Genomic DNA, 72,089 nt, shown 5'->3' with positions numbered 1-72,089 from the left:
AACGTCGTGTAAACGAATGAGTGGGGAAAAAACGGTAAAAAGTGAGGCGAATGTAATTGAAAATAGGAACATAGGAAGAAAAATATGTCAAATACTTGAAACCGGTCAGGTCAGAAGTCGAAATAATCGGCATAATATGAGCTGACGCATGAATGTGAAAGAGGCGAAGATTGTTTGCAAGGACAGAGTGGTATAGTGTTCCTTATTCTCTGTGCCTACCCCTAAGCAGAAGTTAGTTGGTTAATAGCGACGATTGAATAACATTCTAAATTGATTGCCTTTTTGTGTAGTTTAAGTACAACGCCATGAGGCTTCAGACTGTTATTTTTCGTAAAAACCATTGCAAACGTGAACTAGTTTAGGAGCCAAAGAATCAGTTGCAAATCGGATGCAAAAAATATTGCGAATTTGATGCAACAGCCATAAAAGAGATTTTTCCCATCTCCGCCAATACCTCTTGTTTCACGGAATATTACTTCCATAATAAGAAATTGCAGCGGCAAATTGCGGACACTATCGAAATCTTCAATATTCGACGGTTGATTATCAAAACGTATCTAAATTGATAAACATCTCTTTACAAAAAAATCTGCTTAAATACAATAATGTATTTATAACATTTTGAGTGTGTCCAAATACTTGTTCACAAAATCTGGATTATCTCCAATTACAGGAGTTGTTTTTTACAATATTTTTATATTTTCATCTCACCAATAGATGTCTCTAGTGAAGTTCTAGTGATTCAAGAACAATGTTTCAAAATTGGTTCATATATATAGAGCTTCCAAAAATTTGAGTAATATGGTTGTCAATAATGGGTAGAATTGGTGAATGTTACACGTGTGTAAAGTGATCACTTAAACCATCCTATGACGGTCGTCAGCCCCGTAAATGCCCAGACTTCCATAATCTTCTTCATCTTTGATGAGATGTCAAAAAATAATAAATAATGTATTATATATTAATAAAAAAAAATAAAAAAAATATTTATCGATTGCTTGGAAATTTTGACACACATTGCATTCGAATACAGGCGTTTTATATTTTATATCATATTTACCACATATGATATAAAATATAAAACGCAGGTATATTTGAAATAGATATATATATTTTCTAAAGATTTTCTCACCGAAATGGCAGCGCCATCTGTACAACGCACCTCATGCAATCTCAAATATTGCTCAGGGGGATAGCTGGATTTTCGACGAATGCTGTCACTTACGATTTCAATGTTTTAGATTGAGGTTGAGATTAGATTTTGTTCCATATACATATTTTTAATATCATCATTATTTATTTTTTAATCCGCAAAGCCCATATTTTAGAATTTTGTCTGCGGGTAGGACAGTAAGAATAGGGAAGCTGAATGCAAAAAATAAATCGACAACACCCAGACGAATTAAAAATATTTCTTCTTGAATTTCTTTGCAATCGGCGGGAATCGAACCCGCAACGCCAGTTTAGCAGTCGAGCATCTACCCAACTACGCCACAGCGCCTGTCACCTTAAATGAGCAAGCAAGCATTTTGAAATTAAACATATTGGAAATGTGTGTATTGTATTTTATATCTTTTAATTTAACCACATTGAGTAATAGCAACACTTGGCCGGGTACAGCTTGTTAATATTTTTCCATGTATAAAAATGTAAAAACGGTGATTGGATACATTTTGATACTCAAGTGCCGATTTTAAAGTGAACGCCTTTTATTAGTAATTCAATTAATATTCGCTTCTTACGTGGCGGCATTATCTGACGTTTTGGCTCCACTGTGGCCAATTCCTAATAGGAGCATTTGTCACATGAACCGGAATATTAGCCACTATTTACTTTATTTATTAACTCAAATTGGGAAAGTGTACTAAATAGCTAAACCCCCATTCGCACGGTGGATAAGTTTCACGCGATACCGTGTAAAAAAAGCATACCTTCTGAAATAATAATTATTACTATGGTGGATAAGTATATAGTGTGTCCCTGTATGAAAATCAATTAAAATATCAAATTATACAATTCATTATTGCTTATTTTATAAGATTAAAGTTTTATACCGACATTTCTTGGTGGAACTGCATTTTATAGAATAAAATAACAACTATGTAATTTTTTCCACATCAATTTTATTTGAGCAGCAACCGGATGTCGGCTGACCAGATCTGAAAAATGTAATGTAATGGAATTTTCTACAACGAGTTTTTATTAAATTTTGCTGCTTTAGTGGTGCGATGACATTGAAAATGCTAGAAAAGTGTTTCGGCAACGATATTCCTATTCGGTCGACTCAAGAAACCGCTCCCGGAACGCGTTACAGCATCCGAGATGTGGTCATGGAAAAATCGAAGATGGCTCTGATGGCCATAACCAAAAAAATATTATAAAAATTGTTTCGAGGATTGATAAAGCGCTGGCATTGGTGCGTTGAAGTCAATGGGGAGTACTTTGAAGGGGACAATATCTTTTTTTGATGAATAATCTTGTATTTTTAATTTTCTGAACACATCCGGGAACTTTTTGATCACGGTAGTATATCTCACATAAGGAGCATAAAGTGTTAAAATCACGTTAAAATTGAAGAACTCGTTGTATTCTACGTTGTACGAACATGTCAGAGATGTAGAAAATTTCTAAATTACTATTATAATACATTGTTGAATGAATAATATTCTTTTTTTCTCTTTTTTGCATCGTGTTATTTCAAAATCGTATACAATGAGAGTAGGTTTAGCATATAGCAATTATCGGCTGAAAATTCCGGTCAATTTAGCTTAAAATTAGGCGTTGCTAATAAAATAGTTGCATAATAATTATTTACTCGTGACAAGAAAATTTCGGTTATCCGCGATCTTTTATGATATGCATAAAATTTGGATGATTTATCAACTTGAATTACACATTCAATATGAAATTATGCAGTTTAATATTCCGCTTATATATTTTAAAGACGATAACCACTTTACCACGGAGGCGAACAAAAGCACGTTTGCGTACTGGATTCGGTTTGGATATTTTTATTTATATGTTAAGTTAACATTTATTGAATTTACATTTTATGCATAAAGGGAAAAGGTCTTTGCCAAAAATTATTCATCAACCATTCAAGAGCTCAAAGCCTGATAGCCCTAATATCGAATAATAAATAGTATTGGAAAATTTTGTAATACTTAGCATATACACTTAAGCTTGTAACAAAAAAACACTTTAATATTTATTATATCTACAACATTGTAGACGAACGGCAAAAATCAATTCGTCACGTACTGTGAACAATAATGAAAATATAAAATGCGTAATCTTTTTACTGCGAAATAATCATAATGTTGTGAAAGAATCAGTTTCAGTTCTTTGATTTCAGACGACAAATCTATGGGAGAGCCGTTGTGGGCCTATTCACGAGAATATCATCACTCCAATTGTGACGAATGCTCAGTTATTAAAGAACCTATTGTTTACCATTTTATAAGCGTTCTTTATACTGACGTAACAAATATATTTCGCAACAAATTTATATTTTCTTATCGATTTCTTACTTCTTATTCTTCTTCTTCGTTTGGTCCCTATCAACTTCAATGTGGGGCATGTATTAATAATTCACATGTAAATAAATTTTACATCATGAAACATAATGGTTGAGATGGTTTGGACATGTAGAACGAATGAGTGAGGAAAGAACGGTAAAACAAATTTGTGAGGCGAATGTTAGCGGGAAAAGAAGCAGAGGAAGACCGAGAAAAACATGGCACGATCAGGTATGCCAAATACTTGAAAGTGGTCAGGTTAGGAGTCGTAACAATCGGCGGGTATGTATGAGGAGATGCATGAACGTGGAAGAGGCGAAGAATGTTTGCAAGGACAGAGTGGTGTGGAGCTCTATTCTCTCTGCCTACCCCTGCGGGGAACCGGCGTGATGGTTAGTTAGTTAGTTAACATAATATGGTAATTATGTCAAATATTTTAAAGCAGTCGTACAGAAATCGGAACGATTGGCGGGTATGTATAAGGAGATGCATGAATGTGGAAGAGGCGAAACTTGTTCTTAAAGATAGATGGGGTGGTGTTCTATCCTCTCTGCCTACTCCTGCGGGGAAGCGGTTTGATGGTTATTTAGTTAATTAGTTAGTTTAAAATATGGTTTGGTGTAGAGACATGCAAAATTTAATTTTCTTTATATATTAATATTAACTTTTTTTGTTTAAAAAGATAAATATTTGCGTTTTTATTTTTAGAAATAAGTATCAAATTGCGGTAGAGTGGATTCGAACCGAGGATTTCTGACTCAAGAGTACGCGACACTAATCACGGGACCACAACCCGACACAATACACCCGATTTAAGAAATAACTATATTTGAATTATAATTTGAAACGAGATATAGAGGTATGACATTATATGGGGAGTGTTTGAAACGGTTTTATAATTGTGCAATTAGAATCTGGGTGTACATACAAAAATGTTACAGAATGGCATATTATGTGCGGAAGTAGCCATATACACAATTTTAACTTTTGTTTTCTTGAATACAAATTTTATTAAGGTTATCAAGTTTGCGCTATTAATAGCTAATAATTCTGCTAGTGGTTAGGTACAAGTTATTATTCCATGTAGATCACGCCTTGATTCTGAGAACTCACTGCGCCTACGGATTTTATCTAAATACTTGCAAACTCGTATTGTTGGCGTGTTTGTTTTACTTATTACGACTATAATACAAGGATTGATAATGATAATAATTATTATGTCCTTAGTGAGCATTTCATCATAATAACTTATCCATAGGATAATATTGTACATTAGTAATAAACCCGACAATATTCTAGTTGATTACCATAAAAATAGTGAATGACATTGGACATAAACAAAGCTAGGACACAAAATGATGAGGATTCCTCCTAACAATGAGCTAATGCGGAGAAGTTTCTGATTGGCCAACACTAGAATATCCCTCCTGTTCCCAACACAGAGTAATATAAATCTTTTTTTTTTAGTTTGAAGAAACAAAAATTTACTTATCTATAAACTTTGTATAAAATAAGCAAGGTAAATAATGATTAAAGAAAACACTTCGTTTTTTACCACTTGAGTTTTATTATAGACTACATGTTTCAGAAGTTAAACTTCCATCATTCAGGTTTGTATAATAACTAAAATATAAAATATAAAATTCTTCTATAAATAAGGATAGGGGAAAGTAAGGGGAAGGGGTTAGTTAAGGAACGGAGTTTGAAAACTTCTGAAACATGTAGTCTATAATAAAACTCAAGTGGTAAAAAACTAAGTGTTTTCTTTAATCTTTGTAACATGTGAAGTGTTTTCATTGTAACGAAGTGTTTTCTTTAATCATTACCACAAAGTTAATGCCGAAACAATAAATAAAAAAAGGTAAATAATAAATGTAAGTCCCATCTAAAAAATTGTTGATCACCATATATTGTATACAAAACATAAGTAAATTTATTACGAGTGATATACTTCTTAGCACACTCATTTCATTTAATATATCGCAAACAATCACGAGATGCTGACAAAATATAAATTTTTGAAATGCTTTAACCATATTAAAAATATGAAACAATATGAAATTCATTTTTGTAGTCACTGTTCTCTTTGTGTATAACATTCAGGCGCGGGTCATGTTTATAAATTGTGTGGTATAAATTAAGTCCCTCGTAAAATGTAACCAAAATATTTAAAAAAAGGGTTTCTTTTTCTTAACGATGAATATATTTTTTTTTAAATAATACCTTTACATTTAAATATGATTTCACGTAATTCATGAGTAAAAATTCTATTTTATTTATTGTTTCGGTATTAACTTTGTGGTAAGACATGTTACAATGATTAAAGAAAACACTTGTTTTTTACCACTTGAGTTTTATTATAGACTACATGTTTCAGAAGTTAAACTTCCATCATTCAGGTCTGTATAATAACTATGTATGTTATTATACAGACCTGAATGATGAAAGTTTAACTTCTGAAACATGTAGTCTATAATAAAACTCAAGTGGTAAAAAACAAGTGTTTTCTTTAATCATAGTAAAAATTCTAGGCAAAATTACTCGCTTTGTTGCAAAAACTGTTGCCACTTGACGATTTTATTAGAATTTATTGGAAATTCATTGATACAAGCTTACGTTATTTTACATTTTTTATTGCTACTGTTTTTTTTTTGAACAGTACAGTTTTTAAATTATGTAAAGAGTTTTAAATAAAATAATCTGATATTTTTTATTCCGTTTTTGTGAAAACACTTGAGCAAAAGTGGTTAAAGCGTGGTTTTACCAATACAATGCAATGGCAATACTCGCGAAAACCTGACGAGAATTACTTATGTACATACATAAATACTAAGTGCAACATTAGAAGGTTTCGCTATCGAGTCGCGTGGGGGTTCGCCTCACAATACATTCAGTGATCTTGTTTCTTAATAGTTACGATCGGATTATGCAACAAATTATTAACAATTACCCATTTATTTATTCTCATTCATTCTCTTAGCGGATTTACTACAAAGATTTGTCCATAATCTAAACGTATCGGATACCAGAACTGAGATTCCATGCAAAATTCAACGATTTAACTATGTATGAAGTGTACTCCGAGATATACGAGATTGGATGGGGATCAGGACCACCGAGACCCTGTTTAGAGTTGCCTAAGACAAGGACAATTACTCTCAGTCGACGTCAGGGGGGCCTGACATGATACAAGAAGGAGAATACAGGTGTAGATAACTTTAACTTTAAATTCATATTTATTATAATGGCTTGGGCATTTTTAAACCAATTCTTCTTCTTTACCCCATTTACGTTTCTGCGTACTGCTAGTACCTTAACGTTAACTTTCGTATGGAATCCCAGTCCAGACATATTTTTTGGATTGGTAAAATCCCTTTGAGATGTTTCGGTTTTCGGATTAAATGAGAAAATTGATTATGTATCATTGAATTTAAATATATTACAATACCTACATTTACATATTGCTCATTCCTTTCCACAACGTCAAATATCAAAAAACTTGATTTTTCAGGAGATCGTTTTTAAAGTTTAAAAATATAATACAATGTATTAGAAATAAATATCAAGTCACTAATTGAACTTTTTACTGTGAAACAGATCTTTTTTTGGTAAAACCTGAATGTTTTTTCTCCATTTGAAAAATATTTAGTACCTATATTTAAAAAAATAATTAAACAATATCTTTTCTTCAAAATGCAAAAACAACACTTTCTGCCCTGTAGCGGGTAAATATTATGTTTAAAATATGCCGCTTTTGCTGGAATACACTACATTTTTTAGGCATTCCGAAAACATGCACAACTTAAAATTGACAATTTTTTATATTATACGACGTTGTTGAAAGGAGTGAGCGATATATGTACAATATATTTTTTATGAAATAACGCATTTTGGACATCTGCATAATGACCATCGCTGACATCAATGACAAATGGAAAATAACACACGTTTTACTACATTAACAAGTGCTTTTTTTCATATTATATTTATGTATTTATTACATTTGTCGTAATATTATGTAAACAATAATTAAAGTGGTCAAATTAACGCACTGATTTCAGTATGTTTAGCTCTACAAAAATAAGCGTTGAAGTAATATATAATATAATTCAACAATTTGGTACTTAACTTTTTGCATAATATACGAACATAGAATATCTATAGGTGTACATAAAGATTTATTTTTAATCGACTTAAAAGATCAAGATTAGAATAACATAAGGTTTTTTAGGCGTATATTTTTCTTGTCCTACAAAAAACCTGCGAACGAATTTGCCCATACTTTTTATACTTGCTTCGTGCTTTGTTAAAAAATACTAGTAAAATATATGTAGCTAAGAATCCACTTCAGTCATTTTAGAATATTAAATCATTTAAACGTACTCATATATGTATTAAAACATATATAAATATTATTGTTTTATAAAATAAAATTAAAACTTTATTTTTAACAACTCGTACTTTTATTTTTGATACTTTTTCCAACCGGTTTCGACAAGCACCTAGTAATCATGAATAAAAACTTGGTTATGTTCCAGTAAAACATAAACAGGTTTTTTTTAAACTAAAATATTAGATATTGTAGAAATTAATGATGAATTTTTAAGTAACAAAATAAATTTTATTAGTGTCTCACTAAAGTTCACATAAAAGATAATTGACAATGTCACAAACGTCGACATAAAAAAAGTTTGTTGGAATATCCATCCCTAAAGATGACAAGGTGTTTGTCGATCTTCCTCTCCTAACCCTCATTCACACCCAATTGGGCATAGGGCACTGCATCGTTTTGACGCATGGTTATCTTGATCGTTACTTACATTAAGGAAAGGTGATCAGCCCTATGCTTCAGGTACCAGTCCAGGGTAATATAGAATAAATATTATAGTGAAAAATCACTTACATTTATTTGACCTCCCCCTGGGAATCGAACCCGGGACGTCCAGAACGGTAGCCGATCTGACCATTACACTACGGAGGCAGTTTGTCGATACCGGTTGAAAAAAGTACAAAAAAGAAGTATGCTGTCCGCCATGTGTGATCTCTATTTACTTTATTTTCCGTTTAACAGACTAAGCTACAGGAACACGTAGCCGGGTACAGCAAGTATAATATAAAAGTAAGTAAATAAATTTAAAATTGTAAAAATAAAAAGTAAATAAACATCTTTTAAATTATAAAAACAAAAAGTAAATATATATATAAAATTGAAATGGAACTAATTTCCGATCAAATAACCAAATCTTAAAAATATTTTTTTATTGTTTTTATACAAGGCAAAATATTGTCGTTAAACCAAGTGATCGACTCTGACAGCGAGACGATTTTTTATCTTCAGGTTTCCCGGAGCGATCGCTTGCTTTAAGAACGGCTTTGGATGTTTGACTCTTAATAGCAAATTAGAGACGGAAGAATAATGTGTCTCTATAGAGAATCACTTCCTGCTCGGCATCCGATCAATTGTGCAACAAATTTCACACTTAATTCTGTTTTATTTTCCGACACTAACATTGTCTCCGATGCAAGCTCGAAAACTTTTGTTGTTAAAAAACTATTCATGTTATATTTTTCTTTGACATCTCATCAAAGATGAAGAAGAATATGGAAGTGTGGGTATTTACGGGGCTGACGACCGTCATAGGCTGGTTTGAGTGATTACTTTACACACGTGTAACATTCACAAATTCTACCCATTATTGACAACCACACTACTCAAATTCTTGGAAGTTCTATATATATGAACCAATTTTGGAACTTTGTTCTTGAATCACTAGAACTTCACTAGAGACATCTATTGGTGATATGAAAAGAAGCTTTTTATTGAACAGCATTTTTATTCATATGAAATTACTCCTGTAATTGGAGATAATCCAGATTTTGTGAACAAGTATTTGGACACACTCAAAATGTTGTCGAGAACTTTTGTTGTTAGAAAACTATTAACAGTTTATCCTGAAGTTCGAAAAATAGAAATGTACCTATGTTAAAATACAAAATCTCCTGAAGTTAATCATTGCTTCCCTAAAAATTTTGACATACTGTGGCATTCGAACACGCACGTGTTTTTATGAAATCGTGTTTTCAAAAACATGTGTCAAAAACAAGTTGTCGGGTTGTGGTCCCGCGGTTAGTGTCGCGGACTCTTAAGTCAGAGTTTCTCAGTTCGAACCCACTCTACCTTAATTTTATACCTATTTCTAATAATGAGCCGTTTAGACTCACAGAAATAGTATTTAATTGAAATATTTGTGTAAATAATAAAAACAAAATATTTCTCTTTTTAAAAAAAAGTTTTTATTACAAACAGTTTTTTTACCTCAATGGCAGCTCCATCTGTTGAACGTAACAGCAACACGCGTAATTCTAAATATTGATCATGCCAGAGAGCGTGCAACTTGTGAGCTATTGTCATTTACCATTTTCAATGTGATTTATTACATTGATAATTCATAGACTTTTGATAATTTTTATTATTTATAAGAATTGTGAAATTAATCATATTACATTAGAAATGTGTGTTTTATTTACGTTATTTTCCGTTTAACCAAGCTAAGCCACAACAATACTTATCTGGGTACAGCTAGTAAAAAAATAATAAAAGGTGATTACTACGCTAAGGGCCAAGGTAACAAAAGAGGAACTGGGCAGGTCATGTGGCAGGTTTGTGAGGATAGATGGACGAAAAAAGTGCTCGACTGGAGGCCTAGAACAGGACGCAAAAGCGTGGGTAGGCCCCGGACAAGATGGTCCGATGACTTTAAAAAAGTGACGGGCCTGCACGGCTGTCCAAACTCAAAACACAGTAAGGAACATTTTTTTGCACCTTTTTTGCATTTTTGTACTTGTAGATTCTACTTAGTCAAAATATGCAAAAAAAAACGTACTACAAAAAATGTCCAAAAAATTTTTTTTGTATTTTTTTTTGCATTTTTGTACTTAGTAGATTCTACTTAGTTAGTAGAAAAAGCGTACTACAAAAATGTCCCTTACTGTGTTTTAAGTTTGGACAGCCGTGCACTGGAAGAGAGTCGCGTCCAACAAATAATTGTGAGGGAGGCGTTTGTTTAATACTGGACACAAGAAGAAGGCTGAAGTAATACTCTATTTCGAAAATTGATAAATCTTTCAGACTGGACGTTAGGTAAGCGCGACGTGTAACATGATTGTTACTTCTAGAATCCATTTCTTGGCAACTTGTCCAGCAGACAACTGTGGAAGTCCAAGAGGGAGGCCTTTATTCAATACTGGACACAAGAAGAAGGCTGAAGTAATAATCTATTTCGAAATTAACGGATAAATCTTTCATACTGAACGTTAGGTGAGCGCGACATGTAACACGATTGTTACTTCTGGGATACATTTCTTGGCACTAGGATTAACAGCCTGGCGAGTAGCTCCTAAATCAGATCAGATATGTATATGGCCGATCCGATCCATTAATTCCTTCGGCGCTATAAAATGTGCTGGCTTTGCCTTTCTCCGAGCATGACCGCTGCAAGATGGTCGACATAAATTAGCGCTTATGTAGAACAACAGCGGCGCGGTTGAGCCGTATCACGTGACATTACGTAACACGTCACGTGGCCCCCTCCCTTGCTGGGTGCCTTCACCCCCCACCCCGTAATAATATGCAGGTATTGCGCTCCAGATTTGCGCAAGCGTTCGCGCGGTGTCAGACATTCCGAGGCTTATCCGATTTTGCAGACATCGCACAGGGTGTACCAGTCGATTATATGTATTATCTCTTTTTTTCCAGGTTTTTACTGATGATCAATTGAACACCGTGTAGATCTGATGCGGTGCCCTTTGCACCATCTGGGTACGGATAATAAGGAAAAATATTAATAATCTTCAATACGTAAAAATTACTGAATCAACAACTTTTACTCGAAGTGGATGTGAATCAAGTTTATTTGACTCACAAATAAATATGTTCAATATGAAATCATGAAAAAATGACAAAAAATACCTTAAAAATGGGTTATTTTTCCGTTAACTAGGCATAAAACGTTTTTCCATACATTTTTTAAGAATTATATGCGAGGACAAAAGGATATAACTGTGTTAAATTATCAATATTTTAAATTATTGTTTATAAATTCTGGGTTGTAGTACCCCACTTAGAGTTTTTTTTTCACCAAGGATTCTTTGATATCTCAACATAGCTGTAGAAGTTTACTGAGGTGGAAATGAGAATGTCTGGGTATTAGCAGGACTTTCGACCTGCTATAGCCGTTTAGAACAACAACCTGTAGAACGACTAGTTGTCCTGGGCAGACCAAATAACGTTTTAAACTAGACCTGAACGATTTAATCAAATAACGATTTTAAAATAAAACTCTTTACATGATTAGGTTTTAAGATTCGATTACTTAAATTCAATCACAAATTTGGTGGCGCATTTCTAGCTACTAATATATTTAACAATTTGGCATCAAAAATATAAGCTGGAAAGGAATATAAACCAGGAAAAGGTAACGAGTATTATCCCAGTTGGCCAACTGAAAAAATAACGATTACTCACATCATTAGTTTATGGTGAATACGACCACTTTAGCGAGAATGATTTATCGAGAAGATATCACTTAAACCAGCCTATGACGGTCGTCAGCCCCGTAAATGCCCAGACTTCCATATCCTTCTTCATCTTTGATGAGATGTCAAAAAATAATATGAAAGTATCTCCTGTAATTGGAGATAATCCAGATTTGGACACACTCAAAATGTTGTATCGAGAAGATGTTCACTCGTTCATCAAAAATGAATATCCTTGACGGTAATTTCTCTCTGAATTTTACTTTCTTATTTGTCATTTTAGTTATAAATGTAACCGGGCTTTAATTACAAGTCTTATCGTCCTTTGATGAAAGTTTGGCATGGCCGTACATGTACGGCCATACTTCCATGGCCGTACATGTACGGCCATACTTCCATACATGTACGGCCATACTCCAGACTTCATAATCCACTAGAATCAAACCTGGAGCTCGGCTGTCCAAACTCAAAACACAGTAAGGGACATTTTTTTGGTGGTACGTTTTTTTTTGTTGCATTTTTGGACTAAGTAGATTCTACTTAGTCCAAAATGCAAAAAAACGTACTACAAAAAAATGTCCCTTACTGTGTTTTAAGTTTGGACAGCCGAGCTGCATGAACGGTATTCAAACGTGCTAACTGGTATACTATGGAAGTGACAAAAATTATTGAAATATTTATTGTTTTAAGGTTAGAATTATATATTAGTTTGTGAATAAATAATCTTTTTTTCTAGTTTTCACCCTGTAAGTAAGTTGACCACTCAGTACGTAGAGTAAAATAGGTGAATGTAGGAAACGTTTTGCACTGCGCACTGGCGATTGCGCACCCAAAGGTCACTTTTCACAAATCCCACATAACGGACTGTGGCGCCCAAACCAAATAGCAGGGAAAACATTGTGTTTGCACGATTTTGATTGCAAATGGCGTCAATTGACATGCAGTTTTACGTAATGGATATTTTAACATGCTTTTCTATCTAACAATATAGTATACATTACATTAGTTTCTTCGAGCGACAATAATCGTCAATAATTTAATAAAACGCGGCTGTCAAGTTGCCGTATTAGTTAAACTGTTAAAATATGTAAAGAAAAAAACCTGTTTATTATAGTAATCACCTCAGTGGTGTAATGGATTAGCTACCGTGCTGAAGGTCCCGGGTTGGATTCCCAGGGGGAAGGTGAAATTAAAATATTTGTGGTTTTTCACTTTAATATTGCCCTGGAGTGGAGTGGAGCGTATGAGTAATCACCTTGCCTTCAAGTAAGTAGCGATCAAGACAACACCGCATCAATACTATGCAGTATCCAATGCACCATTGATTGCGGATAAGGGTTAGAAGATATATGCAATACTACATATTATAGACTCTAGGTATAATTGAGGCACATACAGTGAAACCTCGGGTTACGAACAAACATCCGGACGAACACAAATTTAAATAAAATATATCTTTCAATAAAATTACAGGCTACAGTCACCTACGTCGTGAACTGAGATGAATATCGGAGTGAAAGAACTGGAACAGTTTCATAAGAAGCAACAAATGAGAAAATAAACAATTCAGCAACAAATGAACGAAAAGATGATGTATCTAGTTCCCTAATCAACCAAATATATGCAGGATAGACTTGGGGCGTGCCTTCCATATGGGTAGAAAAGCAGTGCCTACCTGCACTTACATGAGTGACATATAAAAACGCAATCAGTACCTACCCTAATTTACTAAGTAGTACCAGCTTACCTTACTTCCTACCTCTAACTGCCTACCCTAATTAATTATCTGTGCTCGCCACTGGCGATAGAGGGAGGTGGAAAGTTTAGTGGAAAAACATTAGTTTGAAAAACTTAAATTATAAAAATTATGAATTCCAGGAATAAAACATATTTGTGCCTTATTGGTCAGGGTTTTTAGCAAGTCGGATATGCCTGTAAAATAAAGTTGAAGCATTTGATATTTTCACGGAAGAGGAATCACCTTACAAAAAAACTCTTCCCATGTTACAAAGGTTGATATATACTCGTATAACTTATATTATTCTTTTGTTTTGTTACATAAAACTATTTATTTTAAGTAATTTTCTGCTGTTTCGTAATGGGTTAATCCATTTTGCATTGTTTCTTATGGGAAAATTTTCTTACAATTACGAACGATTTCACGGAACGAATTAAGTTCGTAACCCGAGGTTCCACTGTATTTATTTTGTATTTAATAGATAGAAATATGTTGCTCTTTTTGTATTTTATTCGACGAGATTTGAATTTTCTTGAGTTAATTGTTATTATAAAAAATAATAGTATACATGTAAATACGTATTATTAAATAATATTACCTTACTTATAAGCTAGAATTAGCCAACATTTTCTAGCTTAAATGATTCATTTTAGTTGAAAAATTTGTACTCATATTAATTATTTTTTTAAGACTATTTAAAAAGATCGTCTTTAAGGACTAACAATTAACTGATACATCACGCGTACCTAAAAGTTTTTTTTCAACATTAATCTGTTAATTTTTTTACCCCTTTAATAAAACAACAATTATATGTATATATATACATATACATATAGGTATATATATATATATATATATATATATATATATATATATATATATATATATATATATATATATATATATATATATATATATATATATATATATATATATATATATATATATATATATATATATATATATATAAATATATATATATATATATATATATATATATATATATATATATATATATATATATATATATATATATATATATATATATATATATATATATATATATATATATATATATATATATATATATATATATATATATATATATATATATATATATATATATATATATATAAATATATAGGATTATATAGGATATAATAGGATTAACAATTAACTGATACATCACGCAAACCTAAAAGTTTTTTTCCAACATTAATCTGTTAATTTTTTTACCCCTTTAATAAAACAACAATTATATGTATATATATATACATATACATATAGGTATATATATATATATATATATATATATATATATATATATATATATATATATATACGTATATACATATATATATGCATATATATATTATATATATATATATATATATATATATATATATATATATATATATATATATATATATATATATATATATATATATATATATTTATATATATATATATATATATATATATATATGTATATATATATATATATATATATATATATATATATATATATATATATATTTATATAAATATATATATATATATATATATATATATATATATATATATATATATATATATATATATATATATATATATATATATATATATATATATATATATATATATATATATATATATATATATATATATATAAATATATATATATATATATATATATATATATATATATATATATATATATATATATATAATATATATATATATATATATATATATATATATATATATATATATATATATATATATATATATATATATATATATATATATTATATATATATATATATATATATATATATATATATATATATATATATATATATATATATATATATATATATATATATATATATATATATATATATATATCGTTACCGACATCATCAGATCAGTCTGATGATGTCGGTAACGACGACACAAGTCACTGGTCAAATAAAATTATAGTGGAAATTTTTTTTATTTGACAGCTGTTTTATTATAATGCAACTCCACCAAGAAATGTCACAACAAAACAGAAATCTAATTTATTTAGTTATTTAAAAATCGTTGAAAGTTATTAACTTAAAAACACTTGGTATTAACGAACCCGATACTTTTATTTGTTCTAATGATGTAATTAATAATGACTTACTGTGGTTGACATTGAGATGTAAACATTTAATTGATCGTGCTTATTTGTGCAACAGCAATACTTATCAATATGCTTTTTGGGCATACGAGTATTCGTGACGAAATAAAGCACAAAAAATATGGTGTATACTCGTATTCAAAGCGCATTTACATATGTACCTGGATAACATAATATTATACTTCAGTCCATATACAAATACATAGTATTATCAATATGTAATACATCGGTGTAATAATATGAAAAAATAATTGCTCCGGCTAAACGTATGTCGATCGATTTTCTCATAACACTTCTTTTGAAATTTCAATGCCACTTTTTTATATAATATTATAAAATTATCCCACGAGTACATGTACACATATTATATTTTATTATATTATACTTACATGTGTAGATAAAAATAAATAAAAAATATCCTCAAATATTTTAATTTGTAAACGAAATATGTTTTCGTGCTCTACAGTGCTATATTATAAATAAAAATTTCATATACAGGGTTATTGGTAACTCGATATATTCCCGGCAGAACGATGTACATAGGGGTACGCAAATGCAAGAAATTTAAGCTATCAATGTATGGCCGAATGTTAATAGTTTTTGAGATATTTGGAATTTAGCGATTTTGTGAAAAATACCCATTTTAAGCGTTAGTGACAGGTTGAAAAAAATAGCGACTTAAATGCCATAAAAATATTTTTTTAATGGCAGGTGACCTAACAAAGCATAATAAGCAATAAATCACCTAAAAACCAGTTATAATTTGATTACAACGACTAATAGTGGTTTTCATTTAAATAATATTTTTTACATTACTTGTCAAAAAATCATACAGTTAAAAAAAACACTACGACATTAAACGTACAAATTACTCAAAAAACATCCTCGTTTCATAAGCTTTCCAAAAAGGTGTAAAAACCTATATTTTTAGTAGAAATTTAAATACTACAAAAATGAGCTTACCATTGGCTACTTCCTACCCTTTCCTCGGATTGTTTTGCTTTTGTTTAGTGACCAATTTGTCATCAATAACACCCATCCATACATTGGCAGAAAATTTGCGTTGGAAAGCAGTTTTAGCGAGTTTTCTGTAGTAGTTAAAAGTAATTTTTAATATGTTTTTCCAACAATAATATAGATTTTTATACCTTTTTGAAGAACACCTTAGAAGTTAAGTGAACATAAATTTTAAGTAAACATAAATGTTACAGATATTATTCTACTTTGTAACATATGTATATAAATATTAGCCTTCATATCCAACTGTATTTTTCTGTGTTTCCAAGACGAGGTATTCATCTAAACCAACTGGAGAAATAATACAAAATAAAAGTAAATAAAAATTGAACGATGAATGATAAGGATAGTGTTGAAAATAAAAGTTGTTCAAAACAAAGTTTGTGTAGTGTTTAATAAAGTCTATTTAAGGGGGCCTTGTATTTGTTTTCTTATGTTCTGTACCGCATTGTCTGTTTACTATTTATATTACAACGACGAATTATAGATTCTAACAACGTGTCCTACTGAGTAACTCGCTCATATCCTGCATCCTGCCCGCGTCCACTGCCTTTCACTGGACTCGCAGTTGGTACATACTTACCTACCATTACCGTAGGTATGTACATAATACCTGTGTACATACATATGTACCTATACCGATACCTCCAATAATAATGTCGTATCTGCAAACAAATCCTGCCTTATTTCTCGTGTTACATTTTTGAGATTTCTGAATTTCAGAATGTTTTTTTTTAATTATTTAATATTATCTGTATAAACTATACTTTTTTTGCTGTTGCGGTGGTCTATTTTTTCCTGTTTTTTTTCTAATATTTTGTTTATTTGTAGTTTTTTATTTATTCTAACAATGTGTATAAATAATAATTAAATTATAAGATATGTATAATATATTAAATGAGCAAAAAGTTAAGACGACAATATTTCGCGAACATGGCCCATTATAAATTAGCCAAATTATTTTTAGCGATAAGGTCAGTGAGACCATTTCCTTTTTTTTCATAATTTATCAAATTGAAGTTTTTTATGTAAATATAAAAAAGACGTTTTTCCAATATTTTGACGAAATGGAATTTGATATTTTTACTCATTTGAAACGTGAAAAACAAGCTTTTTCATTAATTCACTTAAATTTGTTGAAATATTTATTCAGTTTCAATTTAATTATTACTTGGTTAATACCACTACTTCTTTAAATCTATAGTGAGTTCGATGTATTTAATGATAATGATGCTGAATGCATCGAAACAGGTGTCACAATTGATTCGAAGAAATAACAGTAAATTTAATTTAATTTTAAATTGTATTTGCCGAGTAAATTTTAAAATAAAAAAGGCTAACCATGAAATAATAGCTAACAATGATTCATAAAAACCTGCATTACGGGTCTTATTTTGCCAAGAGCCAGTGCCAGAGCCTATGCCAAAATATTAGCAATAAATAAATAAATGTCAACTACATATTTGAATTTTGGCAACTGTAAAATATTTACAACATTTTTAGTGTATCTAAATACTTGTTCACAAAATCTGGATTATCTCCATTACAGGAGTTATTTTCATATTATTTTTCATCTCACCAATAGACGTCTCTAGTGAAGTTCTAGTGATTCAAGAATAATGTTTCAAAATTGGTTCATATATATGTAATAAAATAACTAGGTACCTACCTATACATTTTATTAAGTACTTACAAATAGTACCTACATAAAACAGTTCTACCACCAGATGTCGCATGCGTCGCACAGAATTAAACAAAAGAGATCCGATAGAAAAAATATAATATTATGAACTGTCAGAATCAGATAGATATAAAAAATATTGTAAAGATTAATTAAGAATAAACTTTTTTTGTCGTTTCTTTAATTACAAAGCAACACATTGTTTATTTTATTATTATACACCCACTTTACATATTATTTACACCCAATTTATAAAGAAAAATATTACCACGTTATATATATAGAACTTCCAAGAATTTGAGTAGTGTGGTTGTCAATAATGAGTAGAATTGGTGAATGTTACACGTGTGTAAAGTGATCACTTAAACCAACCTATGACGGTCGTCAGCCCCGTAAATGCCCAGACTTCTATATTCTTCTTCATCTTTGATGAGATGTCAATTTTTTTTAAATAATAATTATAATAATAATAGGTTAGGTTAGGTATTGCGTTTTTCTTGCTCCTAATATATTTGATTATTTGATATTATGTAAAAAAAAAAATTCTTTGCTAAAAGACTACGAAAATCTTCATATGACCTTGTTTGAATTGAAATTTCTTATCGATGAATTGAACTGTTAAATCTTCAGGAATTTTCTTTATTTATAATACTCAATTGTATTACTTGCGTAAGTATAAATTATTAAATTATGTTGATAACAAGTCTTGAAAAGTTCACAATTGTCTATCTGTCTGTTCCACAGACTGGCAGCATTCATTTTGTTTTTGTCCTGTCATGATATTGTTTTTTTAACAATAACAATAATTGTTATAAGAGATAAGCATGTGTTGATTCTATCTAAAATATTTATAGTGCCTTCTAACCTAGATTCATTGTCAAACACAATAACGCATTTCAATAAGACCTTGACTTATTTGATGTTTATTTTTTAAATATTTTAATTCAATGGGATTATTACTATCAGGTTTTTAGAAATGTATTGGCTGTATTTTGTGCATCCCATTTACAATAGCTGTCATAAAAAAATGCAGATATGTTTATATGAGCGTGGTTTTTGAAAATAACAAGTCAAACTTTTTCCTAGGAATGCATCATCGAAATATTTGATCTTCCGACAATGTTTTGCATTCTTTCCCAACAAGATTTCACGGAAAGCTCAATTGAAGCATAAATAACAATATTTTTTATAGTTGCATAAAATGTTGCGCAGCGGAAATGATCCATGCAATTAAATAGAAATCTTCAATGATAATCGAAGGGGCATTTCCTTCATTATGAAAAAATATAGGCAGGTTTAGGTACCTACCTTATTTACAATATAATTTAGTGTAATGCCTACAATTCCAAGCAAGGTTACTCAGATTACAAATAACTTTTCGTCTCGAATTCAACTAATTGAAAAGAATGCAACCATCTGAGGTTAATCCGCGGTATCATGCGATTAATGGAAACCCGGAAATCGTTGCAGAAAACTTCTAATTGAAATTGCTTTTGAACTGCATTTTCATGGAACTAACCCAAGGTAAGCGATCGCATAATGACGACCTCTCTAAATTACATTCGTTATGTGCTGTTTACACAACAATGAACATTCCAACACATGTTCCCCTTTACACTCAAGAATATTCTTCTCTTGTACATTATTCTTGCTTACACATAAATCACTTAATATTGGTGTATTTTTTTATCTCGTTTCGGACTCTACCCCTGTTTTTACTCTCATTTAATACTAGCCTCCCTTGGGGACACTATCACCCCTTTTAAGAATCTAATTTTCCGTTTCGAACTTTGCCCTCTTTTTGAGACTCTGACCTCCGGTTTGAGATTTTGACTTCTCATTTGAGACTCTAACCTCCCATTTGATTATTTGACCTCTCACTTATTGACCTCGCATTTCGGACTAACAATCAAATAACGAAGAAATCGATTATTCGACACCTTTGTATGTGTATTACAAATCTTATGAATACACAAAACGCTTGACAAACTTTACCACTTCACCGATCCATAAATCATTTTTCCTTTTCACCCGATGCGCAATTACGTAACAGATCTTTATGCGTAACTTTACGATCAATTTCCTTTTCTTTTCCAGTCTGATCGTGAAGCCACTGTCTCCAGGGAAGCGGATTAATTGTAATTTACAACCGACGGCGTTCGTAATAAGACAATGCTCGCCTGACCGATCATCTGTGACAAACACAATTCACTTTTACTTGTCTGAGCGAGACTTCGATTTGACTTTATAATGTGTTTTATCCAACACACTTTTGTCACAGAAATTTCCAATAAAGATTAAACCCGGATGAAATAATGACTTCATTGTTGGAATCTTAGACAATGTAAGCTTAGACAACTGAGTTATAAATGGCAGAGTTATTATGAAAAGGCAAAAAAATATTTTTTGAAACTTTTTCTAAAATGTCAATCAATAGAACAAAGTAACAAAAATGATCTGTATGGTCAATAACATTTAGGGAGTGACGAAACTCTACTGGGCGGTACCTATAGCCAACCCATATTACTTGTTAGTCGCAGTATCGACTGATATGGGCACAATGCAGTTTTCAGCGCTAAAATTACGTTAGAAACATACAGGGCCTTTTTTTAACAAAGAAGGTCCCGGAACTCACTTCATATCAAGCTTTTTGCCAAAAAAAAATGTACTCAAATAATATTTAAATATTCATTCCAATGCCATATTTATTTATTTCAGTACTTATTCGTGTACATATTTTAACGTCTTCCACACATACGACATATTTCGTTAATGTTGGTTAATGTCGTCGATACAGTTGCTGAACTAGGTTTATAATAATTCGCAATCTTAAGTAGGGCAACACCGGAAGTAGAAATTTGGCCGGAAACTAATGTCTTGCCTTTTTCCGTTGCAAGGTTGCCATTCGTTTTCTATAATCGAGTAAAGTAGTTGCCGGATGTGTTCATTATTTTTTACGGTAAATTATTTTCTATGTGTCCGACCTACTTTGAGCCAAGATATTGCAACTTCAATTTTCTTAATTTACTAAAAATTAAAAGACAATTTGATGCAAGGTCTTTTCACTATCTACTCGCAGATAGTGAAATAGATAATGAACTGATGCAAAGTAAGTTTTGGTTGACAAAAGTTTAGAAAGTAAAATCCTTCTTCTAAATATTACTTCACGATTTGTTTGTTTGAAAATCAGAAGACAAACATATACGTGTTTTTATTACTTCACATAGCTTTTTTGTACTTAAATGTACAAACAAAAAAGAAACTAATAATTTCGTTTATAATAAACATTGTAGACTATTTTTAAGATTTAAATAAATTCAGCATTGATCAGAGCCTTAAAAAAAACTCTGCAAGAGGTTGACAGACCGAAGAAAATTGCTAGAATATCCCTCACTGGGAAAAATGCAAATACAATACATGGGAGACTTTCGCGAAAATCAGTTAAAAAAAAAAAAAATTACTCAAACACCTCGTCGAAAAAACGACATCTATGTAACGCCTGCAGAAGGTTATTTTCGTGGTGAGTTTCTGTGCTGTGTTGCAAGTCCTTAGAATTATGCTTCAATAAATTTGTGAAGAATCTCATGAAGTAATTAGGAGCTCGCATAAAATAGGTGACGAAACCATTAAATACATGAAAGGAATATGATAAACGGCACCTGTTGAGCTCTAGTAGTATAGGTACAAATTGGTTGCTCAGTTTCGTGAACAGGATGGAGAGAAAGAATGTGAAAGAAATGTGCTAGAAAGAGACCCTTGCACATTCGTCATCAACATATACTTTTGTATTCTTGAATTAGTTTTTGCAGGGTTTATAACAACAACAAACATTTATTCACATTTTTATTTATTTAGATGATTTTTATTCTATAAGGTGGTATGGACATGTGGAGCGAATGAATAACGAGAGAATGACTATGAAAGTATATGTGGCAAATGTGAGCGGGAGAACGAAACGAAGATGGCCAAAAAAGACTTGGCAAGATAAGATCAATCAGAACCTCAAATCTGGTGGTGTCAAAAGTGTGCATAATCGGAGGGTACGTATGACTAGATGTTTGGATGTGTGGGAAGCGAGGAGTGTATGTCTGAACAGAAGAGTGTTGCGTTCTATCCTCTCTGCATGCCCCTCCGGAGAAACAGCGTGATGGTAATAGTAGCTGTAGTAGTAGATGATTATTATATTCCAAAAAAGTTACAATGCTTGGTTTAATCTCCGTTTATTCAGTAAAAAATATTTAATAATAGAATACATTTATAAAAATAGCACCACAAATGTATAAAAATAATACTGAAATAACAACATTAAAATTTAATATTTTTAGAATACAAAGCAAAAAAATATAACATAGCATTTTATACATCTTAAAGAAAACGTGAAATGATTTTGTGACAAAATAAATAAAATTTACCAAAAGGCACACATAGATATGTACACATATCTGCCCCCACGGAATAAATAAAAACAGTGTTATAAAGTATTCATATTTAAGGTTAATGTTTGCCTTCACTAATATGGCAGTAGTAAGGAATCTCATTTTTTTATAAATTAATTATCTTGATCAGGGCTTTTTTTTTAAACAAAAAGGGTCCCGGAACTCACTTCTTGTCAAGCTTTTTACTAAATAAAATATATTAAAATACCATATTTTGTTATTTCGACAAATTATATAAATATAGATTGTAAATACGTAAACGCATACATTGTTTCATGTTATTGATTGTGAAATTATAATAAAAAATAATAAATTATCCGTGAAAAAAGATCCCGGAACGCCGTTCCACCGCGTTACATGGAAAAAAAAAGGCCCTGATTTTGGTGCACATGTATGTATCAGTAGTAACCTGTTCCAACATACTCGAGCTTGTACGATTATGGGTTTCCTTTCCCTAAATATAATTCCTCTTTCAATTACTTTCTTGTTTAGCTTATGACATGCTTAACCCTGAGCTTCGTCACGTACATCATCTGTATCATATCAAATGAGCATTGCATGCAGGTAAAGAAGAATATCATAAGTTTCCACATAACATATTTGACACGGTCAATGTCACAATAAACATTGTTATAAAAGTAATTGCCAATATAAGACTCAAGGAACATTACCTCCTCAATTATGTAAATTCTTAATGCAAGTACCCTATTTTTGTGAGTAAACAATAGGTTTTTGTAACAAGCAACATTATGCGCTGTCTTACAAACTTTTATCTGTGGAAGAGAAAAATTGAACTAATGAGTTTAATGATGCCATGTTCAAACATCATTCCGCTGCAGTTGAAACATAGTGTTACCACATTTGTGTATAATGATTGTCATTATTTACTAACTACTTGGCTGTGGTTAGCAACTATAGACATAATTCAAATTTATGGTTAATCCATTACACAAATTTGGTAGTATTTTAAATGAAGATGATAATTAATTACAATATTTGTATAAAAGCTATAAAAAACTTTAAAAAAATATTTCACAACAAAAATTCATCATTTATATGGAAAACTAAAAGTGAGTGTCATGTGGGTTTGGCTTTATATACATGTTTTATTTATATAAAAAGTACAAATTCCTAATTTTCTTAAGATTGAGAATACATTAACATTTTTATTCTTCCTGGAACATTGTTACAGGTATTATATATAAAAATATTTCATAAACAAGCTCAGATTTCTACTTTCTTAATTATTATAAAGTTAATTTGAATATTGGGGTAATTTTATGTTAGGGCAACATTTTATTGACTGGCTCCCTCATCAGTTCTACACATAAATTCGTAGCAGTTATGAAAGTATTACAGTTAGAAACCTGCTTGTTAAAAAACAATTATGTAGAAATGCTTATAATTCAAGCCTTAGTATTATAAAAATTATACTATATATTTTTTTTTGCCATATATTAGTCAACAAGTAACATTATAATATCATTTTAGGTACATAATACAATATACTATAAAGGTACTCATACCACCACCAATTGAGTATTAGAATCAGAGATATATTTATAACAATTATAAGTAATAAAATACCAAGTATTTATAACTAATATTTTATATACATTTAGAATTCATGGGTACCTACGCTGTACCTTTTATTTTATATTTAAATGCAAAGTGTCTGGAATGTATCAATAATTGATTTAAAATTTGATCATATTGCAATAGATTCAATTTAATTGAAATTTTGATCTGTATGTTTGAGAGCTTGAAGTACTGAAATTTCACAAAACTTTGATCGAAAAACAAACGATGGTCCAACAATACAGGTGACAGGTGCCGTGGCGTAGCTTAGTAGACGCTCGACTGCGAAACTGGCGTTGCGGGTTCGACTCCCGCAATTGCAAAATGAATTCAAGAAAGGTTTATTTTCAATTGGTCTGGGTGTTAGTGATGCATTTTTTACATTTACCTTCCCTATCCTGACTATCCTACCTGCAGACAAGCATCTAAAATAGAAGCTTTGCGGGTTATTCCTTTTTTTTTAAATATCTGAAACGTGACTGATCAGGTGAGGTGTTTAACTACTTAATGAAAGAGCATGATTGAATATTATTGTGATATTAACTGTCAGTGCGAGTAAGCTATTGCATCTGAGAATAAAAAATTAAATGTAATATTTTCCCAGGTAATAAATTAATTTCAGGAAATATTTTATGGAAAAGCTGTATTAACCTTTAAAGACACAGATTTGCGCTGTTTAATGGCTTACAGAAATTTCTTTTCTTCCTAAAATCAAATATTTTTTGGTTTGTGTGAAAAGCTTTGTTTTAAATGACGCAATCAAAAAGATTACTTTTTGACCATAGTAGTGTGAAATTACAGTGTTACAAAATATAATTCATTATTATGCCTCAAAAGCAAGCTCCAATGAAGCTCTGGAAAATCAGTATATTTTCCATGTTTGGCATAACTCTTGGATGTTATTTATCAGCGTCGACAAGTTAACGGACGACATGCATCACCAATGTAGCATTTTTGGAGGCCATCAGAGCCAGCAGGCGATCTCCCATGTCCTTGGGAACCTCTTGCCAGACACACTTCCCGATGATGGGGACCTCTTCGAGCGGTGGGCGGAAAGCTACGAGAAGAGTCAAGCAGTTGCCGTCGGATATAGATTCGGTTTGGTTACAATGCTCCACGGAGAGTAAGCCGTGGGGCCTGTGTTGAGGCAAATCTGCACCAAAAATCTCTACTAGAAATTTCCTCAAGGTGGAATGGACGCTCTTGGAAGGGTTGATCTCGGCCGTAGGAAAGTGCATTTCAGTTTTCTCGCTCAAAAGGACGTGGACTCTGTTAGTAGAACGCCGTTTGATGATTATCACCAGCCTCAGTAGATTCTTTTCGTGCGGTTGAGGCGACGGTAGGATGTCGGGATGCCAGCTCCGATCTTGGCCTCGCCGTCGGTGCGCCTTCGCTCGGTCGATAAGGTGTACGATGTCGGACGCTCTGAGAGATATCTCGGCGAGGTTGCCGACCCACTTGGCTTGGAGAGATTCCTTATCGGCGCGGGCCGGAGTCTTGAGTTCGCCTCCCACGACTTCGCCGGTCAACACGAACCTGAACCACGACCCTCCCGCGCATTCGACGGCGAGAAGAGTTGTAGGAACGCAGTCTAGACCTGTCTCTTCCATGACTTCTCTCGCGGCAGCCTCCACGATGGACTCCCCTTTCTCCATCCGACCCGCCGGCAGATACCACTTCCCGGCGCACATCTGCTTCGCCTCCTGGATCATCAGAACTTCGTCCTTATCGTTGATGATAACGCAGGCCACTATGTAGGTGACACTCTCCCCGAGAATAGGCTTGTAATTAGAAGGAGCCGCCGGGACGACCCCCTGAGCTTCGGCCGTCGCATTCTGTTCAGCGACCGTAAAGTCACATAACGTCGCCTCTGAACCCTCCAAACCGAGGCCATTCAGAAGGCGGGTCACACTAATATCGATGGAATGCGGCATAACAGGTGCGGGATCTTTCACTTTCTAATGTAACATAATACGCCCGCGCAGCACTAGAATCTGATACATAATTTGAACGTATTTCGAGAAATGGGAAATGATATTCTTTAATCTAATAAGACTCGCTCGATATGCGTATGTTTACAAACAAATTCACTGCCCACTGCCCATCCCCCGAACATTCCTGACGGCACACCTGATTAAAGCACAAAACATACGCACGCGAATGCTCAATACTAAAGACCGCCAACTACCTCGATTTTTTATGGCTGGAAGTGATATTCGCCAGCGGCCGGAAGTGACGTAAACGGCTAGAAGTACTAAGCTCACGGCTGGGCGTGACTTCGCCGCGGCTGAATGTCAAATCCACCCGCCGAAATATTTATCATTCATTTTTCAGGTTAAATGGTATTAATATTAAATTTGTTGCATAACATATTTTCAAAATTATAATATTAATATTACAAAGAAGATATTTCACTATCTAAATTTATTTATTTCAGTGTAAACAAAAATAGAAAGGTCACGGCTAAAACGCGACATTTATAAAAAGAGTTCAGGCGATTAATAATGGTTACTCAACTCAGCCTTACAATGGTAAATGGTAATGGTAACTTTTTTGAAATTATTATCCCAAACTATGTATAAATATAAGGCTTTTCAACAAAAACAAAAACGATAGAATTTTCAAATTACTATATTATATTTAAAATTCTAGAAAATACAATATTTTAAAAGGGCGGAAGGAGTGCCCACCACTTTCTGAGGTTATGTTTCTTAACGGGGGTGCCAGCGCCCCTTTGTGGGCGTTTTGGAAGTCTGGCTAGGCGTTTTTAAATTTTTTGCATTTGGGGGGTGCTGCAGAAGTTCAAGGGAGCGTTGTGTTAAGTAAGAAAAACTACACTTTCATACGCAAAATTTAACTTTAACTTTGGCATAATACTCAATATTATGAAGTTCTTCATAGACGGATTTCTATTTTTCTATCGATAACTGTCTATAACCATAGTCTGTCTATATTTATTTGAAATATTTGAACAACTTGTTGGTATCTCGTATTTTTCGTTCCCGTTTTGGTGTTTTTGTTAGTGTATTAGTGTGTCTCGTCATTTTCTGGTCGTTTTTTGAACAATCTGACGTTTACGAGTCGACCCCCCCTGCTCAATACCACGATACGTCATACGTCAACAGAACAAGGCCGACTAGAGACAGGCCTGGGCGCACAAGGGTTTTTGAAATGTCACGTGATCAAATCGGTGTTCTAAAATTTGCAGTTCGAGCCAAGCGGAGTGCGTCGGTGCGTCCAGTGTTTACAAATGGCCGCGATTGTTTATGTTGATGTTCGTTGTTGCTTTATTTGTGTGTTGTTTTGATATTGAATTAAAAGCATATAAACTTCAAAGTGAGTGATTAGACAGTGAAGTGTATTTGAAAATTAAATTGGTAAGTAATTTTCGTATTTATAACACAATTTCGATGTTTATACGAGTTTAAATCTCATTTGACGTTTCAAAACGTTTCAATAAATCGTTGCTACTTTTTAGCTTATATAACAATGCATACTTATTTGTATTTCATTTTTAAGTGTTTATGTAACGTGAATATTGACACGTGTTTTATTTATAACAATACTTAATATTTTCAACAAAATCATTATTTCACATTTGAGGTTATATTTCGCTTACGAATCCATGAGCTTACTCACGAGAGATGATGTCGACTCAAATTTCTGTTCGTTTTCGTTATCATATTAAATTATTGTATTAAACATACACTATTCATGTTGAGTTTATCCAAGATAACCAAACGATAACCTCGGATGACCAAACTTAGCATTCTTAAATTCCTACGCTTAATTTCTTTGTTTCATTACAGGTGGTTTACAAAACAAAATGGGGAGATGTTGCAGCGTTTTTGGATGTAAATCCAACTACCGCTCTCAAAAAGAAAATGTATCCACATTTGCTCTTCCAAAAAACGATGCTCTACGGAAAAAAATGGCTTCGTCGGATTCCTACGGATTTTTCTGGAATAAAAAATCCATATGTTTGCATCAAGCATTTCGAAGAATCCATGATTATACGAAGCGACAGATGCACAGTACGCGAGGAAGCTATAGATGTGCCTCGCAAAATTCCCAAGCTTCGTGAGGGAGCAATTCCTACAATATTTCCGAGTGCTCCTAAATATCTATCCACCGCACCCCAATCAACTAGAAGACTCGCTGATGTGGAGACATCCCGGATGGAGATCGCTCTTCAAAACAGCCTCGATGACCTAAGGAAGCTGAATGAAGCAAAATCCATAAACAGTTTAGACGATTTAACTAAGACCAATCAAATTAAACCAGAATGGGTTTTAACGGAGACAGCGTTACAAAGAGTTTTGTGTTTAATTGACTTAAATGATGCGCCTTGTGTTTTGGGCGCTATTAAAGTAGTGAGTGATTTAAAAATACATTTATATTTAGGTAATAAGTTAGTAAGTAAAAGTCGTCATCCAAGAAATGTGAGTATAATCAAAAACGTAGATGATTTAAGTGACGTGATAAATTTTATTGAATCCTCTATCCATGACATTACCATCCCCGCCATTGATTTAAATGATATTCTAATTATGTTGCAATCACACTTCCCAGATAGTGATCAGAGAATTATGTTCATTATAGAACAAATTAAGTATGCCGCTACCCTAAAAAATCTCCGTCGATACAGCGGGAATACTTTGATATTTGCAGCGTCAATGTTTGTACACTCCTCGGCTACGTATCATATGTTATTTAATACTAATTATTTGTGCATTCCTCTTGCTACAGCATTGGTATGGTTTAGTTTGCAAACAATTTTAGATTATTGTCCTGATGTTTTTATTAGCGGCCAGAATCAACTCTATATTTTAAATAAGATAAGTGTTTCTAAATTAAATATTATTTCTTGAATCAAGGTGATTTTTTAAATGAATGTATTTGTAATAAGACTTTGCTAATAATATTAGAAAATATTTGCCATAGAACCTGTAAAATCCTTTTAAGTAACTTAGCAAAAATCAAAAATGATGAACTTGCTGCACAAAGTTGTTCGGGATCAAGTAGAAAAGTACTAAAATTTTATTCGTTTTTTCTCATCCATAACCATCAACTATCAAACCTAATGTGCAAACTGTTTGAGTAAATTAATGTAACATGTCTTTAAATTAAATCCTTCACATAACATAAATCACATATTCTCAATCGTCAATTTAACAAAAATGAAGTATTTTGTTAAATTGAGTAGTACAAGATTAAATGCAAATGTTGTAATTGAATCGACTTATATGGTCACCAATATTAAGAAATTTACTTACATAATTATAAGCTTCTTTTCATGTCCAATTATTTTTCCATTTGATATCTTATGCTTAAAATATTTGTGTTGAATAGATTTTTTTCAATTACTGTTATATTACATGTTTTTAATGTTAAATGTGTATATGTATATACATATATATATATATATATATATATATATATATATATATATATATATATATATATATATACATATTTATATTTATATATATATATATATATATATATATATATATATATATATATATATATATATATATATATATATAAATATACATATTAGAAATAATTATATTCCTGATGCATGTCTTTTATGGTGAGATTATAGCTTTGTGGTAATTTCTGTCCATTTTAAATTTTAATTTTACTTGGTAAATGCAACATTTTATTGATGTCATTATTATAATTTACTTGTATAATTTACTGTAGGTTCCATTACTATTTTTGTGTTTTTGAGTATGATATATTATATTATATATATATATATATATATATATATATATATATATATATATATATATATATATATATATATATATATATATATATATATATATATATATATATATATATATATATATATATATATATATATATATATATATATATATATATATATATATATATATATATATATATATGTATATATATATATATATATTTATATATATATATATATATATATATATATATATATATATATATATATATATATATATATATATACATGTATATGTGTATGTGTGTGTATATAAGAAAATAAATAATGCCTTTTTATGTAATATTAATTCGTTTTATTTTTACCTTTCCTTTTTTGTATAAACTGTTATCATTTAAACATCTGGATTTTCGAAAATTGTAGGTTTAAAACTTTAAAAAATAATCCGAAATTCCACTCGCATATCGCACGCGGACAATAGCACTGACTTCGTAATTCGGCGTTTGCGCGCCCAGGCCTGTCTCTAGTAGGCCTTGTCAACAGAAAAAAAAAAATCAGCATGTACAATGTTGCCACAGAATAAATTGAATTACCCCACATGATGTAATAACATTTTACGAATTTTTATAAAGTAAAAATACGGAAAGGAAAGAAAGCTCCAGTATATCAAAAAATATTTTTTGTCAATATTTTTTTGCCGATATGTTGTATTTTAAAATGATAAAATTTTCTTGATACATTTTTCTCAAAAAATAAGAAGAATACATATTTCGACATATGGCAATCTCGGTCCGAACATTGAACGTTAAAATTTGAAAGTCTTTTATCAAATTTGATAGCTATCTGATTTGATCTAAAAAAAATAGTTATTTTAAGTTTATTTTTTACTCTAAATGAAAATGGATAATTCTATTAATGAAAGGTAATATACATTAATTTAGTGTCCACTAAAACAATAGAGATTTCACCATGACATTTGAACTGCGCGCGTTTGAGAATGAGTTTTATTGATTTTTGCTAGTTTATAAATACTCCCGAATGTAAATAAATAAGTGTGTGAAATCTAAATTTTGACGTCAAGATGCCATTAAACAATGTTTTATTACGTAAAGACCGCATATTACTGTGTTAAAATCTTAAATATGTTGAGTATTTGCTGCACAGTGATAACATTTTGCTGATGTTCATTGTTTCAGTTCTCAATTAGACGATACTCCTACTCCCGTTCGTCTGCACCCTCTACGGCGAGTAAATGATATTTATTCTCCCGAGCACCTCAACAAACTTCCACCATTAGTATGTATAGCATGTATTAATCATTACAACCAATAAATGTTATGCTTTGTTGTTTTTTCTTTGTTTTTGTTGTTTTTTTTGTTTGTATTTTGTTCATTCTGATATACATCTCTCTTGATTCTCGTTTGATTGTATACAATAGTGGTTTGTTACAATTATTAATTTGTATTTGATGTATTTAAGACTAGTTTTAATGTTAAATATTTATGTATTAGATTTCTATATTACAAAACTTGAAACAATCGAATTGAAGATTAGTCCGTTTGTTTCCAATGGGTATTCTCCATAGAAGTTAAAAAGCTGGATGTATTTTATTGACCATTCCAAATTTGCAGTGGATTATGTCACGCAGGCTCGAACGAGTGCGAATATGTAACTCTTACTTGGCTGAGTACTCTAGTCTTTGTTTTCCTGACAGTTTTCTTCATTCATAAACTTTCCTATATAGCAGGAATGACTTTCGCCTGAAATCTTCTGGATCCCATCAAATATGTTTCACTCCTAGATTCAACAATTATTACATTTTGTCCACTTCCGTAGTGTACTGGTCAGCACATTTGTCTACCATGCTGGAGACCCTGGGTTCGATTCCCAGTATATTATCCTGGGCTGGTACCTGAAGCGCAGGACTGATTACCCTGCTGACTGAATAATAAACAATCAAATTAACAGTGCATCAATTTATGGAGTGCTCTATGCACCATTGGGTGCAGATAAGGGTCAGTAGCAGTTCCAAAAATGTGGATTCTTCATTATTCACATTTCAATTTGTCGAAGGCTCAGTTTAGCATGCATTTATTATTAGTACCAGAAAATGTTCGCTTACATAGTGTAGTGTTTAGAGAGTTTAGCTACTGTACATGAAATTCTGGGTTTGATTCCCAGTATGATTGAAACTACTATTTTTTAATATTTAAAAAAAAAATTAAAATGATGCGAATGTTGGCATTACTAATATAACTGTCTTTTGTTTCAAGTATGCTCCATTTGGTGAGAGATACCAACATGTTGACGCAAAACGAAGACTGCTCGCATCACCTTCAGCTTATTTATCACCACACCGACTAAACAAGTAAGTACCTTTAATAGAGGTCCTATTCCCAAATCAGTCGATTCACCGATACACTGGGCTGATATTCCGCCAATACGCTCAGCTAGAAAACAAATTGTAATGTTTGATTTTTTTTTCTCTAGATTCCGAAAAAGAAAACTATGTGATTCTACGAATGACGGAAGGACTCACGATTATTCATTTGAAGGAAACCAAAGTTTCCCGAGAATAAGGACATCGTATAAATCCTCAATCATGGATAGTGACACTTCCCTCCAGAAGGGGAAACCAACAATGGAATTCGTCAGAGGTAATATTACCAAGATTCTTTCAAGTATTGATTATTTATTTATTAAGTTCGAATGGCATATATGTACATTATATTTTCAGTTATTTTCTGATACTTCAGAAAGGTCTGGAAAGTGTACAAGCTGTATTGCCGCTGCAAAACTTCTAAATTATTGAAAGTCATTTTGTCTTAACACATTGGTTACGGCGAAGTTTGTTCATGAAATGTAGTTTCATCGCATCTAAAGAATAATGATTTTTATCCGTATTTTGAAACCGGAAAAAAATCAATAATACTTTTGTATAATAGTGGCATCTATCCACTACACAGCAAAGCAAACGTGATAAAAAAATTAGGCATTTGAGACATGTTTTTTTTTGTATATGATGTTGAAGGTAACTGAAATTCACAAAAAAGTGCACACTGCCAAAACAAAAGGTTTCTGAAATGCATAAATATATATATGTGTGACGTAAAAAACGTGTTAACAGAATTCAAAATTCTGAAATCAATAGAATTTGAATATTTGAAAATAGTCTATGGCTCATTCATTTTTTTGGTGGGATTCCAGAACTGTGCTTGTATTTTGTAAAAATCAGTCGGAATTAAGAAAATGACGTTCCGTCCATTTGAGACTACTTTTAAATTTATCTAATTTAACTAATCAATACGTTTAACCCTAAAAAATTTGCTTAAAAATTTTCACAGTGGATGGACCAAACGGTGTCCGCTTCAATTCATCCCTAGCGGCTCTCAGTGATTCTCCACTACCAAGCACATCTAGCAACTACATTTCTGTAGACAGAGTTTCTCCAGGAATCAACCCCAATAAGGCTGTGTTCACCATAGACTCCAAAACGACACAGGTACCTATTGAAATTCAACATATCATATCATAGGAATCAAAAATAAACTCCAATGTGGACCATAGTTTTTATTTTTTATTTTTATTGGCAAAGCACCCAAAATTGGGTGATACATGCCATACTAGTGATTTTACTTAAACAATTTTTTTTCAAGTTGTTTTTAAGTTGGACCATAGTTGTTCAATACAATTCCAACATTTTTTTTCATTCTATATCATTTCAATTACAGAAAGAAAAATCTGCTTACTCTAGCTAAAGCATCATCTCTTTTTGTTTATTGCGGTGTCAATAATTTTGGCTGATATATCGCTCACTCCTTTCAAGAATGTCATAAATCAAAAATTGTCAATTTTCAGTTGTACATGTTTTCGGAATGCCCAGAAAATGTACTATATCCCAGCAAAAGAGGCATATTTTTAACTTAATATTTACCCGCTACAGGGCAGAAAGTGTTGTTTTTGCATTTTGGAGAAAATGTATTTTTTTAAATATACTAAATATTTTTCAAATGGAGAAAAAATCTTCAGGTCTTACCTAAAAAGATCTGTTGCATAGTAAAAAGTTCAATAAGTGGCTTGATATTTATTTTTAATACATTGTATTATATTTTTAAACTTTAAAAACATTCTCCTGAAAAATCAAGTATGTATTTTGATTTATGATGTTCTTGAAAGGAGTGAGCGATATGTTTACAAACATTGTAGCCAAACTAAAATGTTCCAATTTCACCGATGTACCAAGATACTAAACATTCATCCCTAAACGTACAATGAGAACTGCACGGAAGATGCTTTCTGATTAATTTTATTAATTTTTTGTCATCGTTTCAGATCTTGATTGTGAATGGTCGAGCCTGTTCTCTCTTGGGATATTCATCGACCGAGCTGTGCGCTCTCCGCCTAGAACAACTCCTGAGGTCCCGGCCCCCCGCCGGAGTGCCCGCTGCTGCTCTCAGTGAAGGAAGCCTGAACACCGATGACGGCACCCTGGTCCTCATGAGCGGGAAGGTTATAAACTTATAATAAAAATCAAATCAGTATCTAACGAATTATATAATTACCTACAGAAGAACATTTTTTAATGCTATGATATCCATATTGTAGCAGCGGTTGAGTTTTATTCACATATAATGGAACATATCGCTCACTCCTTTCAACAACGTCATATATCAAGAAACTTGTTTTTTCAGGAGATCGTTTTTAAAGTTTTAAAATATAATCAAATGTATTAAAAATAAATATCAAGCCACTTATTGAACTTTTTACTGTGCAACAGATCTTTTTAGGTAACATCTGAATGTTTTTCTCCATTTGAAAAATATTTACCATATTTAAAAAAAAAATTAACACCTTTTCTTCAAAATGAAAAAACAACACTTTCTGCCCTGTAGCGGGTAAATATTAAGTTAAAAATATGCCGCCTTTGCTGGGATATAGTACATTTTCTGGGCATTCCGAAAACACGCACAACTGAAAATTGACGATTTTTGATATATGATGTTGTTGAAAGGAGTGAGCGATATGCAAACATTTGTGAGAGGATTTAACTGTATCTTTTGGTTAGTAGTCTCAACACTGGAAAACGGAACGGAAAATGTGACGTATGTAATGCGATGGGCAACCATTGTGTAATCTTTTTGTAATGTTTCCTTATTTTTAAAACTTACTAACTAACTAACCATCACGCCGCTTCCCCGCAGGGGTAGGCAGAGAGAATCGAATGCCACACCACTCTGTCTTTGCAAACATTTTTCGCCTCTTCTACATTCATGCATCTCCTCATACATACCCGACGATTATTACGACTCCTAACCTGACCACTTTCAAGAGTTTGACATACCTGATTGTACCAAGTTTTCCTCGGTCCTTATTTTTAAAACTAAAAATTATAGATCTTAATCTGATTTGCATACATTTATAAATATGTAGTAACATCATTTGAATTGTAAAAATATGCTTAAAATATTAATCACTTTTAAAACGGTATCCTCTATTTATGACAAAACCTAATTGATATTATTACAACAACGTATTATGTTGTATTCATTTTTCTTAATTTTGTATTACTTTATTATTTGAATGTTTTGTTAAGGTTGTGGAAATGCTGACGGGTAGCGGAGAAGTGGTGGTAGTGTCGCTGTGGATCCGTCAGCTAGAACCAGACGGTCCTTGCTTGGCTGTTGCTGAACCTGTCCACATCAAACAAGCTGTGGTTAGTTCTTTACATATATGATATTACATACCACATGCTACTTAAACAAAAAAAAATTATTGATGATTTGTCCAACAACATTATGGTAAAAAAAATATATAATCTGGTTGTCACTACTCAATGTTATTGTTGAATTTATATCATGAAGGATGCATTAACCTTCTGAGTTGGACATTTGAATTTAAATACAGTAGAAGCCAAATCTGTCACTTTTATCATAAAATACAGAAAAATATTAAAAAGTACAGAAAAATACTTCTTATTCTTCTTTCTTATAAAATACAGTTAAATAAACTATCCCTGAACTCAAAATTTCATATATATAGTTTTCTTTATTAAAACCATTGGAGTAAAGAGCAATACAATAATAATACATACATCTATAAAAAAATTAAGGTAGCCCATACTAAATAATTCTTCATTCTTCAAACCCTTATCCGCACCCCAATGGTGCATAGGGCACTGCATCATATAAACGCAGTGTTATCTTGGTCGTTAATGCATGAAGGAAAGTTGATCAACCAACCAGCCCAGGGTAATATTGAATAAATAGAGTAAAAAAATTACTTTTATTTATTTGACACACCCCCCCTGGGAATCGAACCTGGGACCACCAGAACGGTAACTGAGCGTGCTGAACATTACACTACATAGGTGGTCAGTAAATTATTACTTAATAATACAATTTTAAAAAGTCAGTAAAAGCACGGTCAGATCAACTGGAATGGCGGACCAGCCGAGGGCTGACCAGAGAAGTTCTGCTGCATTACGATATTTCACCCTGTCAAAATATTGTATTTGAGTAATTATTTTCAGATATATGTAGATGGTGATACTGGACTCACGACCGGTTGTGATTCGGAAGAGGCTGCCTTAATATTCCAATGTGACCACACTGACCGCCTGATTGGATTACACATATCAACCCTCATTCCATCACTCAGCTTGCCGGGAAAGGAGTCTTCAGATATAACCAAACAGGTCTCCAAGCAGAAAGCCACAGGTAAAATAAAAATCCTTCTTCATCTAAACCTTTTTCCGTACCAAATGGTTCATAGGGCGCTTTATCACATTGACGCGTTGTTATATTTGTAATAAATTACACAAAGAAAGGACGATCAGCCTTGCGCTTCAAGTACCAGTTGCTCGTGATACATGTCAATACATATTAAAGTGAAAAATGCTTATATTTACTATGGCTCCCCTGGAAATCGAAATAGGGACTTCCAGCTTGATAGCAAAACATGCCAACCATTACACTATGGAGACAGCCTGAAATAAATTGAGAGCACAATAAACATATTTTACTTTTATTTTTACTACCATCCATTTAACTAATAGATGAAAAATATATGGACGTGATAATTTTCATAGTAAATATGCTTAAAATAATTCAATTGTAATTATGAAATAATTCCTTTTTTTTTATTTCAGCTGATATTTTTATATTTAATAAAATCCTTTTATTATATTGATGATGATGATGATTTGTCCGCCTCTGTAGTGTAATGGTCAGCACGCTGGGCTACCGTACTGGAGATCCCGGGTTCGATTCCCTGGGGGGGGGGGTCAAATAAATATATGTGATTTTTTCACTATAATATTTATTCAATATCACCCTGGACTGGTACCTGGAGCGTAGGGCTGATCACCTTTCCTTCATGTGTTAACAATCAAGATAACACTGCGTTTAAATGAAGCAGTGCCCTATGCACCATCGGGTTCGGATAAGGGTTTTTTTTATATACAATATAGAAAGAAAAAATCAGCATTTTAGTCTGCGAAATTACCATTGATTGTACGACTAAGATCAATAGAAACTCTTTTTTTCTTTTGATTCTTACTGCATCATATTAATGGAGTGTTTCCTTAATCATTAATACCAAGTACCGTGGTGATTGTCTTCTCATTAAGACTCGAGGGTTTTCTCTGTGGTGACATTTTATAAAAAATTTAAATAACGACTAATGTATTTACATTGTGTTTTGAAATTCATGTACACAATGTGTTCATAAAATGATTTATTTTGTAAGGTCGAACATTTGATGGCAGTACGTTTCCACTGTGCTTGTGGATTAAACACCATGAACCAGCAGATGGGAATAAGGCCTCCGTTAGTGAGAAGGATGGCCATGACAATAAGCGACTCTATGACATCACCGTCAGAGTAAGTTCTGTGATCTCTTTATAACATTTTGAGTGTGTCCAAATTCAGATTTGCGATCAAGTATTTGGACACACTCAAAATATAAATAAGTTAAAGTAAAGTAAAAAGTAAAACCCTTATCCGCACCCCAATGGTGCATAGGGCACTGCGTCATATAAACGCAGTGTTGTCTTGATCGTTTACACATGAAGGAAAGGTGATCAACCCTCCGCTTCAGGAACCAACCAGTCCAGGGTAATATTGAATAAATATTACAGTGAAAAAATCAGTCATATTTATTTGACCCCCCTTGGGAATTGAACCTAGGACCTCCTGAATGGTAGCCGAGCGTGCTGACCATTACACTACAGAGGTGGATTAACTGGTCAAATTATAAGCTAAAATAAATTGAAAATCGTGTTTTCAAACAAGTATGTGAATATAATCCAGGATTTGGACCTCACATATAAATGGAAAGTCTCTTCTTAATAAAAACTTTCCTCATCCTACCATAAATGGTTATTATGAACTTGCGGATACATACTGAGTTACCAGTTTGATCAATTTATCTAAAAGATTCAACAACAAAAAATTGAGTAGTGTGGTTATTAATCATGGATAGAATTGGTAAATGTTCATGTGTGTAAAATGATCACTTAACCAAGCCTATGACGGTCGCAAGCCCTGCAATTGCCCAAACTTCCATATTCTAATTCATTTATGTTAAGATGTCAAAAAATAAAACGATAAATAATGTTTATAAATTAAACCAATTTTGTTTTAACCACTTTTTTATTCGTACACCTTAACTATGAGTATTTCAATGATTTAGAATTTAGTACATAAACCCTGATGATGACAAGATTCTTGTCGAAACCGGTTGGATAAAGTGTACCAATAAAAAAGTGGTTAAAACAAAGTTGTCTTATTTTATAAAGTTTATAAAATGTGCCATAAAGTATCTACGAAAAACATTCAAGAAATGATAAATAATGCATTCATTTGGTTAAGCAAATATTTTTAAAACGCTCTTATGAAGTCCTAGTGTGCCGATATTATAATGGTTCTAAAAAAATCAGTGATCTCTACTTGAGACCTGCTGGTATTTATCCTAACAAAGGTCACATTCTCGGTACACTTCCAGGTGTACCACAACGTGAGCGGACTGCTCGTGGTAGATGAGGCCGGGATCGTGTCGGCGTGCAACCACCACTTTACGATGCTCACCTTCGGGAAGGCGTTTGCCGAAGTGGTCAGCAAGCCGATATCCTCCATCATCACGGACTTCTGCCACGAGTCGCACCTGATACATCCCTCACAGCCGCGCAGTCGGAACATCAGCCTCTCACCTGTACCGAATAATCATTCTGGTAATCCATTCTTCATTATGTTATTTTTTTTTAATTTTACTTGGTAAATACCACTATTTTTTGCGTTTCGATGCATTCCGCATAATTTATAAACAACGTTTACGGTGTATGATTTACTCAGTAAAGCTTTAATTGAAAATCGATAGATTTTACCACAAAGTGACGGCCGAATCAATAAATGAAAATGTTCTTTCTTATTATTTGACATATTAGGCTGAGCCATTTATTACAAACATATAAATCTTTCAATTACCACAAAACTTATTCCAGCCAGTACACAATTTCTGCGCTTACGCATAATAACTTTCCTATTCATTTTACTGGCTAAGTGTTTCTGACAGTATTAATATTAAAGACATCTCTTGGGATTATTATGACATTATGTCAGATATTATCATTTTTGCCAAAAAAATTGCAGCGTGTCGAGCATTGCCATATTAATACTTTGTAACCTTTCACCTGTTCCTAATGGTGAATAAAGCACGACGTAGTGTTATTTTAATAGTTTATTCACATGTAACCTTTACTATTTTCATTATATAAGCTTTTAATTTCATCAGTAATTTCAATCACGAATACTTGCATATAAAATGTATTTTAACTGGAATGATATTTAAATTCTTAAATTTTCATGTTCATTTTATTTACCATTTTTAAATTCTATTCAGATTCCGATTCTGACGCTAACGAAGATGAAGGCAGTCGCAAATCACCTTTGAGCCAAAGTGTCCAGCATTCCCAAGTGTCGCAAGTCACGAGGGACAAGTCCTCCAGCGCCTTGTGTCTCGACAAGTCTTCGAGTTGTCAGAACCTGGACAAGACGCACACTCCGACTCCCACCCAGGACATGGTCTCCAGCATCAGCACCTGCGACCAGAGACTGGACCTGTCCCTCGTCCCAGACGTCATCTCGGCGGTCTCCAACATGTCCATGGACGACGAGTACTTTAACTCGAGCATATCCAAATCCCGCTCCGAGAATATCCTCGGATCTGAGAACAGAGAAAATAACCTCAATCTCGCTAATAAACATAACGACACAACTAGATCTACAGACAAATCCGATTCCGTTTACTATACTTCTAGGAAATCTACAGATTTCAGCGTTAACGGTGGACAACGTATCAAGAGCTCGGATGCGACCGCCAAACTTAACTTTGACAGCAGCAAGGGCTCCGTTAAGACAGGCTCTGTCAAATCAGTGGTGTCCTTGTTAGATCGGAGTACAATGTCCCTGGATTTGTGCGATTCTAATGAAACGAGTGCGGACTTTCTGACTCCTATAAATGAAATGCCTCTCTCCAGTGCCGCCGAGAATTTCACGGATGATACAGATTTACTATCAGAAAAATCGGTAGCATTCAAACACGTTGACAAGATCAAAGCCGAATTTAAGAGTGCCGAAGTCATATCGGATAACCCAAACAAGTTTTTCGATCGTAAGTTACTGGACATTGTCATAAATTTTTACCAACAAATGTACACTTTTGCTTTAGATCAAAGGTGGCCAACCCGCGGCCCGCGGGCCGCATGCGGCCACCAGGTGTCTTTTTGCGGCCCGCGGAGCATATCACACATTTTTCTTTAAGTGTACATTAAACTACCAAAAGAACATTTTATTGTGCGTATTTCGTATCATATCCCATGTATGGAAATATCTCATTATCTTCCATGGTATATTCGTTTTAACAAACAATCACAACATTTTGCGATCGATTTTTAAATACACATTGATGCTGCTATAACCGACTGACTAGAGTGAGTCAAAATACTTTGTATAAGCTAGTTACGCAATAGCCATGATACTAGCAAAAAAATCAAACCAATATTCATCCAGAGTCCAGAAAAGTGATTTCTCAAAAATAAGCCTATCCCTAATTTAATAAATACGTTTGATTAACGCCTAACTCTAATTTAATAAATATGTTTAATTATGGTTATTTATATTGTCTTTAAAAAATATTACATTTCATGTTTGCTTTGAATAATTAAAGAAATTTTGTTTTAAGGCCGGATAGGAAATCTCGTTTCTAAAATTTGGCCCGACTGCTTAAAATGTTGGCCACCCATGCTTTAGATAATATTTTCACACAATATGCAGTTACATATCACACTCGCATTGTTCTTTATTACATATCTGCTGAATATCTTTTAGGCGAGTTGCTTCAGGGAACACCGAGAGCCATCCGAAGCCATGTCGCAACTTCGACTCCTCAAAACTTGAGACAAGCGCGGGCTCCTCTTCATCCGCTACACCCGCTACATCATCAGCTCCAGAGGGAAGCCACGTACAGGGGAACAGTCCTACACAAGGACGGCACGGAACTCAGTAAGTGGGAGATAATATTAATATTTATTTTACATAACCTAGAGGAATTTTATTTGTTTTTTTTTTATCATACAAATTTTCATAATTATAATTTACAGCAATGTGTCCACATTGGGTTTTCTCATGCCGAGGGCATATTTTACAGCACTTTTGTTTAAAATTATATAAAAAGTAAACTGTTACAATGATTAAAGAAAACACTTGTTTTTTACCACTTGAGTTTTATTATTGACTACATGTTTCAGAAGTTAAACTTCCATCATTCAGGTCTGTATAATAACTAAAATATAAAATATAAAATTGTTCTATAAATAAGGAGAGGGGAAAGTAAAGGGAAAGGGTTAGTCAAGGGGCGGAGTTTGAAAACAAAGGAAAAATGGAAAGCAACGGTGAAGAATTTTGAAACAATATATTATTTAATAAATTATTATTAGAATTAAGGTTTTTTTGGATTTCTAAGTTTTCAAAATAATACATAATTTGGCCTTTATATGGAACAAGGTGTAATAATTTTAATTTATGAGAGTGAAATGAGTAATTATCTATTATGTGATTTGCAAATTCCGAAAAATAATTACTAACAAGACCGCTATGATGTTCTTTAATTCTAATCTTTAAATTTCTCGCAGTTTGGCCAATATATTTTTTATCACAATCTCCACACGAAATTTCATAAACACCACTTTTTTGTAATAAATCAATTTTAGATTTTGAGTTATCGAGGATTTTATGTAAATTATTATTTGTACAATATGCAGGTTGGATATTTTTTTCTTTAGGAAAACTTCCTTTGTTTTCAAACTCCGCCCCTTGACTAACCCTTTCCCTTTACTTTCCCCTCTCCTTATTTATAGAACAATTTTATATTTTATATTTTAGTTATTATACAGACCTGAATGATGGAAGTTTAACTTCTGAAACATGTAGTCAATAATAAAACTCAAGTGGTAAAAAACAAGTGTTTTCTTTAATCATTGTAACATGTCTTACCACAAAGTTAATGCCGAAACTATAAATAAAATAAAGTAAACTGTTTATGTCTTGCAATCAAATAAGACATTGCCGAATGATGCGATATATTTAAGATCTACCTACCTCCATTATTCAATTATGGATAGCTCTTTTAAACATAATTTTGTTATTTTATGACTTTATGGATATGTAAGCAAGTTATACAACTTTATTGCATAATATTTAAAGTTCCTTTGGCCAAAAAAAGGTATATACTAGAGATGTGTTTCTGTGTTTGGAATATTGTGGTTCTATGTACGTCTCCATAAAGAACTGTTGCAGCACATATGATGGTGTGCTGTCTCGTGATATATGTGGATAATTCTTTAATGCATATTTAAGTGTTGTTTTAGCATATAGTTGTTTGTTTGACTGTCAAAAGTTGTAAATTGTTGAAAATTTCAGTATGGATTTCACATTTGATAAGTATTATTTTCATTTTCGATTTTTGGGCAACATTGACACAATTTAATAATGCTTTACTCATATCGCTCATTCCTTTCAAGAACGTCATAAATAAAAATAAAACTTGATTTTTAAGGAGAACGTTTTTTAAGTTTAAAAATATAATACACTGTATTAAAAATAAATATCAAGCCACTTTTTGAACTTTTTACTGTGCAATCGATCTTTTTAGGTATAACCTGAAGGTTTTTTCTCCATTTGAAAAATATTTAATATATTTTTTAAAAATTATTAAACAATACCTTTTCTTCAAAATGCAAAAAAAACACTTTCTGCCCTGTAGCGGGTAAATATTAAGTTAAAAATATGCCTCTTTTGCTGGGATATAATACATTTTCTGGGCATTCCAAAAACATGCACAACTAAAAATTGTCAATTTTTGATTTATGACGTTCTTGAAAGGAGTAAGCGATATCAACGTAACAAATAATCCCATACTGTTGAATAAATAGGATGACATGATTTGTGTAAAAATACCTTTTTTGCAGGTGTGGTGTATACAGTGTCCAGCGTATGTTTACGGGGTGGCGGCAGTGTGCTCTGTGTGTGGGTGAGTGTGACTAGCCCCGAGCCACCCGCTCTACACCCCTCCAGTATCAACTCCACAGCTGATAACTCAATATCCATTGTGAGTACCAAACTAATATTTGTTGATAGCCCATTCCGCGTCATGTTGTGCAACTTCTTGCCACGTACAGTGCCGCCTTTCAGCCACCACCGTAGGGGTAGGTCACAGGATGCTATGACTCCAAACGTATGAGATTTGATGAATTAAATATTTAGATTAAATTTTGCTAAAAAATCATATTCACTTACCTCTAACCCGCGGAGTGGCTTTTCATGTTTAAAAAATATTTGAACAATACACTAGAAATAAATATAAAAAATAATTCACGATATATTTTTTCTCTATTTGTTTGAAAGTATAGCTGTTTGGCCAACTTTTATAGCTATTGGTTTCGGGAACAGCTATTTTGGGAGCGGCGTGTTGTGTAAAAATACCTCGTTTTGTGATCACGTGTTGGTGATCGTGTTTGTTAATGTAAGGGAGTAGTGCACAGAATGAAAACAAAATGATGTACTTACAGTTGGTTCCTTTATTGAAATTATTGTGATACTATAGTAAATACTGGAATCAAATAATGACAAATAATTGGAGTTAAAGAAGTAAAGAAGTAAGTTAAGATCTAAATAAAACGTCTGTTCGCGTCAACGATCCAAGCAGTCCTCGCGGCTTTTCAGCTCTCTCGGTTCAGAGTCGGGTCCGCTCGGAAATCTTCGGTTTAGTTCGTATCGAAACGCCTCCGTACCGCTTATGTCAGCGCGACAACCCAACAATGTTGCCACAAAAGTCAAACTTCTCAAATGTAATCACTCGCTACCCTCTATTCATAACACTAATTGTATTTTTTAAAGCATTTTGCAGATTATACTTAAAGAAATATACATATATTCAAACCAAATTTAAAAAACGGATATTGTGTATTTTATGATATTTGTGTTTCAGCTAGCATATTGACAAATTAAAGCTTTAACTAAAATATATCAATATTTCATCAGGTATTATTGAAAATATTTTGTTACTTCGATTTAATCTGTTTTAAATTGTTTTCATTCAAATTTTGTATTCAATATCAAGATGGACTCCTTGATATCTAGAGACTTTTAGGCTTTTTGAATTTCTTCTAACCATGAATTTCTTCACTTGAAAAGGTCATTTAAAATTCTGCAAAACATAATTGCAATTTATTTTTTTATTTCTTTGTTGTAGGTCCATAAACAAGGAAGCCATAATGTGAGCAGGCCGTTGTCCATCTCCTTACTCAGCCAGTGTGGGGAAGAACAAACTTCAGGGGAATATAACAAGAATTATGTTACTCTTAAGCAAATAGGTAAACAACCGACATTCATTTTTTTAAGATTACTTTGTTATTAATTAAAAAATTCAAATTAAAATGTAACTTTTTTTAAAATCACTCTAAATATTTTAATTATAACTTAATTATAATGTCTACCGGTTTCGAGGCTCAGTCTTGATAAAGAAGCGGTTAGCTTCGAAACCGGTAGACATTATAATTAAGTAATAATTAAAATATTTAAAGTTATTTAAAAAAAAGTTACATTTTAATTATAAAATGGAAAATCACAAAGTTAGAGCTTCAAATATAAATTGTAATAAAAAAAAAATGTAAAAGTCTGGTAAAGCAGTGCGAGTCGTAGTAAAACACCTTGGACCTTCTGAGACATTTATTAACAAAAGCCTAATACCTACGCTAGCAAATTGGTATTAACACATTGTTATCAGGCGGTTTTTTCATCAACCCCGACCCTAATTAGCATACTAATCAGAGTTGTACACATACTAATTGCAAGTAACCTAATCATATGTAACCACAAGTTTGTTTTTAACCATATGTTTTTGGCGACTCGCGCTCTACCAAAAGTAAGCAAATGGAATGCTTATAAACGTCTTCTGCTCTCTACCAACAGTATGTAAAAGACACTTTTGAGCGTTTCCCGCAAACAATGTGTAAACTGCTTGGAAACTACTACCAGACACTATTCACAAGTCTGTTTACTTTATAGATTGATAGGACAGAGCATGAAAGAACCCTGACATATCACAAATTTTTCAGTCACCACTTTTAAGGGATCTACCCATAGAGTATAGAGTTTTAACATGTCGTATAGTATGTATTGTATATTTTAGTGTGTATTTCTAGGTAAGGGCGCCTACGGATGTGTGAAGATGGCGTACAAAAGATCAGACCGATTACTGGTCATCGCTAAGTTTATTCTCAAAGAGAAGGTGAACCAACAGTTTTGGGTCGACAGCCCTGATAAGAGTGGAAAGAAAGTGCCTTTAGAAGTTAGTCTACTTCAAACCTTGAAACATCCCAATATTGTAAGTGTTTTTTTCAAAAATAGATCGATTTTGTAACTCAATCAAAACACAATCCGTAAGCGACCTAAATAAAATTTTTTTGCAGGTGACCGTTTTAGATGTATATGAGAATGAAAAATATTTTCAAATGATAATGGAAAAGCACGGCTCCGGAATGGATCTTTTCGAGTTTATTGAGAGATGGCCTAAATTAGATGAACCGCTAACTTGCCACATTTTTAAACAGGTAAAATAGAATTTGTAAAAGAAAAACACTTGTTTTTTTACAACTCGAGTACTCATCATTATGTCTTACCACAAATATGGCAAAACAATAGGTAAAATAGAATTATGCTTGTCAAAAACGTCACATGTTTCTTAAGCCCGGTTTACTACTAAATTGCAAACATGCTCACTGGAATATCTTTAGTGTAGGTATTGGGCTTCTAACGACTGCAGAAATGCATGCTCCGTAATAACGTTTCCCAAACCGTTATTCCCTCGTAAATATACCCACTAGTAAAAATCATAGAACACTTCTTGTGTTTATGTAGTGGATACGCAGATTTACATGCTTTGAACTTAAACAATTCCACAGGCCAAACATGATTTTTATAGTAATACTAGAATCGGTCAAAATCGGAGGTTTACAATGCAGCCTGAAGATCGCACCTCGATAGTATTATGTATGTGAATTGAAGGAATTCGGATCGAGTGGTGAGGGTGGCAGCGGACAGCAGCATAGGCGGGATCAGACCCCCAGGAAGACCACCTAAACGATGGAAGGATAGCTGGTCTTCCACCTCCCAGGACCGACCCGAGAATGTCAGGACCTAGTCCTAAAAGAAGAAGAAGAAGAATTAAAGAAACTTAAGAACTAATCTTTGCCATTGTGAACTTTTACTAAGCATATTGCTTATTCTTAAAGAGTTATAAACTTGCACCTGCGACAAAATTTGTTTTTTTTTTGTGATGTGATGTGAGCTATGTTTGTTTTTTATTAAAGCTTAATCTTTGCAGATTGGACAAGCCGTGCAGTATTTGCATTCTCTGAACATACTGCATAGAGATATTAAGGATGAGAATGTGATAATAGACAATAAATTCCACGTAAAGCTGATTGACTTTGGTTCGGCCACGTTTCGGCATGACACCATTTTGTTTTCCACTTTCTATGGCACCACGGAGTACTGCAGTCCTGAAGTTTTAGCGGGAAATAAGTAAGTTAATTTATTATTTTACAAAGCGAGTTACAATTATGTTTGTGAAAATAGTTTTATTTGTTACAAGATATGAAGACGGCTTATTTCCTTTGAAACATCGCTCATTCCTTTCGACAACGTCATATACCAAAAATTGACAATTTTCAGTTGTGCATGTTTTCAGAATGCCGAGAAAATGTATTATACCCCAGTGAAAGCGGCATATTTTTTGACATAATATTTACCCGCTACAGGGCAGAAAGTGTAAAACTGTTATCAACTCCATGTTCCTGGGGGACTTCCACTAGTGCTAGTTTCCACTTTAATCAATTGATATTATGTATTTTGTGATGCTGAAACTAATTGATTTATTTCCCTCCTAATAGATATGCCGGGCCGGAGTTAGAGATGTGGTCCATGGGTATAACCCTTTATATTCTGGTCTTCTTTGAAAACCCATTCATGGACATCGAGGACACCATTCAAGCCCTGCTCGTTCTACCGCAAACTGTAACCAGCGGTATGTTACATTCCTTCCATCACACGCCACACATCTGTTACTAACCTTAGCGTGTTGGATAAATTATATTCCATGATTTGGTAGACCTGGAGCATCTTCTGCGGTGGATGCTGTGCAAGAATCCCGAAGAGAGATGCACCATTTCCCAACTGATGGCCCACCCCTGGATGAATCAGACCGTCAGCATCAACAACTATAATTTCTGTGACATCATTGACTGTGGTAATTTTCTTTTATAGTATTATAACTAACCATGTATTTTCCTATTTTTTTTATTTTATTTAAAACAAGCAAAAGCAAATTCACTTATTTTTAATACATATATAACTAGCAGAAATTAAAATTGTTTTTGTACTCTTTCATCATAATTTTATTTAAAATTGTGTGCAAGATATTTCATCTTTTATCAAAATATTGATTAATCAAATATTTTGTATGAAAATAGTTGGAGGGAACAGAATTTCAAAATACTTTATAATTTAATATCACCTGGTGCCAAAAGTGCAGGACTGATCACCTTCACGTCATATAATTAATGAATAAAAACACTTTGACGATACAAAGTAGCGCCTATGCGCATTGGGTGTGGATAGAGGTTATATTGAATTGAAAAAATCCAGTCTTATAACACTTGCCAACTGCAGTAGATATATTTTTTATAATACACAGTTGTGAAAATCAATTTTGGTAATTTGCATTTAATAAAGCATTTGTAATAATTTACAAAATGAAATAGTTGATATGAGTGTATTTCTAATTTGGCAGAGAGCCAGGAGGCAGCTCCGGAAGTCTACTATTCCGGTTGGGGATGTTCGGGGTCACCGCTGTCCGGAGAGGAGGATGCTCCTTCACTCACCTCCCACTCTGCGTCACACACAGACCCTCCCCACAATGCTGCACGTTCCGGTGAGTCCTGCCGCTAGAAGGCTAGATAGATTTCCATACCGTGTCGACCATAAATCTTCTATATAACTAACCCTAATCTCCAGGAACTGCACTGCAGCAGGAAGGGACAAGCAAGCCTGATTTGAAGGCTCTCCCTAAGGATAACATCAAGAGAAGGTCACAAGGACAGTTCAATGCCTTCTCGATGGATAAAGAATTACAATCTGACAACTACAGCCTTCGGTCTTCCGCTGAAGTAAGAATCAACCCTTAAATATGCTTACTGAGGAGATGACCTATTGTCCATTTATGCGCAGAGTAGTTTAGCTACCAAACATTACCATTAATATCAAGTTCTCTTTATACTCTAATATGACTGATCATGATAATGACTGATGACTAAAACCTCTTTAATTTAAAATAAATAAATGGTAATAAATTTTAAAAATAATTTGAATTAAATTAGCTTATTCGATAAACAGATTCACTAATTTTTCGTATTTAAACTATTGTGTGGTGATATTTCCGAAGTCTAAAAATATATAGACTTATACAAACAAATATGCAAATAAATAAAAAAGAAATGCTGGTTTACATTACAAATAAGCATTAATTAATTGGTCAGCTGAAACTATAACCAAGTAAAGATTAATTACAATGTGTTCTGTTCTATTTAGTGATCTGAATCCAACATGTAAAATTATGCAATTACTGTCAAAGCCTGTTGTTAGTTAATATCAAAATGTTTCAATCGCCATCTTAACTATATTACATTTATGTTTTTTTAAATAAATATCTTTATTTTTTTACAAAAATGTTAATTATACTAGTATATAACCACTCACCGAGATTTTTATGTCTTCTTTTTATGACTCTTCGTCAGGACAATCACTACCACAGCATGCAAACAATACCACCCTTCAGCACCATAGTACCTTTATAATAGGCACATTAATAATATTGAGAATATTAAATATCATTATTTTTCTGCCTTACGTACTTGCCATAAACTTGTTATTTTGTCCTATTGTTATGAAAAATGCATCTAAATTTATAGATGTATGGTAGCCAGATGTGCAGAAATGGTGGCATCACATGACACTAATCTATGTTGATTTTGTAGATATTGGACATATCAAAGCCCATTTCGGATGCGGCCATGACAGACTTGAGCTCAGACGCCACGGGCCGCTCGGCTTGCGAGTTTGAGTGTGATAACGACGACCCGTACGCGTGTGACAGCTGGGATGAGTGCGACCAAGAGAGTCTCTCCTGAACTAACCTGTGATAATTCTACTCCGTACTATTGTTGCGTTCCTTGCTACCCCGTCACTTTTTCATCTTAACACATGCCATAAGGCAATATTTGAGGACATGCAATGAAATAACGACTGATGATTTATTATCCAATAAGTCATTTTTTCACATATCTATCTTTCATTTTTGGCATTCCTCCAATTCATAATTACTTTCATTTCGACCATTTGAACAGAAATAAACATATCTCTCTTTTTTTATTCTGCAGATGAGACCTATTATGTTTTATTTACATTCATTTTATCAATGTCTTTCTCCAGCTAATAACCATAATGAATTATGTATTTCTTTGTTAGATCCAGATGATCTGTTTCTTCGTCGTTTGGTCTAATTGAACTTGATATTCTAAAGACATTACAAGTGAAGTTTTTTTTTTGGGAAAAATGAGTTCAGTATGCATATTTTTTCTTTCTAATTAAACACAGAGTCCTGCCACAATATTATGACTGCCAGCGTACTTCGCTTATTGCTTAAAAATTCTGGGAATTTTTGTGTTAAGTATCTCCAAATATAATATATATTTTTAATACTTGCTTATCTGCATATGTTTTTGAATTGTTAAGTGACTCGTTGTTTCTGGACCATTTAAAAAAAGTTTAAAAATAATATTAATAATAATAATTATGTTGTGTTAGTAATATAATGTAACGTAAATAACGTAAAAATAAAATGTTATCCTTATTTTATTTTCGTCACTCCGTTTTTATCGGTGGCCATTTTTGTATTTTAGTTTCAGCATTTTCTACAATTTGGAAAAGCAAATATCTCATTTACTATTTTTAAGATCTTAATATAATAAAAAGCAATTACTTATGTATTTCAAAAAAGTTGAAGGTGTTATTCCATATACAAACCTTTCAATTGAATTACATGTCGTTATTCCATACATATCCTCACATTCTAAATTCTAAGGCATTACATGACACCCAAATGGTTTAGGAGCATTTGTTTTAAAAAATGATCTGAATAATTACATTACATGCATTTATGTAACGCACTAATGTTTCAATATAAATATAACTTGCATCACTCGTTTTTCTTGATAATATGCACTTGTTTTATATGTACAAAACATGCATATTTGTGCTGTTCACATAGAACAATTAGCTATTTGTACATTATATAATTTATTAATTGTAATATCATTGTGTGTAATCACTTGTTTCCAGTACAGATATTCTTTTGATTCTATGTTTCTTAATAATTCTGTATTCCAATGATTTGAATTTTCGATACCATAACTTTCTTTGCTTTGCATTCTTTTATTGCTTTTTTTTCAAATATTTTGTTTGTTTGTTAGGTTTTTTTATCAAAAATCTAATTTATTTAAAACATAATACTTTTTATAATGAAAAAATAGAAACGGGTTAATTTCTTTTATGAAAAATGTCAAAATATAACTTAGGCCCTTTTCACTCATTTTTCAATGTCAATATATTCTCACTCTCCGTGAGTCCACCATAATTTTCAAATAACTTTAAAAAAAAATAAAAATAAAAATTTCTTCTATTCAAATACATACTTATTAAGATATCCATCATAATTTTCATATAATTTCAAAATTCCTTTATATCAAATACTAATTTAAAAAATATTTATGGTGCTCCCTTTTATTTAATTAAATGTAATATCTAATAATTATGTTTATCAACAATTTTTATAAATCAAAATGTTGTCTTACCTCAGACTTTTATGGATTTCGATAGTTTAATTTGTAATGCATTTTAATATTTCACTTATTTAGTGCATTTTATATTCTTACTTGATCAACGCTCTAATATGTAATGCCAAAAAATAAGCAAAATGCAATAAAGTCATTTTACAATAGTGATAATCTTCACATTTAAAGTGTATTTTTAGGCTTCTACTATTTTATTTTTATTTTTAATAAAACTTTTAATTCATTGTTTAATGTCACAGATGTTAGCCCAATGATATTGTTTTTACCAGCAATTGGAGTATCCCTATTTTGAGCTATTATACAAATTCACACAATAAATCTGTGCAAATTCACAGAATAGACCCTATTTTTACTAAAAAGCTATGTTCTAATGTATGCAGAATGTGGAAAATTCCATTGTGGAATGTAAAAATCCATATAGTTGGCATACCTTTTTTTCTAATTTTTATATCATGAGCATGTAACGCATACATAGAGTAGTCCACTCGCTTGAAGGTGCTATTGATTGAGCTTTTAAATACCGTAGAATTTGCTACTGACAAATCTAAAAAGAAAGACTAAGCGTCGAGTTTAGAATATTTATTTTTGGAAGAATGTAGCGTGTAGTTGTTTTAGAGAATTCTGTAGCTTTTAACTGTCTAAATTTATTTATAATAAAATGTACTTCATACTTTGGCAGACTCATCTACAATAGTTTAGATTTTATTTTTATATTGATTATAATTTTGTTATTTGGGTTCAGTAAAATGAATTTAATCAATATATTTTTATCAATATGATTCATGAAAATATATTTTATGTTGAATCTAGGACATATCGCATAATTTTAATGTGTTTGCCGAAGTGTTAATTGAATATTAAAGTCAGCTCCTTTTTTCATTCCAAAAACTTCTTTATTTAGTTTTAAAACTATTTTAAACCTTTTATTATTAATATTCTTTTATATGATAAGAACGGACTACATATTAATTTTATCATTCATTATTTTAAATTATCCAAATATCTTAAATGATCTCATTTTTTACTTTGTTTGCCAATTTTCCTAGCATATCAATGACCAAAGATTGTAATAAATGTATGTTTTAATTAAAATTGTAATTTTTATGACTGTGTAATATCACCGATAGTCACCATGTTGGTTAACTTTAATAAGTATTCAGATTGTGTTATTAATTTGATATGAGAATAGTATTTAATAGAAATTTTACTATAAAAATTGGACAATATGTTATGCTTTTATACACATAGCATGTTTTAAAATTTATTATCACTATGCTGGTAGGATTTTGTAATATTTTTAGGAAATTAAAGTAAAAAAGTCACTGAATTTGAAGCTATATGAATATGAAAGCACCATTACCGCACTTGTGCACTACACGGAATTTTACCGTCCGGCATTCCAGTTTTGAAAAATAAAAGCGACTACGACAGTTTAGTATGATCGAATTTATGCGCAACAAGTTCACGCACTGATCAAGAGCACCGATCCGAAGAAAGATGGACAAAAGCACAAGCCAATCATCGTTTTATCACGCTAACTGGAGTGCCGGACGGTAAAATTCTGCATAGTGCACAAACGACCTTACTTTATCATAATTACCATAAAAATTGTTTTGGAATATCTCTATAAGCTTTGAATCTTACAGTTACAATATTACAGTTCACTTTTTTTATTGTTTGACTCCATGCTTGTCAGAATTCAATCCAGGGGGTATTATTAGGGATTGGCTTGACAAATATGTACTTGTATTATTACCTGAAATTATAAAAATAATTTTAATCTAACGTTACTCTCAGAATATATTTTCTGCTGGTGTTGCTATCGATTGCAATAAGAAAAATATGTTTTTGTTTAAGATGACAAACAAGACTGTCCCTTTAAAAAAACCGTTTGAGTTTCTTTTATACTAAAAAAAAAAATTTCGAGCAGAAAGTTATAGACATGAAATGCTTCTGTAATATCAATTCGATATTTATAAATTGTCAAAAAGCCCATTTGGCTTTTTGAGTGTACATAAATATGTTGTAATATTGTTATTCAAATAAATTGAAGCTTATGTAAAATATCTAGATGTGTAAATAACTATTCTTGGACTGGGCGCACACTAAAGACAAAACTGTTTTGAAACAGTTTGTCTTCATATTTAAAAAAAAGTTTAAACAAAGCAGTTTAACGGGTAAATAATGCACACTATTCTCTCTCTTTGTCGTGATCATTTCATCTGTTTGGACAGTGGGAACTGTCTGACCCCATCCCTCAAAATCGTGAGAGTTAGTGTACATGCAGCATGGCTCCATTCAAGGCTGGGACTTGCACTGTTTGTCTTGTTGAACTCTTATCCGCTACCCTTTGTTCTTGTACATTTCCAGGAAACACAAATTTCTCTGGTTTTCTTCATCTCTTCTAGCGAAATGTCTGAATTGTGAAAAAAAATCCTTGATTTTGTAAAAAGCCTCTCTTTTATACGGTGTTCCTGAATCATTGAGACATTTGTCTAACATTCCATAGTATGCGAAATCATGTATGTATGGGTAAACAAAGATGTGATTATTGGGTCGTCTATATTATAGCCAAGTACTAATAAATATAAACATATATTTTTATACGCAACTTTTCAACTGCATATTTTTTTTTTTTTAATATTACCTTTTACTCAAATCCCACTTGTCCATAGGGAATGCAGGGCTTTTTTTTTCTTCATATAGTCAGTACGCTCACATTTCAAAGGGAATAAAATGGTTTTGTCTGTAGTAGGCTGCCTTAAACATTCAAACATACGATTTTGGTAGATATTAATAATTTTCATAAAGTAATTTTCATATTACATATTGTACAAATTAAGATGATTTTTATTTCCAATTTATATAATCACTATTGGTAAGCTTTCGATAGACAAATTTTCCTTATACATTTGTTTATCAAACTTTTATTTTTCAAATTATTTTCCCATCAGTAATAAAATAAAATAAATGTTTATTATTTATAAATTATGGTGCATTTTATTTATAAAATGTTTTTTGTGTTAAAATTCTAAAGATTTATCAAATATAAAAACAAAATTAGACTATTTATTGCATAGTTTTCGATCAGTATTAGAATGTGTATCATATTTTGCATACAGGATATTTAGGTATTTGTAGCTAAAAATATGTTATTTTGTTAATGTTAGTGCCTTCCAGCCAATAATAATAAGATAAACACAACACAATTAATAAATGTAAGAGTGTATTATTCAATAATGTGTTTTATTTTTAACCCCTAAGTACAATAATCCCTTTCACATATGGTATGAACTTTTTTATATGGGATAAAGCGTGGAGATCTGTGCAGGCTGTGGCCTACCACAAGCCTATTCCAAATAGACAGGTGGAGTATGTCTCACTTGGTAACTCAGACTACACTGTTTGCAGTGCTCATTGTAAATCAGGCTGGAGAATATTGAGGCTATGATAATCAAGCATATGGGTTGTAAAGTTTATTTTTTCTGGAAGTATCGACTTTTCTTTTTCAAAACAAATTTATTTTGTTTTACCATTGTGTGTACCTCTCTAACTTATAAAATCGATTAATCTTTTTTCATGATTCATATGAACAGCCAAAGTCAAACTTGATTTATGCCGTTTAATATGATACGCCCTGAAAAAGTCTTTTTTTATCTATTTCTTCAATCACTTGGATTGTACATGGAATTCCATAACGCAAAAAATGAAGAAAAAAAACATTGCTTATGGCTGGTTAGTAATTGTCTTCAAAACTGAAACGTAGGTACTGACTTTAATTTTTAATGTAATTTCTATGCTCTACAGTTTGTCGGTTTTTCTTTGGATCGCGTGTGCTCAAGAAATTCAATGACGTTAGCTGTCAGAAACCTATCTCTTCTTTCGATTTTCGCTTGTCATCATTTTCAAAGAACATTTTCAACAATAACTGTCTCGAAAATACACTTAGAAAATCTGCAACATAATTTCTGCTCTACTCGTTCTGTGAGTTGAAGTAAATCATCCATAACCTTAAAAATATTCCGTTTGCATTACAGCAATAACATTAGAGTATTAACAAATTTGTGTTATTTTCTTTAGTTTCTTCACTTGAATTCTATTCGCCAGAGAACTAGTTGTTCCAAGATGCCTTTTGAATATCCTACAGCTAGTAGAGATGAGACTGTTTTTGATGAATACCATGGAACTAAGGTACAATATGTTAATAAATAATTGAACAATTTGTATATTTTGCAACTCTTCAGATTCAAACATAGCGTAGTTGTTTTAAATTGATTACGCATTATTGCATATCTGATTAATCTAACCATAATGTTGTAGGTAGAATGAATGTCCTACACATAATAAAATTATAATTGAATTAATTAAGTTCAATAAAAATTACTAGTCCTAAAAAATGTGTAGGAATCTTTACTGAATATACATAACAAACACACAACAAAATAAAATAGTGAAAAACCATTTTTAAATATTAGAATTGTAGGAAAATACTTTAATATTTCAAAAGTAGATACATCATTTTCGTACATTAAAAATGTCATTTGCATAAACTAATAATTTTTTTCTTAATATTTTGGAGTTTATCGTAATTCATTTTCTGTGATCTGATTAATTGAGGTATGAATTATGTTTATAGTTTTCATTTTTGTATAAACTGAACAGGACTATGGATTTTACCATTTTTTATCAATAAAAAAAAAACACATTCCATAGTAATTTTTCTGAAACCTTTATCACTAGTTTATAAATATAAAGGGTTAATCCTGAATTTACAAGGTACCTACTCTTTTTCAAAATATTTTTTTATATTTAAAGATTGCCGATCCATACCGGTGGCTAGAAGATCCTGAATCTGAGGCGACTGCCAAGTTTGTAGATTCTCAGAATGCGGTGACTAGACCATACCTCGATGGCTGTCCTCATAAGGCCAATATCAATGCTAGGCTTACCCAACTCTGGAACCATCCTAAATATTCATGTCCATTTAAGAGGGGCAATAAATATTTCTTTTTCATGAACACGGGGCTACAAAATCAGAGGTAAGAACACTTTTCATTTTTCTTTTAATGGCAATACTGCTAACGTTCTCATGGTTTTTTTGGATTAAATGCCAAATTATGAATTACTTACAAAATTTAGAAATCCAAAAAACCTAAATTCTAAGAATAATTTATTAAATAATATATTGTTTCAAAATTCTTCACCTTTGCTTTCCATTTTTCCTTTGTTTTCAAACTCCGCCCCTTGACTAACCCCCTCCCCCTAATTTTCCCCTCTCCTTATTCATAGAACAATTTTATATTTTATATTTTAGTTACTATCCAGACCTGAATGATGGAAGTTTAGCTTCTGAAACTTGTAGTCTTTAATAAAACTCAAGTGGTATAAAAACAAGACTTTTGTTTAATCATTTCAATATATCATGATTTCATTTCAATTATTTAATCATAAAATAAATTATATCGCACAAAGGGTCATTAACATGTACCCCCTGTTAATGACTCATTTATTTATTTCACAATTGCCAAGGTTTAAAACCAGGATTCAAATTGGGTATTTTTAGTGTCCTGTATGTACAAAACTCTCTGGATGGAGAATCAACCGTTTTCCTGGACCCCAACACCTTGTCTGATGATGGAACTGTTGCGTTGTCTGGCTCCGCATTCTCTGAAGATGGGAAGACTTATGCCTACGGCCTGAGCGCCAGTGGTTCCGATTGGATCACCATTCGCTTCAAAGATGTGGAAACAGGTTCGGTCATCTATATTATGTCATCTATACCATAATTTGCCGACTCACACATGAACATCAAATGTTCTTTGCTCTGGATCGATCTAGCATTGACACTGGATTCAAATAACCTATAAATAAAACAATAAACTTGACAAAATACTAACTTTACTTTGTCTATGTCTCTCAAAACTAACTTTACTTTGTCTATTTTGTTTTAAATTAAAAAAAATAACCAGCAAAGCCTCTATTCTAGAAACTTGCCTGTAGGCAGGTTAGTGAAGTAAGATTTGAAGAATACATCACAAACACCCAGGCCGATTAAATAGAAATAATTCTTGAATTTATTTTGAAATTGGCGGGAATTTAACCCGGGATGCCAGTTTCACTGTGAATCATCTACCCAACTATGCCACAACACCTGTCAATACACTAACAATACTTTTGACACTAAATATCAAACTAATTTAATGTCACATGCCGTGATAATGGATAAGGACAGAAATCTTGTATCTTAATATTTATTATATTCAACTATAGATTTTACATAAACTTAGAGTGTGTGTGTGAATTCTTTTGAACGTACCTTTTAAAAAAAATATGTTTGGCTCTTTTTATTAACTTTGTTCATTGCATTTTAGGTAAAGATTATCCAGAGGTTCTAGAAAAAGTAAAATTTTCTTCCATTTCATGGACAAAAGACAATAAAGGAATTTTCTATGGGGTATGAAAATCATTTCAAAATATATTAAATTCGAGTTGCATTTTTCGAAGAGAATCTATTGTAGTAAAAACCTCTTAGTCATCATGACTCTGAGAGAGATAAATCTGAGAGAATACTTCTTGAAAATTGATTTGATAACATAATAAGTGTATCTTTTACTTTGTAGCGCTATCCTGACCAATCAGGTAAAACAGACGGGTCGGAAACTCAAGCTAATAAAGACCACAAGTTGTACTATCACACTGTGGACACCCCTCAGTCTAAAGATGTTTTGGTGGCCGAGTTTCCTGAGGAACCTCTTTGGCGAATGTAAGAAATATTATTTCACTATCGGCAGTTAATATTTACATTTTTTTGTTATCATAAATAATTTTTTACTGATATATCGTATGATTTTTCCTTATCACATATGCAGGAAACGGCAAATGTTGTTTTTTGCGGACGGTCAGTTGTTTGCGGGGACACGCCATATTACGGGTTTGTTTGTTGGCGTGGAATAATAACGCCGCAACTAATTATTACTAGTTCTCCTTTGTTGACAGATAAAGGTGAAAGTTTGTGCTGATAAACAAAAAATCAACAGTCTCATAGAACAATAAAATCAACCCCTGCCATTTGATCCTAATATACATAAAATTATTATTATTTATCATTTAATTTATATTTTTAAATATATTTTTTCTATTATTTACATAATTTATGTTACAAGCAATCATATAATTATATGGATTAGATAACCACGATATTTTTTTATGGGGAATATTTCAAATTGAAAGTATGTGAATTACCATTAACCAAATAGATAACAGGTGTTTATATTCAGTTAAGAAATATGGTAAAATTATAACACAATCAGATTGTTTGTTATTTTATCTATGATTACCAAACCTTACGCATAATTTCTTTGAAAATTGTAATCAAAAATGTTGTTTGGTTTAGAAGTTGTGCCGATTTTAAGAAAGTTATATATTTTTCCGCTTATTGCTAAAAAACGCCCGCTTCCGGCCAAAGTCTATTGTTTTTAGACCCCCGCATAGAATGTGTTAACGCAGTGTTCCTTTAATTCTTTCTCATCCATTATGTGATCTGTTTACTTATGATGTGGATTAATATTTCAGTGGCGCTGAAGTGAGTGACTGTGGCAGGTACCTGATAGTCACCCCAGTAAAAGATTGCCGGGACAATCTCTTATTCTTTGCTGATTTACATGAGACTTCCGAGATCAATGGAAAACTTAAACTCACCCAATTTGTCTTCAAATTTGAGGCTGATTACGAGGTAAACAAATAAAATATTTGTATTTGTTGATTACAATTTTCATATACATACAAGTAGAATCTACTTGGTTCAAAAATGCAAAAAAAACGTACCACAAAAAAAATGCCCCTTACTGTGTTTTGAGTTTGGACAGCCGAATACCTATGACATATTTTTGTTTTAGTACATAACCAACGAAGGCTCAAAATGTATATTCCGAACCAACAAGGATGCTCCTAATTACCGACTCATTACTATAGACCTTGAGAACCCTCAAGAAGAGAACTGGAAAACTCTCTTACAAGTAAGAACTATGTACATTTATACTAGAGATGTTTGATTTAAATCGCATAATATCTTTTGTTTCATATTACAATTATAGCAATAATTGTGAAAAATTTATATACATAGCAAAATTGTCATTAAATGTATTAAAGGTGCTTCATGATGGCGCATATATATTTTTATTTTACGAGTGTGACTTATAACAAAACACGAGAAGTATTCGAGTTTTCTTATTTTTGTGAAGTGATAAATACCTAGTTTGAATGTGTTAAATTATGTATTTTTGAATATTGAAAGCATTAACTTTGTGGATCATATTGATATATTATTTCGAGAGATAAAAATACTTTGTGTTCTGATCCACTCACATTTTTATTAACCAACTAGTTTCGGCAACAACCTGTTGCCCTCTTCAGGGTTTCATTTATTACTAAATATATATCTAAAAAGAAACAGTGTACAAGTTGTTGTGTTTCAAAAGGGTAGGGGTGGGGGTAATGGTGTTTTAAGGAGGGGTAAGAGCAAGGAAGGGGATAACTCTGTTTAGGTTGGGTTTGATTTTATGGGAAAAATATTAAAAATGGGACTTTGACTAACGTTTATTTGGTTGTTAATTATATTTAATTTTTGTTTAACCGCTTTTTTTATTTCTAACACCTCTAAATTATTAATTTGACTAGTCCTGTTATTACAATGTAAAATTTCTATCCCATCTTCAAAATTGAACGAATGATTATTACATAAGATGTGGTCCGCGAATTCCGAAAAATTGTTATTATTAAGACATTCACCGTTTGGTAAATATTCCCATGTCAAAAAATAATTTTCTAATAGAACATAACACAATAAAAACTATTGCATCCAATAATGGATATAACCCAAATATAATCGACAATATTTTAAACAAAAAACAAAAATAAACCCTGAAGAGGGCAACAGGTTGTTGCCGAAACTAGTTGGTTAATAAAAATGTGAGTGGATCAGAACACAAAGTATTTTTATTTCTCGAAATAATATATGTATTTTTATTTTCAGGAGCACGCCTCCAATGTTTTAGACTGGGCCGTGTGCGTAAACAATGATAAGCTAGTCATTAATTACATCCAAGATGTGAAGGTAAAAATCCTATTTGAAATAATTTCCCAATATCACTGCATGGTTAAATTTTATCAGTTAATGTTTTTTGTAAATCAAACAAAAATACATATCAAGGATCTTATTGATATAGGAGAAAAATACAGGCTGAGTTTAGTGTCCAGGTAGGTATTTTTATAATGGCAACCCTGGACACTACACTCAACCGAGTGACTTATAGAAGAAGTGCTGATTACCTTGGCTTCATATAATTGAGAATCAAGTTACCACCGTGTCAATCCAATGTTGTCGCCTATGCACTACCAAGTGCCAATTAAGTAATATCAATAATTTAAAAAATGTATATTAGAGCTTATTTAATTGGTGATTTCAGAGTATCCTCCAACTGTTTCTGCTTCCATCAGCAGAGTTTTTGAAGACTTTCCCTCTGGAAGTTGGCACCATTGTTGGTTTTTCTGGGAAGAAGAAACACACGGAAATGTTTTACCAATTTGTTTCCTTCATGACTCCTGGAGTGATCTACCATTACGACTTCACTGCACCGAATGCTGAACCAAAGGTACTTTTGTTATTATTACTAACAGTGACCAAAAATATTTATTTAAAAAAAAAACCTTCACACTTCCGTAAAACAAATTCGGGTTTGATTCGCAGAAAAGTGAAAATGAATATAAATAATTTTTAATAGTATTTCATTAATATCACCCCAAGCACAGGACTGATCACCTCACCTTCATGTGATTAAAAATCAAGATGAGACTGTTTTGATATGATATAGTACCCTATGCACCATTTGGTGGGGATAAGGGTTAGAAGAAAAAGTATTATCAATAATGATGTCTTGTTTGCAGGTATTCAGGGCAGTGACAGTACCAGACCTAGATTCTTCCAAATATGAAGCAAAACAAATTTTCTATTCAAGTAAAGATGGGACCAATGTACCTATGTTTATTGTATCCAAGAAGGTAATGTATTTTTATATATCAAATGTATTTTTTATATGTATCGTTATCCATTTAGTATCATATTAACTTAAAATACATTATTCTTAACACATTGTTTTCGGGAAACACCATAAATTATCTTTTACATACTGCTAGTAGAGAGCGAGAGACGCTTATAAGCGTTTTATTTGCTTACTTTTGGTAAAGCTTAAGAGACGCTAAAAAACATTGTACAGATCAGAATTGTGTTTGCGGTCACTTGTAGTATACTAATTATGGTTATGGTTGATGAAAAAATCGCCCGACAACAATGTGTTGATTACAAATCATAGTTTTTCGGAAACTCTTCTCGTTTCAATTGCTATATAAACAATATGGCCATTCTTGATTTTAGTCATGTGAGGTGAATTTTTTAATACATTTTTCACATTTGTAATGATTGACTTTTACTAACCCTTAGTATTTTTTTTTATAGGGAGTTAAATTAGATGGTAATAACCCGGTTCTTTTATATGGCTATGGAGGGTTTAATGTGAACATCCAACCAACCTTCAGTGTGACTCGACTGGTGTTCATTCAGCACATGAATGGAATTCTGGCTATACCCAATATTAGAGGAGGAGGGTAAGTGCTCAAACTAGGTCTGCTTATTCACATATGTTTATTTAAGTTCTTTGCTAAATACATCTCTGAATCGGTTACTTTACTTTATATACACACTCACCCTCCCATATTTAAATATACCTTTTTTCTCGTAATATACAATAAAATATCCATATACACTCAGACTTCGCTTTGTGTCGTTTATTTTTGCATTGTTTCGAAGTTGCGTTGTTACCGAATTAAGACTCATTTTCGCTGTGCGTCATTGTTTTTTTGAATTGCACTGTTTTTTTTATTACATATTACATATTCAGAGAATCATTTTTAAATTGTCTAAAAGGTAATTTCCCGTTTTGTAAATTTCAATTCACGTCGCGATATTTTGGAACGTATCTACGACGCAAAGTGAGATCTTAGTGTATGTGGAGTTATTTAATTACCTTTTATTATTATTAATCTTTACTATTTTTATAAATCTTTTAAAAAGTATAAGCTGTTTAATTACCAAAGAAAATAAATATAAATAATACAAGAAGTAATTTATCAATGGAAGATCAACTGCGTGTTACTTCGTCAGCAACATCTATAAGTTGTCATTCAATAAAATGAGAAAGTAACGCCATGAGAACAAACTTTTTTGTATGTTTTTGTTTGTGGTAAAAATAGAGTGAATTCACAGAGAATATGGAGAGCGTTGGCACAACGCAGGGCGTCTCCTCAACAAGCAGAATGTGTTTGACGACTTCCAGTCGGCAGCCGAGTATCTGATAGAGAATAAGTACACTCGCCCGCCGCTCCTCACCATCCAGGGTGGCTCCAACGGGGGCCTCCTAGTGGCCGCCTGCATTAACCAGAGACCCGACCTGTTTGGAGCGGCCATTTCACAAGTCGGGTAAAGTTTGCATTGTTTTTTTACGAATTAATTTAGAATAGTTGTTTTTCATAAGGGCATGTTATGAAAAACAACATGCGGTCGGGTAAAGTTTGCATTGTTTTTTTACGAATTAATTTAGAATAGTTGTTTTTCATAACGGCATGTTTAGGCATTCCTTAATCTTAGAAGGACAGTTATTGACGGTGAATAAAACATGCCTTGTCCCTTAAAACACTACAAACTACACTTAAATGTACATTGCAGTTTTTGTTACATAAGAAATGAAATGAAATTTTAAAATATGTTCTTGAACGGAGTGAGCGATATGTATAATACATATCGCTCACTCCTTTTAAGAACTTCATAAATCAAAAATTGTCAATTTTCAGTTGTGCATGTTTTCGAAATGCCCAGAAAATATACTATATCCCAACAAAAGCGGCATATTCTTAACTTAATATTTACCCGCTGCAGGGCAGAAAGTGTTGTTTTTGCATTTTGAAGAAAAGGTATTGTTTAATTATTTTTTTCAAATAAAAAAAAAACCTTCAGGTTTTACCTAAAAAGATCTATTGCACAGTAAAAAGTTCAATAAGTGGCTTGATAAATATCAAGCCATCTATTGAACTTTGTACTGTGTTTAAAATAAATATTTTTAATACTTTGTATTATATTTTTAAACTTTAAAAACGTTCTCCTGAAAAATCAAGTTTTTTTTATTTATGATGTTCTTGAAAGGAGTGAGCGATTTACGTTTTAACAAAATAAAAACATGTAAATACTTCCTCAAAAAAATCAACTTTGCTTCCAAATAATTTCTTGTTTCTTAAGTACAATTGGATATAAATGATTGAGGTGTATTTTTTACTACTGTTTACTGTTCACAAATGAATAATAATTAATGTATTTTGTTTCAGTGTGATGGACATGCTGAGATTTCATAAGTTTACCATTGGTCACGCTTGGGTATCAGACTATGGAAGTTCTAATGAGGAGAAAGACTTCAAAAACCTCATCAAATACTCTCCACTTCACAACATCAGAAATCTTAAAGAATCAGGTACCTACACAGTTTCATATGCCATCAAAATATATTTACAACATTTAGTGTTTTTCTCAGCGTAGAAGCTATTTATATAAATAATTTTGTTGATATCTAAATCCAGCATTTATGAACGAAAGATTTGGACACATTAAACAATACATATGTTGAATTAAGTATATATGTACTGGTATACTGGAGATAAATAAGACAACATTAATATCTCAACATATATTAAAAAAAAGTATACTGAGGTAGGAATGTCCTTACAGTCTGTCATTGGCTGATTTATGTGATCACTTTATGTGTCGCAATATTCAACATTCCGCCCAATATTTTGTCCTTAAAGATGACATGATAGTCATTATTTTCCTCAGTATTCGTTGAGTTTATGTTTCCAGAAAAAAACACAAACAGTAAAACCTAGAATTTTGAGACTACCCTCAGATAGAATAGCATTACTATTGTTCTTCATAATATGGCGAAATTAGATTTTTGTATTTTGTTTCAATGTAATTTGTATCCAGATGGTCCCCAGTACCCAGCTACGCTAGTCTTGACTGCAGACCACGACGACCGCGTGGTGCCCCTGCACTCCCTGAAGTACATAGCAGAGCTGCAGCACTCTGCCACCGGAGCAGAGAAGCAGCGAAACCCACTCATGGCCAGAGTGGAGACCAAGGCAGGACACGGCAGTGGAAAACCCACCACCAAAATTGTAAGAAAAAATCATAACACTGAACTGACGTGCAAATAAAAATTCTGCAATTCCAATGATCATTTATTCAAATATTGGTGCCTTTTCTCTTGTTTATTGTTCATTAGTTAATACATGTCCGCCTCCGTAGTGCAATGGTCAGCATGCTCGGCTACCATTTTGAAGGTCCCGGGTTCAATTCCCAGGGGGGGTCAAATAAATATAAGTGTTTTATTTAAATTTATTCAATATTACCCTGGACTGGTACCTGAAGCGGAGAGATGATCACCTTTCCTTCATGTGCTAACGATCAAGATAACACTAAATTTAACGCAGTTCCCTATACACCATTGAGGTGCAGATAAGGGTTTGAAGAAAGAAGAAGTTAACACATTGTTGTCAGGCGGTTTTTTCATCAACCCTGGCAAAAATTAGCATATACAACTAATCACAAGTAATCGCAAACCCAATTTCGATTTGTACATTGTTTTTTGGTGTCTCTTGCGCTCTACCAAAAGTAAGCAAGTAGAACGCCTATAAGTGTCTCCCGCTTTCTACCAACAATATGTAAGACGCCTTTAAGCATTTCCTGCAAACAATGTGTTAATTTTTTTTGTTGATATTCCATTGTATAATGGATACCGCAATTTAGTCAGACTTATTGTGCTAGGAAGCACAATTTTATATTCATAAATTTCTTTTGAATAATTGAAACATGACAAAGTCTAGAAATTGATTTTAACTTAAATGTTTATTATTTTTCTTCTTACTATTTAATATTTGATGGGAATCATTCTTTTGTTCCAGATTGAAGAGCACACAGATATTCTGTGCTTCATCGCCCAATCCCTGGGCATCGAGTTCATAAAATAAGACTGATATCAGCATTCCTGTGTCATATATACGATGTTTTACCATTTTTGTCACACAGTACAAGCTTTCTGTATTCTAATCTAAGTTTTTAACATAATAGTATGAACAAATTTGTGTTACTTTAAGTCAATGCCATGCATACATACCTGTATTTACTAACAATAAAGTATTTTGAAATGTGCAAATCCAGTTTTTGTCGTTGTTCCAAAATCCAGCAATGTTCCCTCTAATGGTCTATCTACACACAGTGACCTGTCTGCACATTCTGTCAAAAAGCTTACACAAATTGAATGTGCTTTTCTCGAAAGAGGAATAAATAAACAATTGTTATTTTGGAAACTATATTATATAAGTAATATTATACATACAAATATGGAAAGTTGGCACGATAAAATTTTAATAAACATCAAAATACAATAAAAGATAAAAAATTTACAATTTCAAATGGTTATTCTTTATATCATTTATTAAGTAATATATGAAGCTGTTATTTACATGTTCAATGTCCACGGACAGATTGTTACTCCAATGACTTGAATTCGTAAGTCGAAGTTGAAGTCGTAAGGATAGTTTGAATGTTGATTGGAATGTTTGGAATTGACTAATGGAATCATTATTGTATTTGTATATTATACTTTACATAACCATTAAAAAAATATACATAAATTTCAAGCTAGTTTCTATAAAAATATCTTATACAAAGTATAATATCTTTTTTTTTTATTACATATCCTTAAAAAAAACAAGAAAAATCTCAAAGCTACCAAATAATAACTATTCATAATATTCTCAAGTAAATGCAGAAAAAAACTGCAATAGAACCTCGCCAACGGACTGTCATGAAACGAGCCTGATGCATTATTTATTACACCAAGCAAGTCTTGCAGAGCAACTAACTGCAATATTACGCAGAATGAAGCTCCTTGGGCATGAAGAATAGCCTTAAAGAATGCTTCATGAAGTTCTACAAATCAGTCATCATACAAGAATCTTGGTTCCTTTGATGGATTGATAATATAACTCTAGCCAGATTGGATGAATGTCTTAAAAAATGAAGTGACCTAAAATGTAAGCGATTAAACATGAATAGAAACGGAGAAAAATATCACATTCATAAAATATCAACCGAATTTTGTACATAAAATACTTTTTTATTGATTGTTTTATTCCCAGATTTTTTTTTTTTTACCCTAATACCATAGATATAGAACTCAGTATATACACAATAAAATGTCTAAAATAAGTATTTTGATCGACAACAGACTTGACAGATGAATTATCCAAAGTCAATGTGTTCGAGTTGAATTGTGATGCAAACCAGAGCAACAAAGATATCATATTCTAATAAGAAATTCTAAAATATTTTATGTTTCAACTGTACACATAGTAAAGTTGAATAAAAGATAAAACTAAAAATATTTATGTGTCAGAAATAATTATTAAATAAAAACAAATTATATTTAGTTGGAATGTACATAATTGAAAACACAATGGACGAATCACATAGATGACATCATTTATTTAAAAGAGAATATACTATTTTTATTTGAATAAATATTTAAATAAAAATAACCAAGTATTGTAAAATATAGTTGCGATGACAAGAGAGAAAATGGCACAATTCACAATATCGTGTTTTGATACAATAAGGTATACATACATAGGTATACTTATATAGATCTTAGCATTTTCAGGGTTTACAACTTAAATAATTACTTTATGTAATATTTACCATTCTGCCCAGATCTGTATATCCGTACCCTATGTTGCGTAAGGGGGGATAGCCTGGAATGACTGGTTGTGATTGGTAGCCTGGAGGGGAAGAGAGGAAGAAGAAGATCCCAATCAAGTTAAGGCAGCAGCAGGCACCTCAGTGGTTGGAGCACTACGTAGCGGCACAGTCAAGGGATGGATAACTGGAAAAGAGTCATTGCTTCCACAAGGGTCACAACCCTCAGCAATGAGGAATAAGATAGAGAAGAAGATGTTGCGTAGGGGAACAGAACGGATCAACTTAATGTCAATTATGACCAGCTCTGAATTCCAGATACCCAGATCTAGGATTGGAATATATTTTATGGGATATAAATGAAGTAACAGAGTCAGTGTGAAGGACATAATTGTATAGGAAATGGAGAAGAAGGATAGCGGCAACAGCTAGATAGCTCGGGGCGCATATCCGTGCTGATACTAATTTGTGTAACTAGGAAACTGCTAATACGTATGAGTACAAGAAAAATGCTAGCTTACTAGGCCTTTAATTATTTTGACCTCATAATTAAGTACATTAGTACTTGAAGAACATAAGTACATAAGTAGTTGAAACCCTGACATGATGATCAGAAGCAAAATCAAAATATACAAAACTTGTGTGCGACCCATGACATATGGGATCAAAAGCAGAGCGGACACCGCTTAGTGTCAGAAATGAAGAGTCTAAGAAGCACATCTGGTAAGAGTCTACGAGACAGAATAAGGGATGCCAGGATAAGCGAAATATGTGAGATCGAAGATGTCGTTAAGTGGGCGCATTTGAGGAGAATGGAACCATCCAGACTCCCCCAAATTGCACTGTACGCCTAACCCCAAGGTAAACAACACCCGGGCAGACCACCAAAGAGATGGATTGACAGCTGGGAACCTACATCGCAGGAGGCTAATCCCTCTTAAAAGCAGGCCACAGGGCCTACACCAAGCAGAAGAAGAAGTGGTTAAAGAGCGCAGCCATTGAAACTTTACTTCAGTGTATGGGTTCGCAGTGCCGGTTTCTTCATGCACACGGACACATCTCCGGTGGTGAGAGCGAGATGGGCGAAGCTTTCTTCTGCATAGTTCTGTTCTCGGAGGGGAGCTCCAAACCTCTCTCTGCGCTCGTGCTTGATGACCGTCGGTTTGGGAAGACCCTCGGCCATCAAACCGACCTTGAAGTTAGTCGGCAGTCTTTGCTTCGGAGGTGTTTCCACCTATAAATCAATTTATAAATCTATATCAAAATCAAACCCAAAAAATAAACCCATAAAATGTGTAAATATTAGTGAAATAAATTATCAGTCATTGTTAATTAAAATTGCAATACATAAACTCGGAATCTGCGCTAAGTTCTCAACCTAATATTGATTTTATAGTTATGTTCCTCAAATTAATGTTACATATTAAAATAAAGAGTTAAATGAATATTAAAATATTACAGAGGAAGTATGCTATTTTTATATTGAATTAAATTGGAAATTGAACCTAAGGCTTAGCACATTACTTTAATTATATTAGATTAGATGTTACCATAATAAAAATTCATTCAGTTGCGAAATTAATACAAAAAGTGTAATCAAGTTAACCCTAATTGAGTATTTTGGAGCTGGTAATTATCATTGTTACTAAATAGGTTTTATTAAGTAAACTTTCTATAAAAAGGTGTACAGTTATGATTTAAAAAGATTTTGCAAATTGTTACCAATTTTGTCGTTGTTGAAGATTTGTAAGCCTTTTCTTTAAGGGGCTGTAACCCGGGATTCCGATTGCGGATGCTCTGTCCGCTGGATGCGGCTCTCTGCGCTTGTTTTTCCCACAAGTTGATCCCGGGACTGACATTTTTTATCTTGGGCACTACGGGACTGTTATTTATGTAGTACTGGACGGGACTCAAAATGTTATCATACTTCGACGGCGTACATTTACCGGGGGTCAATTTGTTAGGAGTTAATTTCGAAGGAGTCAACCTAGAAGGTGTACCCTTCGACGGAGTCAGTTTGGAGGCTTGGGCTGGTGGCGGATAGAAAAAACTTCTGGCAGATTTTTTAGGGAGCTTGAAAGAATCACCGGAAGCACTCGTAGGAGGGACAAAGATCGGAGACTTGAGTTTAAATTTATTTTCTTTATTACTTTGAGCGATTACCCTTTTGGGTAGACTCATGGGAGGAGAAACGGACCTTGTAATTGTGAAAGCGTCTTCTTTGTCAATCTTCTCTTTTTCTTCTGACTTTCGCGCGGCGTAATTCATACCGTATTTTATTAAATATTCCATCTCCTCGAGAGTGTCATTAAAATTAAGAGATTCGTCGACAGCGGAACTCAAAGAACAAAGCGAGTTTTCCAACATTTGAGATTTGGGATCTTCATGGCTGTCGGTCAAATAATCAGGCACATCTTCTAAAGTGTTGTAACAGATGTCTTGTTTCAGTTCAGTGTTTGTACTATCGTAACTATCGCATGTCTCATACTTTTCAGACTGAGTTTCTATATCGGAGTCCCTGCTTTTTGAAATATCAGTTTCCTTGGTGTCTCTGCTTTTTGAAATATCAGTTTCATCGCTTTTTTTCACTAAGGGACTGAAAACTATCAAGTTGCTCTGATTGAAGAAATCTATTTTCTTCTTCTCGGGCACGATGTCAGTTCGCCTCAGGGGACTCATCACCATTTGCTCCATTTTTATAAAACTCTCGTCGGACACTTTCCTCCAGGCAGGTTCCGACTCCAGCAGTGTGTTATCGAAGCTGGCAAAAGTTTTAGAGTCCGGTGTGGATTCGCAAGATTTTACGAGCGGCACTGCCTCATCTTCCAGAAGGGGCTCGTCTCTAACACGTCCCACAATACTCATCCAGTGGTCGGAAACTGCACTGTCCAAGGTGTTGTCATTGGCGCTTCTAAAATCCTCAGTTTGATAAGAACGATCACTATCACCGATTACTGTAATAACATCGCGTTCCCAATCGTACATCTTCACTAATTTATTTTTATCGGCGATATTGGGATCTGACTTGGTTTTAAATAATTGCAAAATGTTTCCCGCGGGGCATCTAAAAATTGACAGCGATACAAAAACAATTAGATTCACAACTTTTACAATACTTTCTAAAATAACGTTCGCCATAAAAGAGAAATAGTTAAAATAAATTAAATATAAAAGTGTTCATAGCTACATTAAGTCCAATGATGAAATGCTTCTTTTAATATTGATATTGGGACATTTCTTTCCGTCAAAACCGAAATCTTTTATTGTGAACATGTGAAATTCTTACGAAAAATTATCACTTTGAAACGAAATCTTGAACTGGTTTTAATAAAACATAAACAAATTTCTTTATGACATTACCTACTTCCTACTTATAACACTGTTTATTCTTTTGATAAATTCGAAAACTCGGAAACTCAATGAAAAATCAGAAGAATAACGACCGATAACGACCAAAATTTGAAGTTTATTTTCCATAGACCGTGTGAAACTTTTTTATCTCTCGGTGAAAAAAATAATAATCAGGTACCTACGTATGGATAATACGTTAAAACTAGCAACATTTAAATTAATAAACGTCAAATTTGAATGTCAATGTCATGCGGTTATTTATTCTATTTTCCTATTTATTTATTTAATATTATATTATACAATAATTATTAATTATTCCATAGGTTATAGTTTACTATTTCATTATTGTTTGCGATTGCTTTATTTTTTTTAAATGTTTATAAGTTTTGTATTGTAATAATATTGTTGTACGTGCTCTTTGTACGCAAAAGTACCGACGGTTTTTATCTTGAAAAACATTTTTATCATTATTGTCCAGGGGGGGTCGACTCGTAAACGTCAGATTGTTCAAAAAACGACCAGAAAATGACGAGACACACTAATACACTAACAAAAACATCAAAACGGGAACAAAAAATACGAGATACCAACAAGTTGTTCAAATATTTCAAATAAATATAGACAGACTATGGTTATAGACAATTATCGATAGAAAAATAGAAATCCGTCTATGAAGAACTTCATAATATTGAGTATTATGCCAAAGTTAAAGTTAAATTTTGCGTATGAAAGTGTAGTTTTTCTTACTTAATACAACGCTCCCTTGAACTTCTGTAGCACCCCCCAAATGCACTACTACTACTACTACTACTACTACCATCACGCCGTTTCCCCGCAGGGGTAGGCAGAGAGGATGGAACGCCACACTCTTCTGTCCTGACATACACTCCTAGCCTCCTTCACATCCATACATCTAGTCATACATGCCCTCCGATTACGCAGACTTTTGACACCGCCAGATTTTAGGTTCTGA

General features: G+C 32.5%; 4 protein-coding genes and 1 long non-coding RNA gene across 9 annotated transcripts; 3 read left to right on the top strand and 2 right to left on the bottom strand.

Moving 5' to 3' along the window:
* Positions 1–18,803: 18,803 nt before the first annotated feature.
* Positions 18,804–21,024, top strand: LOC148313900 (uncharacterized). The gene is made up of 3 exons (XR_015838427.1): positions 18,804–19,325; positions 19,743–20,180; positions 20,754–21,024. It is a non-coding gene; the product is annotated as an uncharacterized LOC148313900 (long non-coding RNA).
* Positions 21,025–24,831: 3,807 nt separating this feature from the next.
* On the bottom strand, positions 24,832–26,832 carry LOC148313899 (8-oxo-dGDP phosphatase NUDT18). Its single transcript, XM_088273687.1, has one exon. It carries the CDS (start codon positions 26,602–26,604, stop codon positions 25,591–25,593), a length of 1,014 nt encoding a protein of 337 aa, XP_088129813.1. The 5' UTR covers positions 26,605–26,832; the 3' UTR covers positions 24,832–25,590.
* A 4,354-nt stretch (positions 26,833–31,186) lies between these two features.
* On the top strand, positions 31,187–50,825 carry Pask (PAS domain containing serine/threonine kinase). Of its 2 annotated transcripts, none has more exons than XM_088273485.1 (22): positions 31,187–31,311; positions 31,586–31,685; positions 32,663–32,757; positions 32,880–33,046; positions 33,734–33,891; positions 34,722–34,898; positions 35,983–36,102; positions 36,919–37,105; positions 38,136–38,269; positions 39,393–39,618; positions 40,287–41,057; positions 41,774–41,947; positions 43,912–44,051; positions 45,195–45,315; positions 46,147–46,328; positions 46,414–46,554; positions 47,328–47,527; positions 47,896–48,029; positions 48,114–48,251; positions 48,795–48,935; positions 49,019–49,170; positions 50,038–50,825. In XM_088273485.1, the coding sequence occupies exons 1-22, from the start codon at positions 31,283–31,285 to the stop codon at positions 50,188–50,190; spliced, it is 3,840 nt and encodes a 1,279-aa protein (XP_088129611.1). In that variant the 5' UTR covers positions 31,187–31,282; the 3' UTR covers positions 50,191–50,825. The 2 variants fall into 2 exon arrangements, with proteins under 2 accessions (XP_088129611.1, XP_088129688.1); XM_088273562.1 differs by lacking the exon at positions 31,187–31,311 and adding an exon at positions 31,375–31,495.
* Positions 50,826–55,743: 4,918 nt separating this feature from the next.
* On the top strand, positions 55,744–66,734 carry LOC148313897 (prolyl endopeptidase). Of its 2 annotated transcripts, none has more exons than XM_088272910.1 (16): positions 55,744–55,896; positions 55,993–56,103; positions 56,728–56,951; positions 57,476–57,663; positions 58,284–58,366; positions 58,533–58,675; positions 59,485–59,644; positions 59,808–59,927; positions 60,944–61,024; positions 61,377–61,562; positions 61,855–61,968; positions 62,423–62,571; positions 63,230–63,442; positions 64,342–64,484; positions 64,994–65,184; positions 65,971–66,734. In XM_088272910.1, the coding sequence occupies exons 1-16, from the start codon at positions 55,762–55,764 to the stop codon at positions 66,034–66,036; spliced, it is 2,307 nt and encodes a 768-aa protein (XP_088129036.1). In that variant the 5' UTR covers positions 55,744–55,761; the 3' UTR covers positions 66,037–66,734. The 2 variants fall into 2 exon arrangements, with proteins under 2 accessions (XP_088129036.1, XP_088129117.1); XM_088272991.1 differs by having other exon boundaries at positions 55,744–55,906; positions 65,971–66,221.
* A 1,889-nt stretch (positions 66,735–68,623) lies between these two features.
* sip2 (septin interacting protein 2) lies at positions 68,624–71,234 on the bottom strand. 3 transcript variants are annotated; one of them, XM_088273186.1, is made up of 3 exons: positions 71,126–71,234; positions 69,488–70,829; positions 68,624–68,999 (listed from the first exon to the last, which is right to left on the bottom strand). In XM_088273186.1, exons 2-3 carry the CDS (start codon positions 70,748–70,750, stop codon positions 68,772–68,774), a joined length of 1,491 nt encoding a protein of 496 aa, XP_088129312.1. In that variant the 5' UTR covers positions 70,751–70,829; positions 71,126–71,234; the 3' UTR covers positions 68,624–68,771. The 3 variants fall into 3 exon arrangements, with proteins under 3 accessions (XP_088129312.1, XP_088129390.1, XP_088129236.1); XM_088273264.1 differs by having other exon boundaries at positions 71,130–71,211; XM_088273110.1 differs by lacking the exon at positions 71,126–71,234 and adding an exon at positions 70,953–71,119.
* Positions 71,235–72,089: the final 855 nt, after the last annotated feature.

Source organism: Brachycentrus maculatus, unplaced genomic scaffold (genome assembly GCF_059751285.1).
Source record: "Brachycentrus maculatus isolate JH-2025_06_01 unplaced genomic scaffold, ASM5975128v1 h1tg000004l, whole genome shotgun sequence".
Taxonomy (NCBI): domain Eukaryota; kingdom Metazoa; phylum Arthropoda; class Insecta; order Trichoptera; family Brachycentridae; genus Brachycentrus; species Brachycentrus maculatus.
Note: the sequence above shows the minus strand (reverse complement) of the source record. Positions and strands in the feature narration are given on the sequence as shown.

Excerpts from the sequence above, each read along its gene's own strand:
- LOC148313899 (XM_088273687.1), bottom strand. The coding sequence starts at position 26,604 with ATGCCGCATTCCATCGATATTAGTGTGACCCGCCTTCTGAATGGCCTC.
- Pask (XM_088273485.1), top strand. The coding sequence starts at position 31,283 with ATGAAAATGGATAATTCTATTAATGAAAG. Across the intron at positions 31,686-32,662 it reads TCAACAAACTTCCACCATTA|TATGCTCCATTTGGTGAGAG; the intron begins GTATGTATAGCA and ends TTTTGTTTCAAG. Across the intron at positions 39,619-40,286 it reads TGTACCGAATAATCATTCTG|ATTCCGATTCTGACGCTAAC; the intron begins GTAATCCATTCT and ends AATTCTATTCAG.
- LOC148313897 (XM_088272910.1), top strand. The coding sequence starts at position 55,762 with ATGACGTTAGCTGTCAGAAACCTATCTCTTCTTTCGATTTTCGCTTGT. Across the intron at positions 56,952-57,475 it reads ACGGGGCTACAAAATCAGAG|TGTCCTGTATGTACAAAACT; the intron begins GTAAGAACACTT and ends GGGTATTTTTAG. Across the intron at positions 65,185-65,970 it reads GAAAACCCACCACCAAAATT|ATTGAAGAGCACACAGATAT; the intron begins GTAAGAAAAAAT and ends CTTTTGTTCCAG.
- sip2 (XM_088273110.1), bottom strand. The coding sequence starts at position 71,038 with ATGTTCACAATAAAAGATTTCGGTTTTGACGGAAAGAAATGTCCCAAT. Across the intron at positions 70,830-70,952 it reads ATTTCATCATTGGACTTAAT|ATGCCCCGCGGGAAACATTT; the intron begins GTAGCTATGAAC and ends GTCAATTTTTAG. Across the intron at positions 69,000-69,487 it reads CTTCAACAACGACAAAATTG|GTGGAAACACCTCCGAAGCA; the intron begins GTAACAATTTGC and ends ATTGATTTATAG.